General features: G+C 47.4%; 2 protein-coding genes and 1 pseudogene across 2 annotated transcripts in view; 2 read left to right on the plus strand and 1 right to left on the minus strand.

The window, feature by feature from the left end:
• The window catches only part of LOC119448564 (methionine adenosyltransferase 2 subunit beta-like), a 10,738-nt pseudogene extending 5,533 nt beyond the window's left edge, over positions 1-5,205 (plus strand).
• A 7,068-nt stretch (positions 5,206-12,273) lies between these two features.
• On the plus strand, positions 12,274-51,179 carry LOC119449810 (uncharacterized). The gene is made up of 9 exons (XM_037713081.2): positions 12,274-12,350; positions 34,719-35,122; positions 35,623-35,914; positions 37,081-37,478; positions 40,789-40,923; positions 43,676-44,134; positions 46,838-47,173; positions 48,452-48,700; positions 50,809-51,179. The coding sequence occupies exons 2-9, from the start codon at positions 34,733-34,735 to the stop codon at positions 50,950-50,952; spliced, it is 2,403 nt and encodes an 800-aa protein (XP_037569009.1). The 5' UTR covers positions 12,274-12,350; positions 34,719-34,732; the 3' UTR covers positions 50,953-51,179.
• An 11,611-nt stretch (positions 51,180-62,790) lies between these two features.
• Positions 62,791-72,089, minus strand: part of LOC119449812 (ankyrin repeat and LEM domain-containing protein 2-like) — a 35,946-nt gene continuing 26,647 nt past the window's right edge. The window contains 3 exon segments of the mRNA XM_037713082.2: positions 62,791-64,170; positions 68,517-68,663; positions 69,286-69,420. Of these exon segments, the coding sequence (XP_037569010.1) occupies positions 63,993-64,170; positions 68,517-68,663; positions 69,286-69,420 (460 nt within the window). The 3' untranslated portion in view covers positions 62,791-63,992.

Genomic DNA, 72,089 nt, shown 5'->3' on the forward strand with positions numbered 1-72,089 from the left:
CCACATCACGTGCATCATCCACGCAGTAGCGCTGTGTCGGGCTGTGTTCGTAAAATCAACTCGAGTGATTGCATTCGCTTCCAGCCACATGTCATCGTGCATTCAGCTGCTCAGCGGTTTCCTGACAAGGTTGAGAAGGATTACGACGCCAGCTACGCACTTAACGTCACTGCATCCAAAAATCTAGCAGCTTTAGCCGGTAAGTTTGCCGTGCACGAGCACGCGCGCGTTGTAAAAAAGGCGGAAAGTCGATGCAGCGGGCAAATTTGACTTACAGATGCCGTAGGAGCAGCGTTCATCTTCATAAGTACAGATTATGTGTTTGATGGACGGGATCCGCCCTACTCCGAAAGCGCCAAGCCCAACCCTTTAAACAAGTACGGCACGACGAAAGCAGAGGCTGAGCGAGCAGTGCTCCTCTGCAAAACCAGGTCGGTTCTTGACCTAGCCGTGCATATTATACGCAAGTTTAGCAAGCTACAAAGAGCGTATTCGCAATTTCCATTCAACGTGCAGACGCAATCGTGCCTGCGCGTTCCCGTGCTGTACGGAGGGGAGGAGTACGTCGCCGAGAGCGCCGTGTCGGTCTTGTGCAGCTGCTGAACGACCGCACGAAGCACGTGAAGGTGTCGGATTACGAGATCCCGCTACCCGTCCCACATTGAGGACATTGCGTTCATCGTTGTCCAGCTTGCCGAGCGTCGACTTAAGGTATTATATTGCATGCACGGAGGCAACGAAGGGGTCTGGGCAGCTTCGACTTTTCAGGAACATCGGTACAAGTGTTGCGCCGTCTTTTTTGAAAGCGTTCCAAGAAATGACGACTGCTTAATATTTGTTCGGGGACTTGCTTTAACAGGGCAGGGTCCTGCTGCACTTATTTCTCTTTCCCCGCTGCATTTAATTCATTCGTAACTGTAGTTGACCGCTGCGTCTGTCAAACCACACAGGAAACACATACAGGCGAGTGCAATCTTATTTGCATTTGTCTGTGATGGTAGTGCACAGAATCCGGGAGGCGATCCCGCATAGCGAAGCACACACACCACATGCTTTCATGAACTCAATTATTGCACACAGAGCGATTAATTGGGAGCGCTTGGCCATCGTGTGACACGGGTGCTTAGATGTGCACTGATTATGCGCCGACGCGTGGTTATGGAATGCATTTTCTTTATTTCGTAGTTTCCGCAACAGAGAAGCTGAACAAAGAAGCCACTTTGACGCGTACGGCTGCGTTCATTCGCAAGTTCTCCCTCCATATAGAAAAGAAGCGTTAGCTTATTTCTATAGCGACGCCTAAACGGAGCATAGCCAGGCTGTTATCAATAAGTCGACCAAATAAGCGATACAGCTAGGCTTCTCCTCACAAGCCTCCTGTTGTGGCGAAGCCAGCTTTGACGAACGCTCTGCGGCAAGCTACGAATGTACGCAAGGACACGGCCGCTCGATGAAACCTCGTGCGTTTCATCGAGAGGCCGTGGCAAGAATAGCTTTTCATCGTTTGGCTCCAAAGTACATAAGTTACTGTACATGTGACATTTCTCGTTGAAAACCTGGAAGGCTGAAAACTGGGCTAGCAAATGCACAGCGTATACGTATATCCGACAAACTAGAGCAGCGTGTGTCTTCCGTTGCTCGTTCATGAACGGGCGTAGGTACATTTATAATTTTCATGATGCACCTGCGTTCGAAAAACCTCCATCAGTGCCCTTCACCGTTTACCGCTGTCCTGCGGGAAGGCGTACGTATACGAAGAACGGAAAGGTGTGTCGATGCTCTTGAGGGCTACCGTGGACAGGGGTACGTGTTCTCTTCTGTCGTGGTTCTACTCTGGAATGTTTGCAACTGTCATTCGGTTATCAGTAACACTGAAATCACTTTCGAATTTACCCGTCGCTTTACGGTAAATGTGGCAGAGGCACGTCATATTCGTCGAGTAGTCAAGTTTTCGCGCGTTTCTTATGTTAGTTTCTTTCTCACGGAATCGCTCACACGTGGTTGTTTGTGCTATGAGAAAAAAGCTGTCGGCCACGATCTCGAAGTCCTCGCAGGCGTCTCCGATTTGCATACGACCGCAGGCTTGTAATGGACGCATCGCTTAAGTTGTGATACGCTCGCTACCAGGCTGCACAGAGAGCTGCGGCGAAATTTTGATTATTATTACTTCACATGTATGCGCTATACTTTCGACATGATTCAGAAGCTGTTCTTGCATGCATTGACCAGAAAGCATTCGTTAAAGTTGACTTCTCTACAATACTACGTTCTGTGTGGAGAAGCTTAATTCACTAATTTCATCCGTGCTATAGCTGTGCGCGCTAGCTAATCAGCGCAGCGCTTGCGCAGATGGCGACCTGGATGATATAGCAGTAACTTATATTTATTTTAGATTATATTAACACGTTCCGTAATCCGCCACCACCGGTCGCGGATGCGATACACCGCCAACTGTGTCTCTACGTCTAGCGCGTCGGCGGCAGTGCAGTCGTCTCGCACAACGGCGAATTAAGGATCGAATTCTGAGGGAGACCTAGCTAAAAGGATTTTATTTTCCGCATATTTGTTCACTCCGCGTCTGATTTCGGTGAAGACCTACACCCTGTGGGTACCATTTCGAACGAGGGAAGTATACGTATCAGTTACCACTGTAAAATACGGGATAGCTTCTTAGCGACATCCTCCTTTTGTGGTTGGTATTAGTATGTTTCTCTGGGGCACACGGTCGCCAGAGAAGGGAACGCTGTCCTCACCATGGTCTCAGCTCAGTATTCGAGCCGCTGTGCCGTCTTCGGTGTTGACGCCGTCATCTTCATCGTCCGATCTGCTGACTCCCGGCTGCTGCTGCTTTTTTTTTTTTTTTTTCCTCGCGCTCACTGCAATCACGTAGAAGCGTGGCTGTTTCAGCAGAATACCCCCCCCCCCCCCCCCTCTCGCCCCCTTCATCTGCGCGCTCATTTGCAGGACCGGAGCGTAAGCGGCGTGTACCAATGGTGTGGTCTGGAGCCACTCACCAAGTACGCCATGGTGCGCGCCATCGGCCAAACACACGGGCTCAGCACCGACCACGTGTCGCCGGACGCCGAGCCGAGCAGCGGCGCCCCGAGGCCCCGAGACTGCCGGCTCGAGCACTCCAGGCTTCAGCAGCTCGGCATCGCCCGCCACACGCCGTTCGCCCAGGGTGTCGCCGGGTTCGCCAGGTTCCTCCAACCCGCCGCCGGACAGCAGCCGTGAAAGATGCTGTTCTTGCACATATGTGACCTTGCTACCCTTTGTTATATATATAACGTGTGCAATATTGGAGGGATGGACTTGTGCAATATTGAAGTAATGGATGCAGTGCACTTTCTCCGGAGCTGTGCATTCGCGGGGAAGTGCCATATGTTTTGTGGCACGTCGACACCTTAATTCAATGCATCTGGCTACGACCCTCTCGTCGTCCGTTGCGTGTGTACCGCTCGTGATTGGCTGTCATGGTGGCTTCTGCTACGGCCTATACTCTGTTGCGGATGTCGGGCGTGTGTGTGTGTCGCAAAATTTTTGTCTCTATTCCTGCGCTGTAAAATTTAGACCGTTTGTATGCCGAAATGTTTTCATGTGCAGTCGAATAATGTTCTTTGTGCGATCTTTGTGTAGAGTGCTCTTATGGAAGTGATAGAAGTGATATGGATTGCACAGAAAACGAATGGAATTATTTGACTGCATACGGAACGTTTTGGTCGGTATGCAGTTATACAAATTACGAACATGTACATTGCTGAAGAAAATATAGATTCCTCGATTCCTTGTAGCCTTGTTGTTGCTGTAGGGTGTAGAGTGTTAATCTGGTCCCGGCTGTATATATGACGCGCTACATCTCCGTTGAAATTGTTCATGTGCAGTTCATTAAGTCGAGGAGGCGAGAATTACGCGGAATAATCATGAAACCTGTAAGAACATAGTGCAGATTACAATGGAATTGCGTACTGGGCTACCAAGCGTTGCAACAGGAATTGGCGTTAGCGCATGACAGAAACCTAGCTGCCCTCTCGTCTACGCATACGCAGTAGCGCCACATCCGTGCCGCTTACGGGATTTGCAGTCTGCTGCGACTCGTGCGTTGTATGCGTAAGACGCTTGCAATGATAGAGTTTTAGAATAGGGGCCCCAAAAGTTTGGGGCCCCAAAGAGCTTTGCGGGTGTTAGCGTTGGGGCATGCAAGAGCGATGAGTTTTAGAATAGGGCTTTGCGTTTGCGAATACCGTCTTGCGCTTGCAGCGCCACTACGGTGTCAAAGAAAAGCTATTATAAATATTAAAATAAACTATACCATTTTATGATAGGAAGAGTAATTTTGACTTTCGTGGTTTTGCGTTTAATTGCAATTAAGGTGTTATTCTATTTGCAGCAAGCGATTTATTGCGCCTAATTTTGAGTAACCAACTTGACGTGCCTTCACCAGCCAAGCTAATCCACGTTAGGCCTACGAGCCATGAAATCGACAATCGAATTCAGAATCAGCGGCGTCTAATGAATCAATCTTCATTACACACGTTAGTTGAGAGAAAGCGATAACCGCAGTCACTTCTCCTAGCTTATTAACTTCACGCGTTACCACGAATCAAGCCGAGTTTGGTACTCGGAGAGCCGCCGCTTCGATGGGTGCCGCCATGTTTGTTGACGCAAAACTTTTGGGGCTGCTTTTGGGGCTCCCGCAAAATCGGCGAAATAGCGTGCCCAACGCAAAACCCAAACGCAGTTAGCGTCTCGCGCATGCGCAGTGGTGTCGACGCTATTTCTTTGGGGCCCCAAAACGTTTGGGGCCCCTATTCTAAAACTCGCTGATGTCGCACTTAAAAATAAAACATACGAAACTTTGACGCTCGGTCTCGGTGAGCCAACTTCGTGGTCATTCCGCCATATTTTAATACTTTTTTACGACACATAAGCCTGCCTCTTGAACGTACGTGTGTGCCTTTTTTTTTTTTTTCTAAGCGTTTGGTGACAGGGTGATAAAAATGTACAAATATAAAACAAGAGTATAGCTTTGACCAACTGCTCGAGTTCGAAGCAGAAATCACTGGTGTGGGTTCGTGAGCGTTGTTCTTTTTTCGTACGTTTCTCACATATTTGCTTGCAAGGCTTCTGAAAAAAAGAAAAAAAAAGAAACTTGCATTCATGTTGTGTTTGTGTGTGATAAAATAAAGCCTTTTGTGACATCCGAAATGGCCATCTGTCGCATCACAGAGCAAGTCTACGCTTGATCAGCGTACTGCTCCCTGGCGCAGTGCGATGTTTGGGCCAAAAGAGACCACTCAAGGAAACAGGCAGAAAAGACATCACTTTGATTCGTGCACGCTATAGGAAGGGCTTTCACGGTCGAACGTGTAGACGAGCGCGACCGGCGTGCATGCCCCGATCAAGATGGCTGCCGACAGTGTAGTGCGACTCGATCCAGGAATCAAAGAAAATAAAAATCTTATCGTCCTAAAGCACAAAGATCGGCAAAGTTAGCTCTTTAGTTGTACTTCATTCAGGTGCTCCCCGATGCTCCTGAACAAATTTCTCAACAAATTATGCTGTTTAACGTCTTAAAACAACCGGCGGGCTTTTCGAGAAGCCGTAGTCGGGGCTTCTGATCAATTTCGAACATTCGGGGTTCTCTATAACGCGCACTCAAAGCAACGAACGTTTTTGCATTCCGCCTTCATCTGAACGTGGCCGCAGCCGGCCGGTAATTGTGCCCGCAAAAACCTCATGCTTGGCAGGACAATGTCATAGCCCTCCCGGCCACCGCGCATTATACAGCTTTATAATCGACGCCTTGGCAATCGATTAAGCAGTGCACGGCGTGAGTGTGAAGACGAAGAACACAGCTCACGGCACAATGGGGTCGTTTGCATAGTGGATAAGTGAAGGAACTTTCCTGATTTCCTGTTCAAAGGACCTCTTCGCCAACACCCCACTCCCTTCCCCATTGAGAAGTGGGGGAGGGGGTGTCTTCAATACAAGTGGGCTTTTCCCCGCGAAACCTGTTATTGTGGCGAAGCCAACTTCGACGAATGCTACGCATATGGTGCTTGACGTCATCTATGCATCTATGCAGGGACGGCAAGGTACGAATGTGCACAAGGAAGCGCCTGAGCGAAAAGACAGTGATGTTGCAAAGGATCAGGAGGGAGATGGAGACTATAAGACGAGATTCGCAAGCTTAACCACACATGTTACGTTCTTTAACAGCGGCCGGCCGTTAGTCTGTCCGTCGTGGACAAGAAATGTGGGCCGATCCTGGCTGTAGTGCAGAAAGGGTCCAAGCGCAATGGCACATACCCATGTGAACTAGCGAAGCTGAGCCTGGCTAAGCATGGTTCGGACTACTTAAGCTTAGTCAGTCATCGATAGCCAGTCAATAGCTAATCCATAATCAAGACAGTGATGTTGCAAAGGATCGGGAGGGAGATGGAGACTATAGGACGAGATTCGCAAGCTTAACCACACATGTTACGTTCTTTAACAGCGGCCGGCCGTTAGTCCGTCCGTCGTGGACAAGAAATGTGGGCCGATCCTGGCTGTAGTGCAGAAAGGGTCCAAGCGCAATGGCACATACCCACGTGAACTAGCGAAGCTGAGCCTGGATAAGCATGGTTCGGACTACTTAAGCTTAGTCAGTCATCGATAGCCAGTCAATAGCTAATCCATAATCAAGACAGTGATGTTGCAAAGGATCAGGAGGGAGATGGAGACTATAGGACGAGATTCGCAAGCTTAACCACACATGTTACGTTCTTTAACAGCGGCCGGCCGTTAGTCCGTCCGTCGTGGACAAGAAATGTGGGCCGATCCTGGCTGTAGTGCAGAAAGGGTCCAAGCGCAATGGCACATACCCATGTGAACTAGCGAAGCTGAGCCTGGCTAAGCATGGTTCGGACTACTTAAGCTTAGTCAGTCATCGATAGCCAGTCATTAGCTAATCCATAATCAAGACAGTGATGTTGCAAAGGATCAGGAGGGAGATGGAGACTATAGGACGAGATTCGCAAGCTTAACCACACATGTTACGTTCTTTAACAGCGGCCGGCCGTTAGTCCGTCCGTCGTGGACAAGAAATGTGGGCCGATCCTGGCTGTAGTGCAGAAAGGGTCCAAGCGCAATGGCACATACCCATGTGAACTAGCGAAGCTGAGCCTGGATAAGCATGGTTCGGACTACTTAAGCTTAGTCAGTCATCGATAGCCAGTCATTAGCTAATCCATAATCAAGACAGTGATGTTGCAAAGGATCAGGAGGGAGATGGAGACTATAGGACGAGATTCGCAAGCTTAACCACACATGTTACGTTCTTTAACAGCGGCCGGCCGTTAGTCCGTCCGTCGTGGACAAGAAATGTGGGCCGATCCTGGCTGTAGTGCAGAAAGGGTCCAAGCGCAATGGCACATACCCATGTGAACTAGCGAAGCTGAGCCTGGCTAAGCATGGTTCGGACTACTTAAGCTTAGTCAGTCATCGATAGCCAGTCAATAGCTAATCCATAATCAATCAATAATTAATAAATTCCGGGAAATGCTAGGGATGACTTGGTAGTGCTTAGCCTAGCTCAAATACGTGGTCAATACCTTGCGATAGCCAATCAATAGCTAATCGATAACCGATCAATAATCAATAAATTCCGGAAAATGTTGCGGGTGACTTGGTAGTGCTTAGCCTAGCCCAAAAGCCAGGACTAGCTAGATGCTTTAGCATTGCGCCTCCTGTGCAAGCTACGCTAATTTTTTTCATTTATTAATATTTTTCATTAATTCATTCATTTATTAAAGGTGTCTATGTTGGCGGTGACCTTGGCGAAACTGCGCCGTGACGAAAAATGGCCGACGCCGCAAAGAGTAAAAACACGTCTAAAGATGCGCGGATTGACGTCACATTTCTCAGGGAGGTTCCTGTAAATTAGTGGCTTTGAAAAGAAGATTGGGTACATTTCGGTCTGGGTGGGAATCGAACCCGGGCCTCCACGAGCACGCTTCTCTGAAGCTACGGCTACTCCTCGGTTCCCGATAACTATAGGTGTGCCTAGTGCGTGCCTGATTGCACACGTCACGTGGTCACAGAAGCGCGCTCGTGCCGTGTAACAAAGACTTGCTTACTTATTTATTTGCAATATCTGCAGCGTCATTAAGGCACTACAGCAGAGGGTGATAACGAGATATACAAAATTAATAAGGAGGAAGGACAGCATGAATAATAATAATAACAAAACAAATTCATGTCAATATTATTATTATTATGCATTATAGAACCATAAGAAAACTGCAAAATGACGTCTCAAGCAGTAACTCCTTGTGGTAGTTTGTTCTTGACATCTTATTCACGACAGCAGATATCCTCTCTATACACCGTCAGTTTCGAGACATTCGTCCATAAGCTTTGGGTGGAATACATTGGCATTCCTATTGTTATTCTCCCTAAAAATCCGTCCTTGCGCACTGTGTTGCAAAGCTACGTGGGACGCCAATGCATTCCGGTAATTTTGTGGACGAATATCTCTATACTGGTTGTAATATCAGGTTATCTGTTAAGTGGACATGCGTCAAGCACTGACCAGCGTCAGTTCTGAAGTCGCAACATAAGCCCTAGAGTCATTAAAAAGTTAATCAGTAAACTTGGTTAATGTATGAAATAATCAGTGATTATCACACAGGTTTTGTGCACAGCGACGCCAATAATCGGGTCACCGGAAGATTAAGCATGATAGTTGAAACATTAATTAGAGAACGGCAACATCAGTAAATCAGCAAGTATAATGACTCTTTTTTATTTTCTACCTTTTTTTTAAATGCTCGACAAACAGCAATGTACAGTTTTCTAACAGAGCTATAAAATATTTTTTTTTCATTGTTCTCCTTAGAGCACACGTTTACATTGCACAAACGAAGCCGAGTAATAGCGCCTTTATTTCCATAGTGACACACGTACATACATTGTTTATCTTCCGGTGACTATTCTTTACGGCCTAACCTCTGTTACAAGGTTATCGTACGTATGTGTGCATATATTACATACATACATACATACATACATACATACATACATACATACATACATACATACATACATACATACATACATACATACATACATACATACATACATACATGCATACATACATACATACATACATACATACATACATACATACATAAGTATTTATCTATGTGTGTTACTTATGTGTGTACGTACGTACGTATGTATGTATGTATGTATGTATGTATGTATGTATGTATGTATGTATGTATGTATGTATGTATGTATGTATGTATGTATGTATGTATGTATGTATGTATGTATGTATGTATGTTATGTATGTATGCGTGTGCGTGTGCGCGAGAGGAATAAGAATTAATATCATTAAAAATTTAGCCAACTAAACCGTAGTTAGCAGGTGGTGGTTCTGGTGGGACATGCGGGTTTAGCCTGGAAGTCGAGGCCGGCAATTGCTCCACCTGCACATGTAGTAGCGCTTCTTTCAGGGTATGTATATAGTTTGCCATCACATGTCTGAAAGTTCACTGCCACGAAGGAACACGAGCAGAAGCAGCAAGATTTCTCTTCGAACGATCTGGTTAGCAGTATAGAGACCTCGTTCTTTGCGTTCATTTCGCTCTCAAGAAACGACTACCTTTTACAGGCGAAGGGGACCGTAAATTTTGGTGCCCTCCGCCAAGATTATGATAATGTCTGACGACAACAGAGCTTCGTCGGGAGAACTGTGGCAAAGGCACGCAAAAAAGAAAGAAAGAAAGGAAAATGCGCAGCCGGGAGCGCCTACGCAGCCGTAAACCTTGAGCGTTTGGTTCCGCGACGATTGTCCCGATTTCGACAGAGCAGAGCGCGCATCCCGCTCCGAGAAGGCGCGCGACCCTCCCGACACGTCCTTGGCTCGATGACCCCAACTGTCGCGACGCTCGGGGGAGAGAGAGCGCGCCGACGAAGCCCATCTGCCCGCGCCCCCTTTTCCTCCACTTCGTGTATCCGCTCGTGCGTATGCGCAAGCTGATCTTTCTTTCCACCAGATACTCGCTGAAAATGCCCCCCGAATTGACCGAAGAGTGAGTGACATAGCACCGTGAAGGCTCGGTTTAATCGTGATGGTCATGACAAATTTCAATGCACGCGACGGATTGTTTCTGAAGCGTTATACAAGCGGCGCAGAAGACGAGCTGTGACCGTCCAGCCCGCTCTACCTTGTCCTCCGGCTAGTTCGGCTTAGTGCGCCTGTGTTTCGGCAGGTTGCGCAGCGATAGCTGTTGCACATTGTTTCTGAAGATTGAACAGCGAGAGCTATTGTTCAATGCTTCAGGAGGCTGCGCAGCGATGGCGCCCGGTAGCACATTATTACTGGAGGTTGCAAATGTTTCTGAAGAATGCACAGCGAGAGATCTTGCACATTATTTCTGGTTGCGCAGGTTTGTCGTTGGTCTCAACGTTGGTTGCGCTGGTGTCTAAACGTTCGGTACAGCGATAGCTTTCCTAAGGTGATCAACAATGGTTAATCACGCTGGAGTTAATGTTTTATTCTACCACTGTCAAATGGTCACTTCAATTCTCCATCTTCCTGTGAAGCCGTCTCGTTCGGATTGTTTCTAGAGGTTCGATAGCTGTTGCGCATTTTGTGGATGTTGCACAGCGACAGCTGTTGCATATTGTTTCCGAAGCTTGTACAGCGATAGCTGTTGCATATTGTTTCCCAAGGCTGCACAACGACAGGTTTTGCCTATTGTTCCTGAATCTTGCACAATGATAGCTTTTCCCCATTGTTTCGGCAGGTTACGCAGCGATAGCTGTTGCACACTCCTTATGATGGTTGTACAGCAATAGCTGTTCGGTGCAATTTCGAAAGGACATGGCCGACTACTCGGACCTCAATAGACCTCTAAAATATTTTACGTTAGCTCAGACTCGTGCAAAGATAACAAATAGCGAACGTGGACGTGAACTTACCGTGAACGGAGGATTGGCAAACACGAGAAACAGTTGACGACGCCACTTTGAAATTATCGTGAGATAGTTTATCCATGAGATAGTTTATCAGTGCCATGGCTCTGGCTGAGTCTATAGTTAAAAAATAACCAAAATACGCGAAAAGACAGCGAAGTCCGCAACGTCACCATGACGCCACATGCCCCGTTTTTCGCGCGCGAAATTAGAAGCAGAAAATTTTGGCCTTCATTTCCTCAATTAATCAGTGCTCCTTTCCCCTCACAGAAAGTTCTGAAGGAGTAATCTTCATGTTGGTTTAGTGCGTCTCTTTAGCATGCCTTCGAAATGGAGGGCTTACTTGATGTCCGGTCCATGTCAGAGACTCGCCATTCGTGTCTCGCTAAGCCCAGCACCTGGGTAGCAGCTATGACCTCATAAATAAAATGCGCGCTACGCGGTGCCAATGCTGCCGAACAGGGCGGAGAAATGAGCGGGAAGCGAGTAAGATAAAAAAGGAGCGATAGAGAGAAAATAAAAAGAGGCAAGGCCGCCTACTCGGCTGCCGCTCAATCATACCGGCTAATCCTTGCCGCCGACGGCGCGTCATTACTGCACCGTGGTCAGCCCATCGGAAACAGTTCCGCGGATAAGAACACGGCCGGAATGAGAGAAGGAGGAGAAGGGATGAGCGGGGCGTGGATCGATCGTAACATGTCGCTTCCTTGGAGGGAGAAAAGGGAGGAAGCCGGGAGGGGGCTGCCCCAAGAACGATTGCCTCGCAGCTTCTTTCTTCCGCTCGTGCTCGGCAGCGAAAACTTTCTCACCGGTCGTGCTCAAGGTACCGGCGCGCCGATGCGGCAGCGAGAACGTGGCGGCTGAAAGCGAGAGGGGGGTTCATCGTTGCCAGGAGGGCTCTCCCTCTGTGCCTTCGATCTTTTTTGCTTCGCCGCTTCTAGCGCTGTTTCTTTTGCTCGCGCGCGCGCTCGCTTCAATTCGGGCGGCCGCACAGACGCTCAAGTGGAGAGCTCTATCTGTCGGGGCCGGAAGGCTCGCCCCGGGGGAAGCGCCTCGTTACGTCTAAAAAAATAAATAAAGGAACAAGGAAAAATAAAAAAAAAAAGAAAGAAAAGAAAGGAAGAGAGAAAGAGAAAAAGAGACCGCGAAAAATAAATAGGCAGCCCGGACGGAAAGGGAGAAACGAGCGGCTGCTACACGCGGAAGGCTATAACGAAAGGGGGAGACGACGTGGGCAAGAGAAAAAGAGAGGTGGGCGAGAAAGAGAGAGAGAGCTGGGGCGCGCATGCTTTAGCGCTGGTACGGCAGGCAGGCGCAGGCGGCGGAGGATTCCCGTGGTCGTCGGACGCGGAGGGCCGCGACGGAGGCGTGTGCCACCGGCAAAGGTGAGCGCGTGCTTGCCTCACGCAACTGGCACGCGCGTTTGCTAGCGGCAGCGGCTTTCGCAGTGCGCGCGCTCGCGCGCGTCTCACGACATTCAAGCGCGTGCAGCCGGCGTTCTTCTTTCCTCTACCCCGACGGAACGACGCCGCCTCTCCCATGCAGAGAGGTCTTTCTCTCGCACGTCGAGGTTTTCCTCGCGTTTGGCCGCTTGCGTGGCGCGTGTTCTGCCTCGCGCGTCTTCTTCGCGATTGCGTATTATACGCTTTCACTGCTAAACGGTTTGTTTGCAAAGGATGGGAAAGGAATCGTGAAGAAGAAGAGCCGTCACGCGCGAGGGTGTTTTCTCCGGCGCATACTTCTCCGGCCGGCCAAGTGCGCTCGCGCGTTTCTTGGGATCTTTTGACGCTTGATTGCTTCGCGTACGTGCACTGACGCGAAGCCACAATAACACGCTTTGATGCACGAAATAGCGTATGACGGCAGTTGTCGAAGAGACGAGGAAACGCGTGAACGCAGCTGGAACAAGGAGCCGGTCGCAGCTGCCCCGCAGCATGCAGTGCCGGTGATAGATGTGCGTGTTGCATTGACAGACAAATTAATGTTTCGTGAACGACAGGCACCTGTGAATACAGGGGCGAATCTTAACGGTTTGGCTTAAGGTGAGCGAATCATTCGATGTTATTTAAAGAATCCAAGTACGTTGACACCAAGGTCGTCCCGCTGCCCGTATAAACTCTCTCAAAAACGTAAGCGAGGGTCGCAAGTGTCTTGTATACGGCACAACTCTTTCGTCACGTTCGTCTTGGTTTTTCCACGTTGCGTATGTATCGGCGTGTACAGTGGTCTGTTGAAAAATACCTGCACTTCAAATATTGCGGATTCCCAGAATATACTATACTATCATCGTAGCATCTGGACAACCGACGCGGAGTGACCGCCAACGATCGAATGTTGAGACTAAAGCGGCAAGTACAGTACAGTACTCGCAGTGATTTCAAACTTCACTTGATTTGTTTGGGCTAAAGGTTGATGTGGTCGTACGTTGAAGCTCTAACGTTTCTCGTGGGCAGAAACATTGGCGCCTGTTTCCGTTCAACATGAGGCAGGCGACCTGCCCGCCGTCAAATCCCCAGCACGGCCTCCTTCAAGGGGCTGTGTATAGTGCACTTCGACGAACGAATGCGCTCTTGGAGATGAGCATCGCCGACACGAGCCTTCATCTATAGGAGAACTTGTTCTGGACCTACAAGTGCGTGCTTACTTAAGGGAAATGTGTATACCGCTAAACAGACTAAACAAGGATGGCGACGTGGCGGTAACTCTGAACTTTTGAGAAATATGCGATGCGAAGCAAATCGTTGAATAGCCGAACTTACTGATACCGGAGTTCGGAACGAGGAATTTTGCGCAAGCGTTTATCGTGTCCCTGCCCCCCCCCCCCCCCCCCCCCCCCCGACGGAACCACGTGCCCAAACAGCGCACTAACTTTTGGAGGGATCAGACCTTTCTTGAAACAGAAGCCGGTATATCTTGCACGAAATGTTGTAGTCCTGGTGTGAGTGACTATACCATGTGTTTTTTTAGTAAAGGTAGTGTGGGAGAGAAACACAAGAAGTGCCTACTGTATGAGAAATATACCTCAGAAGAACGTGTTATTGGCCTAGTTTGTCTTTACCAAATGACAAGTGTTTACCGATGAACAGACGAAACACAGGCAGGAACAATAAACAGGTCCTGCGACGGCCTTGTACCGCGCAACTCAGCTTCACTTGAAGCTTTGGTGCATGGAAGAAAAAAAAAATAGCAGCTCGGCTGGTGCGCTGCAAGATTTATGACTTGGATGCGCCAGCGTGGAGAGCCAAATGTTTTCGATATGCGCGCTGGCAGTCATAGTTGGTTGGATCCGCTATCGTTCAAGTCCAGTTAGCGCTCTGCGCTGTTTGCTCGGAGCCGTATTTAGTACATCCCGTCGGGAAGGGCTTGGCGCGTTGTGCGCGGAGGCACGAAGCAGGAATTGCTTCTTTGAGAACGCGTCTCAGCTGCTTGCTTCTTCAAGACAAGACGAATTCATCGAACAACGTGGAAAGAAATGGCGGAAAAGACACGCATATAACAAAATTCACAAAACCGCGCATGGAGCCAAAAGTATTATTTATTTATTTATTTATTTATTTATTTATTTATTTATTTATTTATTTATTTATTTATTTATTTATTATTTATTTATTTATTTATTTATTATTTATTTATTTATTTATTTTGATTCCTCAAGATAGCAAAGCGTCGCTGCACACGGCGCACTCGTAAATATAGAGGAACAGATATAAATAAATACAAACCACCTTACAAAAGTCGTTGTAAAAATTATGCTGTCTTTCTGTTTCGTTCAGCATGCAGTCAATCGAAACGCAAGTAAATATCAAGTAGAATTTTTTTTACAAGGGATTGGTGCGCGCCGAGCGACAAAAATCTGACGGTGAAGCCTGCGAAAAGGACGGTGTCAGCCGCCATAGTTTATGAATGAGTGGTGCACAAAGGGGCTTCAAATTCACCCCAAACGTCCGTCGATCCAGCTCCCCATACCCACTCCCTGGAAGTTGTCTTTTCTGGTTGAGCTGGAAGGAAAGCATATATACCAGGTGGATGTTTCTTTTTATGCGGGACACTTCCTTAAAAAAAAAAAATACACGTGCTCAAATATGGGCTCTTGCTTTGTTTTTTCCCTCCTAAGTAGGCTACGCGGATAGTCGGACATCAGCAACAAGCAAAATTTCAGCGATAATTTCACTAATTAACTATACTATGCTAATTAGCTTTAACCTTAGGACACACAGTTGTGATTGCGAAATTGAAGCCGGCCAGTAGTGAAGTCATGTCACCTTAGCAGAAATAGCTAAGACACTTTCGAGATATGCGAAAGTTAAATTGTGATACGAAATGCATTGGTGTTCCAGTTAACAATTTCTCAAAAGCGGGCCTTTAAAGAGAGAGAGAGAGATTTATTATGATAGACAAGCTGAGAGTCCGGCCTGAATCAATGTTCCGGCCACTTTGTGGAAGGGAGTAAAAAAAAAGAGAGAGAGAGAGAGATAGTGACTTAGCCAGGTGGTGGCACATCGGGCATGTACAGCTCTCTCCCATCCCTCCCCAACCCGAAATTTCTGTGTTTGTATGCGGCCTTCAAAGCCCCCATCCCCCCTTGCTCTCCCTCCCCGTCTCCGGTCAAGTGGGTGCCCCCCCCCCCCCATGCACACACGAAAACAACATCTGGCTACGCCACTGGAGAACGGGAGCGAGGTGTTAATGATGTAGATGAAGATGGTGGTGAGTGAACGTGAACAGCAAAGAGTCTTCGATATTTTAAATCAAGGCCGCTCTCGTGCAAGAATTTGGGGAACATCCTTTAGACAATCATGCAGACGACAAGAATTCGGTGCATTTGTTTAGCCGATTTTGGGGACTCGTATATATCTACAGTGACGCTAGTCTTGGAATTTGTGCTAAGCAGACATGACAATTCAATACTCCTCGGCTTCAGTTTCGCAGTTACGACACGTGGAAGTTTAAACGAGTAACACCGCAAGAGACAGGACAGACAGACGGAAACGGACGAAGGTACCAACCGACCCAAGTTAGCATTCTGTTATAACATAAGCCCTAAACGTAATAATTAAAAATAATTAGCATATTAGTTAATTAACGAAGGTATCGTTCAAATTGTCTTGCTGCTAATGCCCGCCTATAGCCACATAGCTTATCAGCAAGAACGGGAGGGGCCTTAGATATGAGTTTCCATTAAATGTGTACCGCATGAAAAGAAAGCACCTGGTGTGTTGTGTATTATATATATTCTTTCATTTACACTTTGCACGAAGCCACGGTTTCGAATTCTAGTCTTGTCGCAACAGGGACGAGGTAGACAAAGATAAAACGGTGACTTTGCGCCGAGATTTCGATGCACGTGAAAGAGCCTTAGATGATCAAGATTAACCCAGAGACGGTGTCTCTGTCAGCCCTTGTGTTGCTCTGGAACGTTAAACCCGATGAATATCCGCCAATAAATTTACTGCATGATTCGTAGACCGAGCAACAGAAGTACAAGGCGCTGTACAAGTTAATGTGTTCATGCCTCTTAACCGCCCGATACCCCGTGTCCGCCCACCGTGGTTGCTTAATGGCCATGGTGTTGGGCTGCTAAGCACGAGGTCGCGGGATCAAATCCCAGCCCACTTATGCATCTCTATAGGACGTGACAATAAACTTCAGCTTCAACTTCAACATTTTATATATTCTAATTTATTATATTAGGCCATCCGATCGTTATCCACTCTTCCAGAGTGATCATGAGCTACTGCAACACAAGGCTCTACGCCCCTACATTTGCATTAGCGTTCTTTATAGACAAACAAAAGAGGTCTTCAGCTGAGCTAACTTCAGCTGTCCACGTACGAGGAGATGACGCTGCTACCAAGGGGTGTATATGCTATTCGGAAAAACAATCAGCCTTACAGGAAGTGTAAGAAATCGCTTGATAATAAGGACTGATTATAAAAGGTATTGCGGGTTTTCTCGTGCTTGAGCGGTTTAATACGCCTTTATATACGATTTGCTGTTACGGAAAATGGTAGCTGAAAGAAGGACCATAATGTAGTATGTAAACGTAGCGCGTTGAGGACGAGGGCTAACGAAGTGGCAGGACACTCTTGGATCCGCGGCATACACAGCAAGTGTGTGGCACAGTGGCAAGTGTGTTCTCCTCTTTTTTTTTTTCTTTTTCTTTTTTGTTCTAGTCAGTAACGCGCTACGTTTATTGCTCTTACACAACAAGTCCGTATAGCTATGTATGTTATACATGTGGAAGTAAGGACGAAACCAAGCAAAATTGAATAAAATAAACAAAACAAGTGGGGATAGATCACCAAGAAGCGGTGTATCGGGACATAGCGCCCGTCGGAGAGAGGGTTGCCAAGCTGTTATAGTGACCTCGCGCAGACCGATCGACCAGGGGTCGTTGACCAAGGGGTAGCGCGCACCCCATCATTTTCTTTTTCATTCCTTTTTTTTTTTCTTCGATTTCCTCCTGACTTTGGTCACCTGCGCGGCCTTACTTTTTGTATTTATCAGCGAGTTTACTTTGAAGTATCCGCTGGCACACCGTGGGTGATTGTTAACGAATCGCCCGTGATGTGGACAGTCTTACGTTCTTTTTGATGACATCAGCTTCACTGAAATATCAGCGTGCTTTTGCAAGGGTCCAAATATTTTTCTTCTTTTTTTTTCGAATTTTTGATCCAGTATATAAATAAAAAAAGTACCTCTGAATGTCCGTGCGTCTCGCGATGCTTCGATTTAGATACTTCCTCTGATATTGTGCCTTACGTGACACGCTCGACGGGGTGTTACGCAGTGGGAATGTTGCAAACTCACTTTGGGGAGCCCCCTGTTTGTTCTTTATTTAACTACGATCGTTTAGTGTTCCAGTACTTCCGAATGACGTACACTACAACATCACTTTACACCGTTTGGGGTTTATCTTGCATGTCCCCCAAGAATAATCGTCATTGTAATCTTGTGTACAATTAATTCCTTTATTTAACGGCATGCGCTCGCTACTCCTTTGACAGGAACGTAATGTCACACTGACACGCATGTGCGGTTCGTGAACTTAAAGTACCGGGAGCGCATCGTTAAAGAAAGGAAATGCACGCAAAATAGGTGACGATTATTAGAGGGAGACAAGGTGAGCCCTAAAAGGGTGCACAATTTTATTATAGTGTGCTTTCACTCTACGACAGAAGAGTGAACGTACACTGTGAGTGAACCTACTCCTTTGGGGAGTAAAATTACTCCCTAAAATAAATATTTGGCGAGAAATTTCTCCCACAAAAAGAGTTGTTATTGCTCCTTTTGTTCTCAGAGAATCGGAGGGGGGTGGGGTTGCCGCAAGCTGAGCTCATCTGTATAGAGCTGGGGATTATAGGGAGCGAATATTGTTACTGAGTAACCAACCTAAGTCTAAATGAATTGAATCGTATATATGTTTTTCCTTGCCTTCATACCCTGCGTCGTCGTTATCATTATCATGATCATCATTTATGTCTGCAGCAAGATGAAAGTCCCCTCTTCTATAGTAATGCTCAATTACCCCGCTTCGCCGTCTTGGTGCAGATTTACGTGTTTCTGTGATGCTCTCTTTTAGAGCCTCTATTCGTTTCAGTCACAAGAATATTTGCTCCGCATTCCAGAATTATCTTACTGAAACCATTCGATTAGCTTGCTAAATTGTTTCTTCTTATATTTCTGTTTTGTTCCGTTTTTTTATGTAGAAAATTATTATTATTGCTATTTCTATTTTTTCCCAGACACTAACTTTTTTTTATCTGTTTGTAACAGCTTGCAAATGGCTAATTCATTTCGACTTCGTCCATTTCTCGTAACAACCCAATTCTTCGCCAATCTCCCATTCTCCGTATGCGCCAATCCGCAGGTTCTTTTTGTACGAGCACAACTAGAACCATTAAAAGTTTCGATACGCGAGATCATTCCCCAAAACAAGCCCGTAAATACTATTAGGATTGAATTTGATTATCGCGACAATATATTGCTCGTGACAATATATTTCTATCCAATGCTAAAAGCCTGCCCACTAGATATTTAAGCAGCCACTTGCAAAATGAATATAGCGCAATTGTAAACCAATAATGTAATAGCTAGCGACGGATGCATCAATGTGTGAAGAGAAATGGGTGTAGTCATTTTTTTTCCGAGGCACTATTCTGGTCTTATTCATTGCGACTTCCTGCTTTATACCGATATCTGAGGCAGAATTATTAGCAATTAATTAAGCTCTTCGCAAGCTTCCTGTAAACTATTCGACAGCTGTAACGGCGACCGATTCCTTGTCGGTGTGCACAGCACTCACCTGATCCTCAGACAATACAGCTTTGAAAGTACTATAGAAATATTAATCCCTTCGAACTTTCACCTAGTGCGCTTGATATGGGTACGGGTCACCGTGGTTTGCTTTTAAATGAAATGGCCGGGAATGTAGTGGGGCAATGCAGTGGGGAAGAGAGTCAGCAGCCATTGAGAGAGGAGGACGAAGTCCAGCAGCCCGGAGAGCGCGAGACAGCGACCGACGCTCTCCGGGCTGCTGGACTTCGTCCTCCTCTCTCAATGGCTGCGGACTCTCTTCCCCACTACAGCCGAAACATTTGAGCGTACATCTCTTGGTGGACCAATGACGTTCGTTCTGTTGATTTCTGCTTATACCACCGCGGCTAGATTGGGAAATTTTTTCTCCATACTCTGCAAAACGTACATTTCAAATAACAGAACCCAGGTTAATTTTGGCCACCTGGGTTCTTTAATGTGCACCCATATAGGTCGGCAAAATAACCAAATTCACTCAGACTCACTCGCAAATTATATTTTTGGTGCGAAAGCGTCAAATGGCCCATTGAGCGAAAAAGCCGGCGTCTGTCATCTGGAGCAGCGAAACGGCACCTAAATTCCCATTGGCTGCGATGCACGTGACGAGTGCGCCTCGACGAAGCAGAGCGGACGAAAGGGAACACCTGCTGCAGCATTAACGCGCCAGGTGGTGCGTGAGGGGAGAGGGCAGCGCTGCGACGCCACGTCACTCTCGCTCTCTGAAGCCGGCGCGCGGTCCGTATCTCTCTCTTTCACCACCACTAGGCTTAGCCGCTGCTGCTTCCTCGGTCTCTCTCTCGTCGCACAGGACATCGGCGGCATGCGGCTTTGGCATCGCAGCCTGCTGCTGCTTGCTGGCTCGGGCAGCACGTACCATTGTGGTACATTACTCGCAGCGCTAAACTCGAAGGACCTTCGAGTTTAGACATTAATGCTTTCGCATTCACAACCCATAAGAAGTGTTTAGGTGTCCTCGGATATATATATATATATATATATATATATATATATATATATATATATATATTGCTTAAAGCTCACTCGGACTTGGAGTCACCAAAATTCTTCTCAACAGGGCTTACACGGGCTAACACCAAAATTCTACTTAACCGGGCTCACTCGAACTCCGGCTGAGTAGAATTTCGGGGAGTCTCACTCAGACCAGTAATAGTCGGTCTGAGTCTGGTGAGCCTGGGTGCGTCGACTCATGAGTGAGTTGGCCGACCTACGCGTGCACCTAAATCCAAATAAACGAGCGGTTTTTTTTTTTTTTATTTCATTTCGCCCTCATCGAAATGCGGCCGCCGCGGCCAGGATCGAATCCGACACCTCGAGCTCAGCAACGCGCAACTCCATAGCCGCTAAGTTGCAGCGGCAGGTCCGCACAGTAATGAAAAGAATGAAAATATCATTCGTTAACTCAGCTAGGCGCTTATACCGAGTAATCAATTTTATTGGAAACATACTTATTAAGGATCTCCTATGCTAGGTATTGCAGTTTCTGTAACGTCAGCTGGATTACTTGAAGAGGAAGAGATGGACACAGCTTGCAAGACTAATTTCAGAGCCTTGTTAGCTAATAAACGAAATTTCGCCAATTATTTCTGTAATTAATTAGAGTACATGCCTCAATTGCGGAAGTAAACCGGAGCCGTAATGAAGTAATTCATAGCAGAAAACCTGTGTTTAGCAATAGCTTCGAGAAATATGTCTTCGAAGCCTGTGGTGAAATGTCGTCATGTTGCGGTTAACCCTTATCAGCACTTCAATTTCCACAGTGCTGATAAGCGCTGAAAAGCTAACGTCACTCTGCAATTTGCTTGAAAGAAATCCAGCTTATGTGACCAGAACAGCGATATCTACTTCTTCTTTCTGTAGTTTTACGTGCCAAAACCAGTTCTGATCATGAGGCACACCGTAGGGGAGGGCTCCTGATTAATTTTGATCACCTGGGGTTCTTTAACGTGCACTACATCGCAAGCACACGGGCATTGTGCATACCTTACATACATCATAATAGCGATGTCTACTACAGTGTATCTTTAATAAGTTTAGTACCGTCAAAAGAGATAGCCTGGTATGTTCCGCATAAGCTTTAAATGCAGCATAATTTATGGATGTCGGTTGCATTTATATAGGTATTTTTAACTAAGAAGACAGTAAAGGTGTACAAGAACACTGCATCGTTGATCAGCCTTTTTTTTAGTTCTCGCGCCTCCGCCGTTTTGGTGGAAAACAATGTCACATGAATTTATCAGAATTACCGAACTGCAGAAACAAACATCTTTGCGCTCACAGCGTCCAGGCATGCATTCATACTTGCCAAGTGAGAACCTTTAGTGGTGTGTAGGCAAATGAAATGTCTAACTATGTATAGATCACAGGAATAGCGGGGAATTCTCCGTGCTGTTGCTAAAAGCACAGAGTTAGCGTTATCTTTCTTCAAAATACACTGTGAACTGATTTACATCCTTAATAATGTATAGCTCACACCATTACGAGTGCACCCGTGTACTGGTGTAGCCGAGTTAGTGTCAATAACAAGACTCCAACTTAATCAGTCATTGCTACATTTGCGAGGATAACGCCTCGGTGTAAGGGTGTTAGTTATAGACAGAAAGCACCCCGAAGGTATGTAAATCAGTCTACAGTGTAAAGGCGAATACGTTGGAAAGGTTTTCAGAATTTTCCTGCTGACGATGATCGTTCGAAGCTGTAAAGATTAAACAATGGGCGAAGGGTCAATTCGTTATGGCCCTTCCGTGTTTTCACTTATAAACGGTGTCGTACTGTGACTATTTCACTGCAATCAGCAGTTAAATGTTAGGAAACCGGGTTAGTAAGTAACGTATACGTAACGTAACGTCGCGCAGTATCTGTGTGCTCCTTTTTATCTTGTCGCGTCTTCTAGCGCTGCGTGTCTGTGTCATCGCGCCAACTTTGAGAGCAGTCGTCATGGCCGAATCGTAAGAAGCACGGTGATAAGATTTGAAATTCAGGGAGAAAAATACTTGAAGATATAAACCGCAAATTTTCAAGGATATGAGACTCATATTAAATGGCGTAATTTAGAGCCAGAGATCGAGCAATTGAAGGCTGTGTGAAGACAAGGCTCGAACCTCAGAGAATACGAAAACAACGACGCAGGACCAGGTCAGAGACTTCCGCCAACGCTAGAATAAAGACAAAGCCCGTGGGGAAGCTTTCAGAGGAGCGTAGCAAGCAAAAAATTACCTTTTCAAGTTCGTCGCAGAACGGGCTCAATGCTGTAGGGAGTCTGATTTTGTCGGTTATATTTATTGTTTTTTTTTCCTGCATGCAGTATACATAGCTGCAGCTTCTCCTCGTTCACTCAAAGGCGCACCATGAGCCAATAAGCTTAGTTGTCAACAGGCCATTGCCTCCGGCATTCGGAGTTGGTTTCGCACGCGCCATAGCAGCAGTTATCTTGCGACCCCAAGAAAATTGCCGCAAGTTCCGGTCTCGTATCGTCGCGATCGACTTTGTAAAGAAGTGCGTTTTATCGTGCGTTCATTAATTGCAAGGATACTTCTATTTTTATTGCTTTTATTTAAAAATGCGCATCATGCCTCAAGAACTATAATTATGTATGTATAATTTCACGCGTCTTTTACTGCAGGCTTGATTTACAAAATGATGACTCAGAGCTGGAAACGAAAAGCGTCGTAAATCTGCAGCCGGCTTGTAGACGTAGATGTAGAGCCTTGGAGTTAGTGGCACATACCCACTCTGGGGTGCAGCCGGCTTCTGTATTGACGCACCAGCTGCTATACTTTCCACTGTCTTTTTCGCCCGCTAAACTTATCGAGCTGTTACGGTGTATGATAGGGCCTCTGTTTGTAAACGATTAAATCGTCTGTACAAACGCGAAGCAGTGTTTGATGATGTTGATTACGCCTCAATTAATGGCACAAACCCACTGTTGGGGATAAGCAGTGTTTTCTGCTCCTGCAAGGCACCATCGCGTGGGCCGAGCGCGCGCCATTCGTGCGCGGCTCCTTCCTCGTGCCGGTCTCGCTCGCGGCGGGGGGGCCACGTGCAGCCTAGTTCGAGGCACGGCCAACTTCCTTTTTGGAACGCGTCCTGTCCTTTCGGAGCAACGGGAACATCGGTTGCGTGATGGAGCCTCCCGAGCTCCGGACGTCGACCAGCGAAGGCGATAGCGAAGCGTCCGTGAGCGATGCGGAACGGTCACAACGACGTGCTCCATGGATGGGTGATGGCCCATACGCGCTCAATCCGCACGCCCGCTCCGCATGCATGCGGACTGGGGCGGAAGCCTGTCCGATCGTCTGGACGGGCGGACGCACTTTTCCATCCGCATGCCTGCTCGTCTCTCATTGGCTGGTACGAGGCGGACGGCGTAGGACGTCATCACGGCAAACATGGCGCTTGCTCGAAGCGAAGCGAAGCGGTGACGCGAGGCCTAGGCTACAGCCGCGTCAGAAACAGTCTATTTTGCTCGTTCTTGTGATTCTTACTAGAGTTATCCAGCACCCACGAAGATAGTCGTTGAAGGCAGCAAGCCGGTGTACCCTCCCAGCCTTCATCAGTGCGGGCGATCGCCGACAGAATCAGACGGAGCGGAGGAAGTGTGTTTGCGCGAGCGTCGGAAGAAATATTTCAAGCCGTCGACTTCGTGATTTCTTGTGCCGTGCTTCGCGTGTGAATTGCAAACGAGAAGGCCATCACATACCCGTGTGTTCTGAGTATACAACACATATTCAGGGCGTGGCGAAGTGAAAAGTGTCCGATCGGCACACAGCGTACGCGACTTGTATGTGTTCTGTGTATGCAGTTTGTTGCCGCGCAGTGGTAAACGCCAGTCCTTTACAACCTTCAAAAGTGATGACAAGATCAGTAGCGATAAGATTTGTTTCCTCGTTATCGCTGTCATTCCTCGTGTGCTATACTGCATGAGCCGTTTTGCCGCCTGCGATGCGCCGTGGTGACCGCGACGTTCGAGCTCTGTTGTTGCTGTTACGAAGTGTTCGCAAGCTACAAATCGGGGATATATATGTTCCGCAGTGGTACTAGGCGTAAATGTGCTCGTTTTATGTGATGTGCGTATGCTAAGAAGTGAACTGTGCATAAGTGTTGCCGATCGCGTTTTCTTACGTAGTACCCCGAAAGAGAAGCCCTATCACACCGACCTTTCTGCTTCGTACATGTGTCGTTTGTTGCAAAAGTTGTTACGGCACTTTTGAAGATGCTTCTATCGGTGAGGGTAATATAGGGAACATCATAATAGTTACATACGTCAAGACATACTGTGCTGTCCTGAAATGTGGATGCGCCTGAGCACTAATGCTGTGAATGCAAATTTCTAGCAGCCTTGATTTGTATCATGTAGGCAGTGTTGTGAATATCAGGTATTTCTAGATTGCACGAAGGAAATAGCTTTATATTTTGTGATGCAAGTGGCTTGCATACCCAAGAATGCTAACTGCTTGGTTTTTGCTGGTGACTAAGCCGAGTCTGTGAAGAAACCAGTGGTATTGTAGATGAATATGGTATGAATGAGTATTGGATACTTCCTTATGATTAAGTACAAATTTACGTTCCCTGACAAAAAGCAATATGCATGTAAAAAAAAAATAAGACAACACAGGTGTGGTGATATATTCTGCTAGCAGCCAGCAGACCGCATGCAAGAAATTTTGCCCAGAGTTCTTCCTCACTGGCTAGCTATGGTCACGTTAGTAATGCAGGCAGAATAAGCTAAACAAAAGTTTGCCGTTACTGTGTGCATCCACCCTATTTCGTTCTCTGGTTCGTGTCACCTGTTTTGGCACAAGCCTTCAGTTTAATGCAAACATTATTTATCACAGGGACCAGCATTATCTGACTAGGAAGTGCTATATTCTTTATCCTGTTGTTCGTTCTGCCCACAGTCATTACCGAACAATGTGTGTTAAACTGACTTGAGCCTGCAAAGTATGTCCATTAGGTGTTTTTCCGGTGCATTTTCATCTAGCTGTAAGTGTACTGATACCTATTATTCATGGATGTAGGATGTTGGACACTATGAGTGGCCATCTCGGTGATCTTTATTTTGCGCAGGCCATGCTTCCACTCATTAACTGAACATTCTTCAGCTGCGCTGCCAGACTATGGAAAGAAGTGCCTCACCTCATCATTCTTAAGCACGTTCATGGCCACAGTGCATTGCACCTGAGAATTAAGCTGCTATCACAATAAAAAGGGTGCCTATTGGCTGTCATGAGAATATTCTAAACAGAAATTTCACAATTATGTCAGCACTAGATATGTGATTGAAGAGAGCCAATGAGAATGAATTGGTGGCAAAATTTTCCAAGTGACTCTGCCGGCAGAATATTTGCTCCCTATGTTATATTAGCCGCAATGTTTTGGTCAGTGTGCTGCATTTTTTTTTGCACAAGTTTACTACCCAGGCAGATAAGATATTGTCAAACCATCAATTTTAGTCATACACATGGACGTTTCTTTATTTTGTCATATTTTGGAAATGGTAGCGAAGCCCAGCATATATTAGCAACATCAGCTTAACGTATGCATGCAGTTGAGTTGCTGCATGTGAGAAATCATTGCGAAACTAATAGTGATTAATCCAGTAAAAAAAAACTTATTCGTATTTACGTATTGATTGTGTAAATTGTGCTGTTCATTTTATGCCCCCAGTAACACGTAAACACAAATTGCATGCGTACATTGCGTTTACATGCATGCGTGTGAATAAAACAGCACAACTTCTAATATCAAGACCTGTCACTACAACTTGACCCCATGAAAGATGCTCTATATGGTACTCAGCTGGTCTTATTTAAATTTTATCACGTGATGCGGTTACATTTCTTACCTGTATGTAAACCAGTTTATGAACTGTATCTGCTGCATGTGAGAATGCATATTTTTGGCCAATGACAGTACCTGAGGCAGCAGCTTTTTATTTATCCTTTGCCATCACTTATTAGAGGGGTCTTGTTGATTATGCCGTCTAAACAACTCGTATAAAGTTCTGTGTTTAGTATACCAGCACTGAAATACTAAACACAGCTGCACTACTTTGCACACTAGTGAGATATTTCCACTGATCATCGTTCTGTCACATGTTGTTCTTCAATCATAAATGGTGACTGCATTTGGTGTCATGACTTCTAGGCTCATTTTCACTTGGGCCTTTCGATGAAGTGAAATCTATCCAACAGCGAATTTAGTGGAAAGCTACCACTGAACCAATAGCTCCAAGACGAATTCCTGCATGCTTTTATCCAATCAGATTGTGTGCAGAAACTATGTATGATACATCACTTCAGCTACACCAATAATCACACAGCTGAAGCTGCTACATGTAGTTAAGTCATTGATATAGGCAGATGTAGATGTACTTATGCAACTGTCACTCATCACTTGAAATGGGAATGACCCAAACCTTTGTGAGCTTATCGGATTGCAACCGTATGACAGCACAAGGGGGAAATAAGCTGTACAATAGTGCCACCATCTCAGCTGGCTTGTCATGATGCTCTTGCCTGTTGGTTTCTTGTTTATATTTAATAGCCTTTCTATGTTATGAATTCACAGCTTTCATAACGGTTACTGCACTAATGAAGGCACTGCACACGTACCCCTACTGAAGGAGGTATCTGTACATGTAGAGCAGAGAGAATTTATGGGTAAGTAAAAAAATATACAGGTGTAAATACGTCAAACAAAGAACACATTAGAAGATATTCCACCGGCAATGTATGCACATTCAGAACATGCAATAAGTGCCATGTGAGAAAAATGGAGACGTATGGTGCCGAAAACCTGCTTGCCTTTTGAATATTGATGTGAATAAAAATTCCAGTCTACTTTTGTCTTCTGTGTCGGAGGGTAGAATGTCAAAGTAGAAGTGAAAAACGGGTGTTGTATGTAGCAGTCCATTATATGTATGCTACTCAAGTTGCACCAAACACAGCTATCAATTTGCAAAGCAATGGACAAGTGACCGTGTCAATGTCTGACGCACTAAAAATCTCTTGCACTGATCATTTTGAGCTCTAAATGTGAAATGCATGCTGTTTTCAGCTACAAATAGTGCATATATATATGCACCACAAAGAGCTGATGTGACAAAAAATTGTGTACACCTGAGTGTTATATTGCTTGTCGTGCAGTGCTATGGTGCATTTCATAGTGTCTTAGTTTACTTAATACACTTTCGAATTTACAGATTGCTTCACATGTTTACAGCTAAAAACCACAGAGGAAACCTCGGGAAACTACTTGCATTATGACTGAGAGGTCACAACACGAGTATTTCCTGTTCAGTGATGTGGTTTTGCACTATAAATGTAAAATGTCACACCAGCAATCACCCTTACATTTCAAACGCATTTTTGAATGCTAGGCAGTTATGATGATAAGCACATTTTGCCAGCAAATCTGCACCACCTTAATTTAAGTGTGATGGAAAGGGATGTTTGTGCATAGCCAAGCTGTTCTCGCGTGCCTGGTGGCACCGTATAGTTCCAAGCGTAATAGTGAACAACTAGTAAAGAAATCGACTGATACTAAGCTGACCCATATGTAGTAGCATTATATTACCTAAGCCACACGCAAAGTTGCTTTCAGTGTACTGAAAAGCCACAGCTTTGATTTGTCAAGTTATTTTACTGCACAAACACACAGCGCTGCAATAAGGTCTGTACAATGGTGAGCAATGCAGCAAGCAATGAAAGATTACTTGTGATGTGCGGATTTGAATAGTACATGTGAATGCATACCCAATTCACCAGTATTGTTTTCTTCTGGAACGATTTTATGTTTTGTACAGAGGCTGAGCCACTGTGGCCTCCTGACTACAAATTTCAGTGATCTCTTTCACGGTGTTCATGGGGGTACCATTCATTTGGCTACTTGAATAGTGAATAGATAGATAATGGAGCGCACCAATCTTGCACTTTTAGGCAGAACACGTCGCGCATTATTCACAAAGCTGAACCAAAATAACTATTCGTTGGTTTGTTATGAAACTAAAAATTGGCAATAAATGTTTCCTCACTTTTTGTGCGGGCCTGTCTTCCACCATATCATTGTCATGTGCATGTTAAATTGTCATGTGCATGTTAAATTGCTTCAATTCATTGTCATGTGCATGTTAAAGCAGCTACTAATTAAGAAAGACAAAAACAAAACCACTTACTACATCAGATACCTTTTCACACCACGAGTGATCACTGAGCTCACTGCGAAGCTAAGTCATTTAATAATCTTGGTTTGCTGTCAAATAAAATACAGGTACTGGCCAACTGTTTGTTATGGTATGCATTTTTTTCATGGTACTGTTGGTACTATCATGGTACTGCTTAATTTTTGTGCACTTTGGTAATGTGGTTTACATTGTGTAAATGCTGAATTAGTATAAGTGCAGTATAATAGGTAATGAAAAGGCGGATGAGTTAGCCCGCAAAGGACATGATCACATAAAATTTATAAAAGTGTTTTTCACTAAAAGTGAGGCTTCAGCTTTGGCGAGCCGATATGTACTTAATGAACGGCATAGAAGATGGTCTTCAACTTCAGGTAATTGCAAGTTTTTCTTCTACATCAACACAGAACTCCAATCAAGGCTACCACAATGTCTACCACGGCATCTGGAGACCTTGTTTCACCGGCTTCAACTGAATGTTGCATACATGAACAATCTTTTTCGCAATGGCCAGTCCACAAACCCATGTTGTGACAACTACATGTGGCACCGTGTAATCTCTAGAGCACATCTTGCTGGAGTGCCCAGCTTAAAGAGACGAGCGACATTGATATAAAATGAACATAGAAAAGCTCGACCAAGGCCCATTGACATGGGTGTTGGGTTCCTGGCTTTGCCCATAAAAACAGCACTAAGCCCTGGACTTATTGCTTTAATGTATTAAGGTTTGCTGTATATACTAAGACTCATGCGCATCGTCTCATCAGGACTGTTATCTTATTTTCTTTTGCATTGGCCGTCTACCTTCATCACCTCGAACACTTACTCTACTGCTAACATGACACGAGCTGCATGTTTTTTTTTTCATTTTTCTTCTGCTTACCCTTTTCTACGGCCTTACTTCTTCGTCCCATTCGCTGCAGAGTAGCATGTAGGCAAAAATATTCTTGCTGAACACTCTGAATTTTCAATAAAGAGCTTTCTCTCTCTCTCTAAATAGTAAAGGGGCAACAGATTGGCCACCCAGGCTGACAAGAAAGAATGTAATTATTTGATTTCACTCGAAATAAGTTGTCTTATCAGCAATATAAATTATTATTAGCTTTCAAATAAATATTCTGCTTGAAAACATCTCATGAGTATGTGTCTGCATAAGGTGACCACTATACGTACAGTCTGTTTCACACTTAAGGGAAAACTTGGAGCGCCCGTTTTCCCCCAAGTGTGAAACGGACTACATATTGCTTTTATGCCTGTCGTAATGAATTGTACACTTGCTGCTTAACCTTCAATTCCTTGCTGCGTCAAGTTAACCACTTATGCACAACCTTTTTACACACTGTGAGAACTTCATCCATGACTGAGCCCATCTAAGGTTTTATTTTGTTTAGAAAGCTTACAAGCAGCAAGTATTCAATTTCTGAGAGGCACGTTTTATGCCGCGCTTAGTCTTCGGTGGTTTTATATATGCAAAAAAAAAAAAGCATGAACAAGCAGATGCAAGCATTTGCTTGCACAGTCGTAAAACTGTATGACCAAACTGATTCTTTATTGGGCGAACCTATGCCCACAAACGCAAGTATTTACACTCGAAGCACAACGATAGCGGCGAACACACTCGGCGATCGTCGAAAATCTGATCAGCGGCGAAACGCGTCGGCTTTTTCGCATGAGTCATCGAAGGTTCCAGATTATTCCCTGGTGCCCGCTTGTCTTCCAGGAAGTTCTAGACAATTCGCATCCGTCATGCAATCACATTACGTAAGCGTCGGTGACAATAGACAACGGATAGAAGCATCGATAACGTTCGAGAAACTTCGGAAACATGCAGGCGCGTCCTGCGCCTAGCTATAACGTTTAACATTTGGTAGTCGGTGAAAAGCGGTCACCGGTGAAAGATAAACACGTACACGTGTCAATATCAGCAAAGTGTACTCGGAGCCTCAGACGCGTGCTGAATAGTAAAGAGGGGTGTCGTGTCGACTACGCAGCTGTATTCCGTGACAGTTGTGCGTGTGTTCTGTTTTCTTGCAAACTGTCACTAGGACTACAGAAACAGCGCCATCGCACCGAACACGGGGATATTGGTCGAATCGCTCGGCGATACTATCGCTTTCGCGTAACGTAGAACGCGGCACGTTGGATGATTCTAGAGGTTTTGCTCAACCAGCCAAGGCAGCGTGCACTAAAAGTGATAGTGCGAGAATACGTCCCATGTTGCGACATGAGGCGATTGCAATACATTTTTTAAAGGTGGCGCAGATAGGATGATTATGCGGTGTTTGGATGACGGCGCCAATGCAACACATGCGGCTGCAGAACAGAATGTGACAGCCTAGAGCCGCATTTTCACCGTGACGCGGCAACTTGAAGTCGCATCTGCAAAAATATGCCAGTGTCGTCTGCTGTCAAAGGTAGTTGCCAACCTTGAACACTTTGCTCCGCCGAATGGTTGCCAGCTGTCAACAGACCGCGTCGTCCAATCGGAGTGCGCGTGCAATCCGCTCGTGCGGATCAGTCTAGTGCGGATGCAGCGAACGACGACTTTTTCGACACGATCCGCCTTTTGGCCTTCCGCCCTGGTCCGCAAGAGGGCGGAGGCGTGCGGAGCGGACGGGCGGATTGAGCGCGTATGGGCCATCATGAGCACGCTTCCATTTCTGGCTGACGGTGAGGGTGGGAAAGTGGTTGCTTTAACCTGGGGGTGGGAGGCGACCCCAGTTGAGGACACCGTAACTGTTTCGCTCTATGAGTGGACAACTGACCTATTCCGCCGCAGACGGATATGTTGTCGTGACACCCATTCTGCCTTGGTAATGCATGGTGCCTCGAATGCGAATACCGCGATGTGACGTGAAAATCCAAGATGTAGCGACAACATGCCGACCCACCACGCGGTGTTACACCATCATCTCCGTGTTTAGGCAAAGAAAAGTGGCGTTTACCTAAACACACATGAGGAGAAATAGTTGCATTTCCCGCTTGCATGGAGCTGCTCCTTTCGCCGTGTAACCGTTATATTTACCGCGGAATTATAATTAATTTTCTTTTTGCGTTCGTGACGTACAATTCCGTAGTAAGAGCCAACTCAACCGCGAATACGTCACTGAGCTCTCTTCGAGTCTGAAGAGGATGTGCTCGGCGTTCGTAGGTTATATACTCCTTCCCATGAGGTACAGCTTCGTAAATCTGAGGAGTACACTGAGACGCAAGATACGATACCGTTTCTGGAGACTGAACAGCGATCACTCACCTGGTGGGTCGACATTGCACGCCAACAGGACACGTGCTCCCCCCGTTTCGTGATTGCATGCATGAGTCCGCGGGCAAGAACACATTTCTCGGTGTCCGAATTAACCTGCACCTTGCAGTATATATAGAAAACCGCTGACGAAAAGGCCCACTGCGAAACGATTGTACCAATTGAAGGACGACGGGAGAAAGGATTAGAAACAAGCCGAGAAATACCGGTATCGCAACTGGTATTCCTTCGACAAGCCACTCAGTAGCAATGCCAGTGATATGAGTTATGCTGACAATTGTCTGTTCCGGACCACCGTCAGTTGCTTCGCTCCTCGAAGAGGTACGACATATGTCTAGTGAGCTCCTGAACTACTTTGCAATGTGGTGAACGCGGTTTAAATGATGTATCCAGGTCCTCAAAGAAGTGCTACGTAATGCTAACTCATTTCGCGCATTTACCGCTAAATCGCCACTGAATTCCCTGGGCTTCGCCTGTACCAAAGGCCACCATCTCGAGAAAGACCACTAACACTAACCCCTGCGCGCCCCGAATGCGGAAGAATGACGTCTATTCGCGCAGTAATGTTGACGGTGAGTGCAGGTGGCATTGTTTTCCACCATCGTAGAGGGTGCATCACTCATGAAAGAGATTCAAGAACGCGCGTTTTGTCAGACTGGTTCCTTGAAGATGTTACCTCAGCGTTAAAATTACACTCTTCGTCCTTTGTCTGAAAGGAACGAAAATCGGGATCTCTAGGTAGGCTGATGAAGTCAAAGCAACACACACACACACACACACACACACACACACACACACACACACACACACACACACACACACGCACACGCACACGCACACGCACACGCACACGCACACGCACACACACACGCACACGCACACGCACACGCACACACACACACACACACGCGGGACGGACGGACGGACGGACGAGCAGACAGCACAGTTCCGGGGATCATTGCGGGAAACACATCAGAACACGTAGCGCAAGAAATCTGCATTGATAAGAGTTAGTGACGTGTATATGAGTCCGATGATTGGCTGGAAGGTTACGGGGGACCGCGTAGTATAGCAGCCGGAAGCTCACTCAGCGAGCCACTCCCCGTGCACGCACTAAATGCGTACTTAAGAACGAAACCGGGAGTACGATAACGGTCGCCAAAAATTCTCGGCAGCAGAGCCCGCCGTAGTGGCTTAGCGTCTATTGCGTCTTGCTACTGAGTACGAGATTGAGATATCAAATCGTGGCCGGAGCTTCCGAGATTTAGATGAAGATAAAAGGAGCCCTTCCCCTGTCGAGAAAAGGGGGGTAAGCGAAGCTTGTCGTGTGTGTATCTGACCTTCGTGGTGATTTTATTTCTTTCTCTCTTTCTCTCTTCCATCTATATTTCTCTCTCTCCCTTTCCCTCTCTCTCTGATTACTCCTCTCTTTCATCCTTTCTCTCTCTCTTTCTCTTTCTTTCTGTGACCTTCGTGGTGATTTTCTTTTTTTCTATCTCTTTCTCTCTCTCTTCCGTTCTCGCTCTTTTTTTTTCTCTGACCTTCGTGGTAAATTTCTTTCTCTCTTTCTTTCTCTCTCTTTCTATCTATCTTTCTCTCTCTTTCTTTATTTCTTCCTCTCTCTCTCTCTCTCTTTATCTTTCTTCATCTTTCTCTGTTTCTTGCTTTCCCTCTCTCTCTTTTTTGTCCCTGGTATGTACCAATGAGCTTAGACGCTTTCTGCACTGTCGCCAGGATCGGCCCACTTTTCGATCAGCGTGACACCGCCACCACTACCACCACCGCCGAAACTTGGGAGCCTATAAAGCCCCTCTATGGCACCCCTCTTGGCTTCGTCCATTGCTGGGAACCTTGCGCGATGGAGGGCTGCGAGTAACCTGCTCGGTGCTATGTAAAGGATGAATGATTGGCGAAGGAGGGTTCGTTACACAAAGAATTTTAGTGCGGAGAAGCCAGCTCCAACGAGCGCAAATTTGTTGCGCACGAGCAGACATCCCCAAAACATTAGATGCGGGTTAGTTGACCCGCCCTGACTCGTTAAAGTGTTTACCAGTGAACCCGACGCCAGTTTCCGATCCGACGAAGCAAACTCGACCCGGAGTTTGACCTGATTCTTCCTGACTTCTGCCTCGACCTTCTCGAGTGGAGTTCCATGCGAGACGCGGCCTTCCGGGGTGCCTTTGAACACCGGGAATTTTATGACAGACGTGACATGCACTTAGAGTGAAAAACAACCGCGATAATGCAAGAGATCAGTGTTCAGCGTGCGAGGCGCACTCCACATGGAACGTCAGTAGGCATCATAACCTGCTATCATACGCAAGTAGTATACACCCACATGGTGCCATTGGTACAAAACTGGTCACCGAATAGAAGGGCCGAGGTCCGATCGCCGCTGATGTGCCTATTTCGTTTATTCACTTACTTATGACGAAACTTTACGCGGTCGTGTCTACGTTCTCGGCTACACACACACACACATATACACATACTTCGACATAAATCGAGATCTCACATAAGAGACAAAAACGATTGGCAAATGCGGCTTCTCCACACAATTACCTTTAGTGCGGAGAAGCCAGCTTCAACAAGCGCCAGTTTTTTTTTTTTTTTTCCCGGGATTACGGAGCCGTGTCGGGCCGTGCCACCTTGCGGTACCGGTTGTACCAATGTCAACGATGGTATTACCGTGCCAGAGACGGATTGACGGACGGTCGATGCTACCGGTTGTACCGGTGGTATCGGTATCGGTGGTAAGGGGAGTGTTCTCGCATATTCTTGCAGAGTAACAGCTAGTGTTTTGATATGCTGTCGTTTGAAACGATGCGGGCCTAGGAATAACTTATCTGGTGCATGCACCCCATTCTCGCCCTCAACTCGCTTAGGCACACTCTCTTTCATCGACGTCAACTTGAGGTTGAATAGTCTTCCGTTCCTTTCCTTTTTTTTTTTTTTTTTTTTTTTTTTCTCCTGCAGAGTTCGGGCCGACCATGTGCGGGATGCTGGCCGCACTAGAAGAGCAGGTCCAGCGGCGGCCGCAGCAGGCTGCCACCCTGTACCGAAGCCGACGACGAACGTTCGCCGAGATGGACCGGTGCTCGGCGCGGTTGGCCGAGGCCCTGCGCGTGCCGCCGAACTTCGCCGAGCCCGCGGACGTGGCGGCGTGCACGGCAGCGCCCGACGACACGTTGATCGCGTTTCTCGCCTGCCTGCGGTTGTCGGCCTGCTGCACGCCCATCCGGCCGTCCGCCTCCAGCGCCCTGCTCGCGTCCATCATGGAAGAGCTGCCGCCCGCCTGCACCGTGGTGGACAATGACACGGCCGGCCGCTTTGCGCAGGCGCGCGACGACAGGACGCTCAACATCAGCGACGCTCTGCAGGTCAGGCGCTCCGACCGGAGAACTCGCGGTTATTGGTAATTAGGAGCAGCGCGAAACAAGGCCGGAGTAGAATTCAGGCAGGACCGGTGGCATAGTATTTCGCGTTGCCCATAATCATAAGACAGCACCAACTCGTCCGATTCTCTGTTGTTTAGAATTTTTTTTTTTGTTTCGAAAGCTGTTTTGGAATCGGTGACTTCAGCAAAACTATAAATTAACAAGGTCTGCCCTATCTGTAGCCTTGTGGAGAATGAAGATCTTGGTTAAGCAGTACTGCTTACCTGTCTTTACACCCCAATAGATGACTGTCCGTTCCGTGCAACGAAGGCACTATTAAACACTTTTGGCGGTGGCTGCGGCAATGATGATGCTTGTGGTAACTATAGCTCGCGAATCTATCGCAGTTTGTTTCTTACATGACGGGCGATTTTCTGCGTTCTTTCACCGTCTCTTGTAGTTTTCGCTGTCTGGTCTTCTGCTAACTGTTGGCGCGCACGTAGCATCGGGACGACGGTTCCAGCAGCTGGGATCGGCCATGGCTGAAGCGGCCCCCGTCGCCCTCGAGCAGGCACGTGTCCCGACGGCCTCTGCTGCAGATCCTGGGTGAAGACGCGGATGGCCGCTGCGCTCTGGGCGCCGAGCGCTGCTTGGGCCGCAACCAGTGGGAATGGAACGATTATCCGGCCGACTGCGAGACCGTAGCCGTGCTGGACTGCGTGGACACGGCACGGTTCTGGGAGGACGCGCTAAGCGCACTTTGTGCGGGCGCCACAGTGGCGTTGCCTACAGAAGGCAAGCGAGGCTGCACCATGGGGTGCTATTTTGTACACCTGCAGCATGTTGGACGCTGTCGTATTCTGCCATATCATCGCATTCGCCATCTTGTCAGCTCTGATTGGCTCACAAGGTGTCTATACGCTTTCTCCGATTGGCTAAAAAGCGGTAACGTGGCGGAATTTAGACGGTGTTCAGAACATAGAATTCCAGAGCGGTAATTCCATGGCTCTTCCGGTGGTTTAATGATCAGCGCTACAACAATCCGCGTACTTGTCAAAATTTTCCAAGTGTCACAAGCTTGAGCGTGCCAGACCTGTCCTCGAGGCATGTACGCTGGACCCGCTGTAGTACTTTCGTTGCTATGTTCTCCTCCTTACGGTTTTGAATGATAGAAGCAGTGTGCCCGCTTTCAATTCGGCTTTTAGATCGGCGGTTTCATAGGGTGGTCCAAGCGTTGATACGTCACGTTGACGTCAGAGATTTCATAGTTTCTTATTTCGTATGTGGGCCGTAGTGGCCCCAGTAAAAGTGCTTGAAAATTGCTTAATCCAATATTTAGTTATTTCAATATCTTTCATTTTTACCAATGAAGAATTAACTAGGCCCGACAAGACGCCGTAAAAGTTAATGACCTCACAGTGAGCAAGTGCGGGAACTCCAAGGCGGCGTCTTCACCTCTTCTCACTGTACAAGTGGTTTGTAGCAGGATAGGTTACTCAATCAGCTGAAATTATTTTCTCTTTAGTGTACCTTTAAAATTCCATCTAAATAGAGTTTCCGTTAAACATCCCACTAGATGACTGTCCGTTCCATGCAACGAAGGCATTTTTAAACACTTTTGGGTATTGTATTTTTTGGTCAGCAAGGGCTGGAATTGTTCAGTAGTTGCTGAACCTGCTTGTTACAATGCCTTCAGATGCACCCACTTAGAAACCAAGACAATCATCAAAAGAATGGAGTAAGTTCTAGCAGCTCATGGACATGAACGTTGTTTCGGTTATGACAAGCATGCCTCATTTTGGTACTGCTGAAGGGTAATTTACTAATAGTCTCAAATTATTTTTTCTCTTTAGTGTCTCCTTAACGCAAAAAAAAAAGACATCGAATATGTAATGTCAGCACTGCCCTTAAAGAACATCCGACAATTTCGTTAAATATTCTCATCTTCCCGGGTATGGCAGAGGACAAGCGCTCCCCGAGCGCGATGCTCTGGTTCCTGCGCAATACGTCGGCGACGCGCGTCGAGATGACGCCGGACATGCTGTGGGCACTGCTGAGGCGGGCCGCGCTGGACCCCGGGCCGGTGCTGCTGCCCGAACTGCGTCTGGTCAAGTGTTCGCGGGGCCTGGTGACCACGCAACTGGTGCACCTCTTCCAGCGGCTCCTGCCCGGCGCCACGCTCGTGCGCGTCCACGAAACGGCGGGTCACTGCTGTTCCTACGTGTGCCCCCAGTCGGCGGCGGGGGGCGAGCTGCGCCACCACGCCACCGACCACGGAGACTTCGTGTCCATCGGCAGGCCCGTTGGCGACTGTCGCGCGACCGTGTGCGAGCCCGACCTCCTGACTGAGTGCCCGCAGGTGCGTCCCAACATGCGCTTCGCCCAAGAACTAAATTATGCCCCGTCGTTAGTTAGTTATGTAAGGTTTTACGGCGCAAAACAACTGAGGCTATGATGCGCATTCCACCGTCGTGGTATACAGCGTGTTTCACGTAACTTGAGCCTTCGGGTAACTTGAGGCAAACTTTTAAAGTATGCAAATGCCACGTAGCTGGACCGAACCAAGGTAAAAATGTTGTTTGCCGTCGCTTGGAGATACTCATGGTTGCATTTTGCATTCCGCCTAATTACATACTTAATCTTAATTAGTTAACGAACTTCTCAAAAACTACAATTAGATTAAGAGTGTCAATGAGAAAATTGCAGAGCAACATATGAAAAGCTCCCGATACAGCTTTCTGTTGCCCAACACGTGCTGCATAAATGTTTTTCCGAGCGTGAAAGAAGCCTGCAAATACAGGCAAAATTGACACGTGGCTGGCCGCTCGAGGCGCTTTGCGTGTATTCGCGGGCTTCTTTCACGCTCGGAAAAACTTTTATGCAGCACGTATTGAGCAACAGAAAGCTGTATCGGGAGGTCGCGGGTTCGATCCCAGCGACCGCATTTCGATGTGGGGCGAAATTCGAAAACCCTCGTGTACTTAGATTTAGGTGCACGTTGAGGAAACCCAGGTGGTCAGAATTAATCCGGTGTCCTCCGCTACGGTGTGCCTCATATATAATCATATCGTGGTTCTGGCACGTAAAACCCCACAATTCTTTTTTTTTACTGTTATCGACAATGCTTACGAAGCTTTAGCCCGGGATCTCCTAGCTAAATATACATGGTAACGGAGAAATCGTCTTTCTCAAGAACCACTGCACCGGTTTTCATGAGGTTTAAGACATTTAGAAGAAAAAAAAATTAACCTAGTAACTGCAATAAGTGGATTCTTTATTTATGCCATCAATTACTTCAGAAATATTTTTGAAAATTGCAAAATTTCATAAAGCTCGAGTCTCAAATTCACAACTCTACGTCTGCAATTGAAAATGACATCACGGCTCCGTAAGCTGCACCTCATAATACATCTAAAGCGGACAAAATATACGCCGCTCTGCATTATACCATTACTTTGTGAGTCGGACTTTTGCCAAACCCTCGTAAACATTGTAGTTTACGTCAGCTTATTAATTCACGTATAATCGAACGCCTTTATAACGACGTGCTTATAGAGCCTCCGAAATTATTCGTTTTACAGGTCACTTCGTTGTAAAGGTGGCGCGCCGCACAGCTCACTATAGAACCGGGACACAATTTCTTGCAAAAATAAATGCGAGGTCCTAAATCAATATTCTGCTTCCTAAGGATCGCCGGAACTTAATTTTCTAAGTGGAGCGAACTTAATTCAAATTTGATCCAGCTAGTGGTGGCCTCACAAAAGCATTTCTGCGTTTCGCATGTATTCGAATAGGGAAATCAGAGTTGACCCCGAGCTAAAAATTCCCCTTAATGTGCTTGAGTTTGCTTGAGAAGGAGATATTTATATACATAAAAGGAGAAGGGGGTAAAGCAGCAGGAGTTGAAGTTGTAGGTCGGCACACTTACTCCCGAGTACACTGACTCATACTCGTTCATTATATTTCTGAGACATGAGATGGAGCGTTAGTGAGTATCGAAAGGTGTGAGCGGACGTGAGTGTGAACGGGAGTGAGTTTAGGTGAGGGGGAGTGCACACGAGTATGAGTGAGTACTGTTACGACTGGCCTGTATGGTGAACAACTTGTATCCCGCCGCTGCCACCAGTTGTTGCAAACTGTGCACCCAGTGACACAAAGCGAGCCGCTGCAAAGTGGGGTCAGCTGCGCACCTCGTATCTCTGGGTGCACAGTTTGTAGCAGTACATATAGCCTACAAAGATATCGGTGAGTATGAGTGAGCGTATACGCTTATTCTGCCGATTTATATGAAGCACTGCAAAACTAACCATTTTACTGTGCCATGAAGCCCTGCAAGCCGAATTTGCTGCGCGTCGTCGCTAGACATTAGAGAGTTGTAGATAAGGAGGCACAAGGAAGATTGCGTACGACTCAAGCGCAACGCAAGCCACTCCCCCCCCCCCCCTCATCTAAACTCTCTGTAAGGATGAATGCTTACGACTAAACCACGCCGGGCTATCGGAACGCAAGAATAATTATATAATAGAGTAACTACGATATGCAAAGCCAAAATACGCTGAAACCAAAGAAATCATATACTAGATAGGTATTTCTTTTTATGCGCAACACTTCCTTTAAAAAAGAAAGTATGTATGACACTTTCTTTTAAAAAAGAAAGTGTCATACCTAGCCCCCTGCCGCTTTTGCAGCTGGAAAACTTGCAGAGATTTGCAGCAAGAAATTTTCAACAATAATTTCGCTAATTTCGACCTTAGCACTGATAGACTAACTACTTTGCTTGGGCGTGTTCAAAATAATCCCGCTCGCTCTGTATTTTCCGTAACTACAGCTGTACCAGCAGTATAACTACAATAAATTATTCGTAACAACTTACTACCATAGCCTGTCGTCGTAAATTCGGTCGTATTTGTTTATTCCACCAAATATATTACAATCCTAATTTGCACGACGTTATTCTTCCTCTTGTACTTCTTTCCGCACTGATCGTGCACAAAAAGTCGGAATGTTGTTACGCAAGACGCATACATGTTCACAATCTTAACCGGACCTTTCAAAACTGGAACCGCCTGCCGAACCAACCGCCTCGACTGTTAGCCATGCCCATTCTAGCGACGCTTTAGTTAACATTGTATTTGGAGGGATCTAACAATGTCTGTATAGTATTCATTTTTCTACAATGCACCCGCTTCTATTAATAATGTCGTTGGTCATGAGAGTAATCTAAATAAATAAATAAATAAACTGGGCCCATATTCAGTCACACTTATCGTTCGTAAGTGTTCTATACTTTTGGCAGCACCTTCGCTAATAATAAGTACAGCATCAGGATAGGCTGGCATTCGCTCTTACAAACATTTCTAGCGCAAAGATATTTCTTGTGTGCATATGGTACCCGTATTCGTACAGAGTGTCCTATTAGAAATCTTCATTCCCTTGCTTACCTTATTATCTCCCCTGCAGGTTATATGTGATGTTCTTCGTATTCGTGCTAAATGTAATTTCTAGTTCTTTTGCTATCAAAACCCTCTCCCCCTCTCTCTTTCCCTCTCCTTCATTGCGCACTTTCTTCTTTTTTAATGCACGGAATGTATTTCTACAAACATTGAACAAGTTCACAGTAAGAAAAAACGACAAACACTCGCATGAAGTCGCCAACTTTCCTCACTCAGGGCAAGGTTGGCACCATCTGTATCGGTGGTGCCAAAGACACTCAGCTGCTACCAACAGGAGACAAAGGCTTCGTGGATTCCGATGGCTACATTTATCTTACCGAGCGGTCTGCGCCCAGGATCGAAGGTCGCAAGGTACGTTCACTATGGCTTAGTCCGAAGGGCATACCATCGAAACGACGGCAGCTGCACAAGAAACGAGCATATATCCGAGGATCCTTCTGGCAATTCGCATTGCCCCTTCGGCCATCTGTCAAACTTCACCGTAAAACACTGACTTAACACAGTGAGCAGAATTGAAAAAAAAAATAATAATAATGTATTTCAAAATATCGACCGCATTTCAAAATTTTCAATTAGCAATGTGGAGAGAGTACTCCCTTCTAATAACATAGCATTTATGGAACTTAGTCGTAACTTCCTTGCTGCGTTATGAAATAGCAGTGTGTTTGAATTAAGACTGAGCGCCGTAAATGCGTATGTTGTTATAAGCAACGTTACGTTAGAAGGGACGTTGCCTCTCTGGACATTGCCGACTAAAAGATGCTGAAATTCGGCCGACCCTTCGAAATATGATCTAAAGCGAAGTCTTTACTAACCTAGTCGAGCAGAGTTTCGCCGTTGCCAGCAATTTGACCTTCATTTGATCGCAGCTGTGCCGCAGCCTTGGCAGCGCATCACGTAACTCGCCGCGCCAAGCTCCGCCGCAGCCGCCGCCGGCACACGCTGTCGAAAGCGCCCTGAAAATCCAGGGATATCAGGGTGACTGGCGTGCCCTTTGCTTTGTGTGCGTCGATGAAATGGCAGAGAGCCTGGAGTGCCATGACCGTATTCTCCGCAGCTGGGTCACCGCCTGACCACGTGACTCGCCGCGCTCGCGAGCAGTGATGCCAATCCTAGGGGTTTATCCCTAGATCCAGTTCTTTTTTTTTTTTTCTCCTTCGGGGATTTAGCGTCTTTTTTGTAAAATCTGGGGATTTTTGTGAGGCTCTGGAAATGTTACGTTTCGCGGCCTAACGACAGGCGTTACGTTACGTCTATTTCTGGAGTTGTGCATTTCTCATGATATCATTGTTCAGTTCCACCATAACGGCTATTTTATGTTTGATTGTGACGCTCCTTGAACATAAACTATTCGGTGAGTTAAGCCTTTTCACTGCTTTTGAGTGTTCTTTATGCGAGAACAAGGGGGGGGGGGGGGGGGGAGGCTACATGAAGTCAGGCATTTTCGTCTTTCTGTCTGCCTCGTGAACAGCCCTTAATTATTATTGTCTGAATAAAATAATTTGATGTTTCACGGGAAGTAGCAGACAATACATGCCACCTTTTTTATGTGAGAATTACCTGGATTTATTTTTCAACCGGCTGCCTGTGTTATTTGCGCGTACAGGGAAGGGCCTGCTACAAGAGCAGTTCGAAAGGCAGTGCGGTGAAACCGTAGTCGTCTGCTCGAAGTTCACTTGAGAATGAGGAGGGCTCGGCGGCCGCCGGAAGGTGCGCCTAGGGCGTTGCGATGTCTGCTCTCCGGCCCTCTTCTTCTCTCTCCATTGACCCTACGTCTCTGTAGTAACTGGTGCCATCTGTAGACCCTGTATGCAGAATTACTCCACAGAAAATTGAAAAAGCGAGCTGCAGTCGCTGCTAATAAGCTGTTTTTACCTCTAGAAAGATTCAGAACAAATGGTACCAAATAGCGAACTGCGCTTAGACATTGTTAAATGTGAATTGGCCAAATAAACGACATAAAAAAGAATACAACCTAGGGATTTTTTTTTAACGTTGACTTAGGTTGGCATCACCGCTCGCGAGTCAGTGCGAGTTGGCCATGGATGAAAGCGAGGCCAGGCCGTCTTCTCTAAACGTTGCGCTGGAGCGGGAGGCTTTGAGCCTTCGTCGGCAAGCGGCGTCTGACCACCCCGCGGATATCGCCCGGCGAACTGCTTCACTGGAGAGGGTCCGGAATGCCAAGCGCGCGAAGCTAGCGTCGGAGACCGAGGAAGAGCGAGCCGTTCGGCTCGCAAAACGCTTGGACTTGTCGGCTTATATAATTTATGCCTAGTTTAACGATGAGTGTACACCTAAGTATAAGAACTAAATCAAAGGTTAACCAAGGGAAACCAAGATTTAACCAGGCTAAACCAAGCTTTCGCTTTGCATATGCAGGGTTAGCTGAGCTAAGCCGCAACCATTTTTTGAATACGCTGGTACATTGCGGTGAAGTTTGACAGATTGCCGAAGGGCAGTGTCCTGCAGAATTCCTGGACATTATAAAAAAAAGAAAAAAGAACAGTTATGTAAATTATTTACAGTATGTAAAGTGCGCACGAGCGCATATAAGAGCTCACTTTCACATGACGTGTACGCGTGTGTTTACAAGACGTGTATATGACGAGTACTGGCAAGGAGGGTGATGCGAGCGAAGTCGCAAACCATGAAGTGGCGCGAAGCTACAGCCATTACTGTCTGCAAAAGCCGCATCGTCTTCCTCTTTGGCTTGCTGCCACTTTTTTGGCTGATGCCAACTTTGCCTCTCGTGAAACTTTTTCGTTTTGAGCATTTCCGAAGAATTCATTTGAAGCACCGAATAAATGAATGCTTGGGTTCTCGCTTCCGAAACTAATACGCGTGAGCTTATACCTTAGATTGGTGCACCTTTTGTGGGCATAGTTCCATGTAACTTGAGATCGCCCATGTTCATCGAACGCGCTCTGAAACCCCAGTAGCCGAGCGTTTTTGCATCCTCAATAATCTGGAATGCATAGGCCGGTAATCGAGCCCGCAACGTTAATAGTTTTCGACTGTTGGTATAAAACGCCGCAGCTACAGGTCAGCCCCGGATGACGTATGGTAAGCGTGCTCACCGCGACGCGACGCTTGCGTACCGCAGGCCGACATTGCCCTGATCACCAAGTGCCTTACCAACATACCGGTGGTGAGCGACGGCGAGGTGTGCTGGGAGCGGCTCAGCTCGCCCAAGGTCTCGCTGGTCGCCTTCTACTGGAGCAACACGCCGGGCGACACGTCGGGCGAGCTCTTCCGGCCGCTCAGCTCTAAGCTACCGAGCTGGCAGTGGATGCCGCTGCTCTGCCCGCTCGGTCCGCTGCCCCACAAGCGGCCGGACAAGCGGCAGCTGCTCAGGGACTACGCCGACGCCATCGTCAAGCTGCAGCGCTGCAGCGAGGTGAACGTGACGCGCGCCGCTCCCGTCCTCGTGGCTCTGGCGCGATCGCTCGACGTGCCCGTTGGCCAGCTGAAGCTGGACGCGAGCTACGTCAGTCACAAGGCCGGACGGGACGCCAGCTCCGCCTCTGAAGCTGCCGCCCTCCTGGAACACATTGGATACGAGGTAACTTAAACGCGGTGCGGATACATGGTTTATTTGGCGAGTCCTGCGCAAAAGATAGTCCACTGTACAGGTCTACAACGCTGTCTTGAACGACTGCTCAAGAAATTGATTCAAGCTCTATTTAACCTAGATAGTTCCGTATGGCTTCTCCAAAAGCGTTTCGCGCGAAGGCAAAATGACGGCATCGTGCGCGTTTACAGACCTATATTTGATTCTAAAGATCTATATGATGTTACGCAGGTCACGACGGGAATTTCGGTTATGCACGACGCCATATTAGAGCTGATTACACACCTCGGCTTGGCAAGCGACAACTAAAACAAAGCGGGCAAACCTAGACCTGGGTTTTTGAAATGAAGTTTACCCTCTCCCTGCAGCAGAGGCTCGCTGCCATTGCATCGACCGGCGCTCGCAAGCGACATTCGTACCGTGCGTTCTCCCATATCGGAGTCGTGGGACCACGTGTGTTTACGTAACGACCTGCTCCACTTTTATTGCGATAGCAATTATATGCCCATGCCAGGCGCATTTCCACCGTCGCCGTCGCCGTGATGTTCCGTATAATGTCCAAGTGCGATAAGGTCGCGGCCGCGCGCCGTATGCTGCGGGTGCGAGTGAAAGTGTGGGAGGGTGAGCCGAGAAGCATGGCGGATCGATCTCGCGCGCTCAGCGGAGGAAGGCGGGGAGGAAGCGCGCCGTCCTCCATCGCGCGCGAGGCAGCAGAGGGGGGGGGGGGGGGGGGGTGTTTTGTAAGTGTGCTGCATTATCTACGTATCGCGCTTGTTCTGTCTGTATGGTGCAAACTTGGGGGATATTTTGTAAGTATCCATCTAGTGGATCGTCTAGGTTCTAATTGGCATGCAAGGTTGGTACGATGATGATGGTGATGATGACGATGATTGATTGATTGGCATCTCTGAAACGAGGTGGTGACAGATAGTCCCCTAGCATGCTTGAGTTTGCTCAGGTATGCTATGCATGCTTTTCATTCTATCATTTCTGTATACATACGCGAACGAAGGATTATATGCGCATAAATTGTTGAAAATCAACAAGTTGAACGCGTCGTCCGCGATCTCTTTGAGAACGGTGCCTACTTTGTCAACCTCGACCATGTTCTCGTCGACTTTCCGGCAAAGAGCGAGCACGTCTTGTATGTACGAGACATACGATTCAGTGGAAGGCTGTAGTCGGGTAGCAAGCTCTTTTCGTGCAGCGTGTTGCCGACCGGTCAGATCTCCAAAGAGGTCGCTGTGCTTCTCCTTGAAAGCATCCCAGCTAGAGATCTCATCCTCATGTGTCGGGAATATCAGACACGAGGTGTTCCGCCCAAACAGAAGAGGACATTCGTTAGCATTATGGTAGGGTACCAGCGGTTGTTTCGGCTAACACGCTCATACAAGCTGAGCCAGTCCTCAACATCGACATTATCTTGGCCGGATAATATGCCAGGATCGCGGGGAGTAGCAACCGTGACGTACGTTGTTGGTGGAGTCGCACGTTGTTGGTGGAGTCGCAGGAGTAGAAGCAGATGAGGTGTCGTCACCGGGAGCCATGGTGGAAAGCTGGACGGTGCGGCCGCTGCGGAGCTCCGTGGCGAGGACGGGTAATGGAACTCTCCACCGAAATGTTACGCGAACGAAGGATTATGCACTGGAGACTATTTACAATGTATATTTACAAAAGGCAAATGCAGCGCTGGCCAGTTCAGCCGACAGCTCGAGAGCAAGGAGCAGTTCGTCTTCTTCGTCGAGGCGCCCGCGCGCATCGTCCACAAGAAACACACAATATTCATGTAGCAATATATTTAATGTTTTCTTCTCTTCCTCAAAACTTCTATATCTACATTGTACCGCTACCTATGCCTGTAACGGATCTCGTCGTATCAATCTCTTCTTTGTTTTTTTTTTTTTCACCAATGCTCTAAACGTCTCTTGCTTATCTCGGCTGCTGACTGGTTGATGCTTCCGCCCACTTTAAATCCAAGCGCTTCTGGACGGTGTACGTTATACCTACGGCTCTCACTGGGTGAATCCCTTCGCATTTTTTAGGACGTGCCGAGTGGTCTCCGGATTTTCGCTGCATGCCTCAACTTCTTGCGAATATTTGCTGCGGTATGTTTGAGCGAGAAGGCAGGCGCCCCCAGCCTGCCTTATTCTAGCTGGTACAGCTCCGATCAGCGGCGGTTGAAATAGACAGTCCACTATAAGTGGACACTAACAGAATACCCCCCCCCCCCCCCTCCGGGTCTGCGTCGCCAAAACCTGCCCTTCAATAAATCTGTTTCCTTTTATCTGATAGTAGTCCATAATCTTCCATGCATATATGGGCCGTTTACAGAAAGTTTGTACATATCAGTCGGTGAGAAGTAGGTATATATTAAGCCATCCCAATTGGAAAAGACCCATACACCATGTTCCTGTATATCATCACATGGTGTGGGAACATGTATGCATGTTTATGTGGGAACATGCATGTTTTCATGCAGGATCCGATTGGATGATATAGGATTATGGATGCAGGGCATATATGGGTATACAGGATTTTTCAATAGAGGTATAAGTCCACATGATTCTCTGTCACTATATCATCTCCAGTGCACAGCATTTGTGTAAATTGTCAAAATAAATGCTTGAGCACGGGAAACCCAGATTCTTCGGTGTACGTATACAGAGCTATATAGTACTTCGACGGAAACCGCAGGTGAGCGCGGCCGAGCTGGGCGAAGAGGTGCCCCTGCGCCTTCTGGTGGAGCGCGCCGCTTGCACGATGGTGCTGCCCGGAACGCGCCGGCTGCGAGTCTCGCTCCTGGACGCGAACACGGCGTTCGACGAGGTGACCGACCTGCTGGCGCGCAGCTTCACGTCCAAGAACCGGCTCGACCTGACGGTGCACAACACCGAGGAGCAGCACCGGCGAAGCCTGAGACACCTGTGGCCGCAGCTGATCGCCGACGCCGCCACGAGGCTCGTGCGCGACGCGCAGACGGGAAAGCTGCTCGCCGTGGCCGTTTGCTGTGATTTCGGCACGCCACAAACGGTCAGTTTTAGTAAACACTTGAGAACGACACAGCCTTTCCTTATGAGTCGTACGTTCCCGCTATATCGAGGAAATTTGCAATTCATGTACACTTGCAGCTTTCAGCTATACGAGGGTAATGTGGAAGACACGGACGGAAGCAGACGCGCTGGTGGGGACGTCTTGCGGCGCAGTAATGTTGTACCTGAGTGCATTAGAAACATTCGTGTGTTGCACGAGTGCTTATATAAGAGAGAGAGAGAGAGAGAGAGAGAGAGAGATGCACTGGCGGCCAAGAAGACATACAGAAGTATCTTTAATTATGACGATTATGTCGCTTCGCTCATGCATTTGTGCTCGCAGATAAGTGGAGTATAGCCGCTAATTGCAAAAAGTTTTGCGCTCTTTGGTTCAAGAAAACTCCAGAAAATACTGTTTTAGTATGACGTTGACGTACTAGTGTAGATGGATACGGAAATACAGAAAGAGCTATATAGGCTGGAGAAGGAGCGCTGGTTGTATCATGTGGCAATGTGTTCAGCCAAAGCGCGCACTGCCTTCATTGCAAAGAATGGCCATTTCTCACTTATCTGTCAGCGTGAGCGTGTCGGAAACGGTGCGATCATCACGCGTGGTATTCATGTACATCGTCAATACAGCGTCTTTCTTTCTTTCTTTCTTTTTTTTTTCTTGCGGTGGGATGGGGGAAGGGGGTGTAGTTGTGCAAGACAACAGTGTTACGCATTCTAGTTCAACGCCGAGTTACAAGTTATATAACACTATAGCGCGGCTGCTCCCGTTCAACATTACCTTTAGCGATCATATAAATGCATCAAGCTGGTTATTTTCACGGTCGGGAACATTCATAGCGCTAAAGCGCAAGCTGAAAAAGACGGGCAGTATGCTTCCGCTCTCCATAGTTATCTGCATGCTTGCGCTGGAACTGATTCCCTGCCACGAGCGAGCCCGTTTAGCTGCTCAACCAGTATCAACGCATGTGGCCCAAGATCCAAGATAGACATTCCGGAGGCGTTGTATGCCGAGGATCGGTGCTTTTTCGCATGTCAACAGCTATACGTAGATATAACTAACACGTTCAATACATAATGTTGTACAAAGAGACAAAGATGCAACACGTACGAAGGACAAGGCCTTCCTTTGTCTTTAACATGCATAGAAGAGCAAAAGGAAGTGTATCTACTGCCCGGACGCAGATAGGGCATCTGTGTGACTTCCACGTTCTGGAGCTTGTCCTTAATTGCTCACATTATGCTTAGTATAGTACACCGCCGCCCGCAGGCGCCTGCCAATATGGCGGAGTCGTTCCTGGCCATCGCCGAGATCAACGAGTCGATGGAGCGACCCCTGCGCGCAGCTGTCAACGCGCTGGGCCGACGCTTGCTACTGTGGTTCATGGTGGGCAGCGGCACCGACCACCACGCAGACAACATCGCACTCGTCCTGCTGCTAATGGCGAACACTCTTCGCGACGCTAAAGCGCTGCGCTACCACGGCGTCTGCAGCATCAACTCCCACCTGGTCACTAATGTGAGTACGATACTGTGCATGTGCAGGCGGACAGACACGAACCGGCAGAATCAGGCGAGGAGGAGGAGGAGACACTGCAGCGTAGGGCTAGATTCAATTTTGCAAGAAAGCATTACAGGGGGCGCGCACTTCGTAACGTAGTTGCACGCTTGATGACGTCATGCATGTGGCTACGTTTGAATTTCTCCCTCACTTGGGAGTCCTTGTGCTGCTCGCCTGTTTAAATTTTTATTAGTACCGCGCCGTGATGTCTTTCTCTTCTTCTGCGTTGGTGTTGCTGGTTCGTCTTCTAATGAGCAATATACCAACTATAAATCCTTAAACCTTCTGTAGTGCGCCCGTGAGCATCTGCTCGGGCGTACGGCAATTGTGTCTGAGTGGGAAATGTGCGGATGTGCAGGGCAAGCTGTACTTTTCAGTTTACAAAACTGCAGCGCCACAATTAGTGAAAACGCGCTATTACCGGAGAAAATGATTAACACTCCCGTTTTTTTTATTTTGCGCACGAAGCGTGGTGCCGATGAGGTGTGACGTCACAGATTTTTTTGTTCTTTCGCGAGAAGGGGGATCAAAGGGCTCGATCTTTTGGTCAAGAGTAGCCAGGTTGAGTTGAGCCATTTCGCATACATTGAAATGCAGTGTAATTCATCTTTAGCGCTGAGAAGATGCAGTAACAACTCGTGACGTCACGGAAAGCTGAAGCGGGAATTTCAAAGTGGCATCGGCGCTTAATTGTCTTTCGTTTATGCGTCCTTTGCACTGTAAACCGTTTAACTCATAGTTGAGTTGCATATTTGTCATTCTCTAAGTGTCTTTATGTATGTCAATCAACGCAGTATAGTAAAAGCAATGAATATGGTACATATGGTGGTATATGTTGGTGGTAAACAGCATGTCATAGGCGCTAAGCCACCGTGACGGTTTTGTCTGTAAATAAAAATGAACCGTAGAACCGTTGTCATTCTGAGCACTGCACTTCAACATCTACGATACAATTCCCAGCCATGCAGCTAATAGTCATGCACTACAGCGTTACCAAATTCCGTTTCCCATGTAACAACACCCGATTCGTGGTTAACCAAAAGCGAACTTAATACACATTTTAAAACCAGCCTTACAACCTTAAGCGGCTCCCTCACCTCGCTGTTTTCGTCTAGCTCTGACTAGCAGGCAACGCTGCGAAGGCTAGATATATGTCTGTCACTGTTCGCACCCGCGGCCAAAAAATTGTGCGTCACATATAAAAGAAAGATATAGACACGCGTCCTGTAATTCGATGTAAAATTAAGTTTCGAACTTCTACGTTGCAAAACCTGACGTATTCATTGCACGAAGGTGTCGAAAATGTCTACTTACCACCAAACGTGCGAAGTGACATAAGTTTCGGCGACCAGAGATCACAGCGCACCATTTGCACTCGCGACCAAAATATATAGTACACCACACACTGGAAGCACAAAGGTGCACAAAAAAATACGTAATTTGACATAAAGAATTTGACATAAAATTGCGTCTTCAAGTTGTAGTTGCAATATATGAAGTTGTCACGACGCCCATGGTTGTGCAACACGAGAAAACATCGACACGTGGTGTGTCACTGCTCTTGAGAAACACCAACTCATCTGGTTTGATACTCTAATACGTTTCATATCACTATTCATTTCACAATCTACCAAGTCTTCACCTTACATACGAACACGGTGTTTGCCGATTCATTAGTGTTTTTATACGTATGCTCAATCGTGTTACAGTTCTCCATCGCGGGCACAGACTTTAACTTGAATCTGCAGTAGCAGGAAAGCTATGTTCCACGTGTGTGTGTGTGTGTGTGTGTGTGTGTGTGTGTGTGTGTGTGTGTGTGTGTGTGTGTGTGTGCGTGTGTGCGTGTGTGCGTGTGTGTGTGTGTGAGAGAGAGAGAGAGAGAGAGGAAGAGAGAGAGAGGATGGTTTGGTTATCGTGCCATTTCAGCTGTATGCTGCTGAGAAGTCGTGCATCAGGAAACTAAAGCTCACGTGCCTAAACGTCACTGAATGAAAAAATAATAATGATAATAACAAATGCCCACAATACAAGCCAGGGTGCTACCATAATCAGTGGGCTCTGTGCAGGTGATCACGCAGCGCTGGTTCCAGTTCGACGTGTTCGACGAAGCCCCGGTCGCTGGCTTCGAGTACTGCGGCCGCCAGCCGTTCGCCAATATCCGCGCGGGCACGGTGATTACATCGGTGTGCAGGTTCCTGGATCCTAGCTAGCCCCATCGTGCACACTTCCTTTTTAACAGAGCAACTCGAGAATAGCGCGACAGCCCGGTGCAGCAGTGTGGGCAGATTGCTGGCCAATGTGGGACACACTGGTGCGCCTGTTAAAGAGGTTAACCTAGTCAACCTATATTGCCTAATTGGTGCCCTGAAAATCGGAACTTCCGGCTGAACTGCCACAGCCTTGCGCAATAAAAGCACCGAGATCACTTATTGTTTTACGATTGTCTCAGATTGTGTATTCATTTATTGTCTGGAAGCAGTAGAAAAAAAATAGTTTAACTTGAAATGTAGAAAACAATAAAGGAAGATGAAAATGGACGAAAAGATAACATGTCGTCGGTAGGAGCCGAACCCACAACCTCCGCAATACGCGTGCGTTGCACTGCCAATTGTGCAACGGCGACGGCCATCAATCCGTCCTCTGGGTATTTAAGTTTACTAGATCTAGCCCTGGGAGTATTAGCCAGCGCCACTCAGTCATGTTGGGCGGATGTGGAACATTCTTAAATTTTTTTGCCCGATGGTGTCACGTATCATGTGAACTTAGGAGAGGGACGCTCCCGCTACTCACAACCAGGTTACGAAATTCTTCTGCATGTCTAGAAGGGTCTTTCCACACCCTCACCCCAAGTTGACTAGGGCGCAAGCCGTTTCTCTTAGACTTTTACACACCGACACATATCCGTGTCTGGCGAAGTTTACCCCGACGAAGTTTACCTCGACGTATATCGCGACGACGCCTGCTCGTCCTGCGGGCAGACCTCCACTCTAGCACACATGCTCTGGGAGTGCGGGTTGAGATACCCCAAGTTAAGCAAGGAGGAGTGGGACTCGCTTCTGCGTAGCCCCGCTCTAGACAAGCAAATCCTGGCTGTCCGGCGTGCCCGCGACCGGGCCGGTGGGCTAGACCGGCCGGTCCCGACGTGGAACTAGCTGGGTGCGCGACGAGTTCGCGTCCTCGCCGGACCTCCAATAAAGTTCTCTCACTCACTCACTCACAGCCACGTGGCTAAAAGACCCTCGTATGCTACCTAATCATCAAGGCGGTCAGAGTCGAGACCCTCGCTATGAATGAACGAGAAAAGAAGGAAAACCGAGGGGCTTGATATTTCTTAATCATGGTCATATAAAGCCAACATACATTGAAGCCAAGAAAAGCATTGGGGTAATAATTGTGAAATGTAGAAAGTAATAAAGCAGAGGGAAATGAAAGTGGACGAAAAGATATGTCGCTGGTGGGAGCCGAGCCCACAGCCTCCACATTACGCGTGCGTTGCATTACCAATAGCTCTACGGCGACGGCCATCAATCAATGCACTAACTTGGGTATTTATGTTTACTAGATCTAGCCCCATGGCTGTGAGAGCCATGGTGGGCGTATATATTTATATATATATATATATATATATATATATATATATATATAATACAGTGTGCGCACGCTTGTACGTCGAAGCTGATATAATCAACACGGATAGGACGAATTATCAGATATAACAAAGTCAACATACAATTTCGTTGGCCATGCTTTATTTCAATGAAGTATCCAACTCGGTATTGGTTAGACCTGGTTATGGTGACTAGCCACCATAACCTGGTTAAATCTTTCTCTCATGAGCGCCGCCATATTGCGTAGGCAGTGGCGTCATTTATGGGCAGTTAGCATGCCCATAGAGTTATAACTGGACATGCCGACCTGGGCAAGCGCTCAGTGTTATCAGCAGAGTATACGCTCGGCGGCAACTTCCAGTGGTTGTCTTCGCGCTCGCGCCGTCTTTTAGGGGCGAAGCTCCTTATGGCGGCACCCGTTCCGTCCCCGTCGTAGTAGTAGTAGTAGTGTGTAACCAGTCTGAGAAAAATGAGAAAAAAATTCCGAAGTTGTGTCCGTAGCGCGGAATCGAACCAGGGACCCCTCGCTTCCGAGCGCGCGGCGTTAGCCCACTACGCCACGAAGCGGACATGGACAAACGCACCACGATGGCTATAAATACCCAACATTAACGAAAGGCCGCGTTTCTAGCGCGTTTCTAACGCGTTTGTGCTAGCGCGTTACGGCCCGTGCACGGAGAAAGAATTCTTTCTCCGTGGGCCCGTGTAAGAACCTGGTGTAAGACGCTGTGGCCTCTCCACCTTACCTTCAACGCGTTTCGAACGCGCTGCCCAAAGCGGTGGCAAGTCAAGTTCAAGTCGAGGAGCGTTTATGAATACGGGGGGTATACTCTCTCAGCAGTCATGTGATGGCGTCGGCAAACGCGGTGCACGTTCCGGCATGTGTAAATGGCTGCGTAAGACGCTGTGGCCGCTCCCCCTTACTAGAGAGTACTGCACGTTTCTAACGCGTTTGTGCTAGCGTCCCCTTAAGCGGGAGATCCGATGATTCCCTCCGGAGCTTCGCCCACTCATCATCATTCACCTCGTGGATCTGCTGTCATTTTTTTTTTTTATTATGACGTGGCGTCTTCTACGTGAGAAACGGTTCTGTGAGACGTACTGAAGTGGTTTAAGTCGGCTTAGCCGGAGTTTCTGCTGGCGTCGAAACCGACGGAGTACACAGCGCGATGTGTGCGTGTGTGTGTTAATCAGGCAGCCTCGGAGATCAGTTGTGTACTTCTGAAAATTTGTTTCGCGAATGTTACCTTACTGCAACATTCTTACTGTAGCTCCAAGCTGTGGTTTAGCAGCAATGAGTGGTTAAGAAAAATCTCAGTTTCGCCCAAAAGACAAATCATCGATTGCGATAGCAAATTATTAGATAGCTATACGCACAAATGTTAGTAGTTTTATCAGCTGTAAAACTTCTGTAAACATTCGCTTACTAACTAAATTAACAAGCACGGTGTAACGCGCGCACAGGCAAACGTGAACACATCTCACTCGATGGCTGCGGAGACTCGCTGTCAGAACGCTGGCGTGATAAAGAGCGGCAGCGAGCCAATCCCCTTCGGGCAGCCTCTCGCTTCAACGCGAAATAGGCACGCGAGATTCGAGAACACAGCGCACACGAAGCCATATCGGCTATCTCTGGTCGGTTAGCCTTCGAATCCATCGCAGATTAATTGCCTCCAAGATAGGAAGGGCGCGGCCGCTCTCAGCCACGCCATGTGCAGCTACGGCCGGAGTAGAAGCGGAGACGCACGCAACCCTGCGAAAAGGGTTAATACCGTGCAGTGTGAATCACATTTGTCGAGTGGTCGAGCAGCCGGCTGCGGAGTGCGCGAGCGTCCGAAGCAGTGGTAGCTGCTGGGTTATAGGTCTGTTTACCCAAGCACGCGGACTGATCATGCGTGGTCTTATTGCGGCGTTAGCCCGTGCCTTTCTTCTTTGTTTTTCCCCGCGTCAGATGGTGAATGTCAGTCGGATCCGTGAACATCGGTTTGGTGTTGAGGGTGGGCCCTTTCGAAGTGCGCGGTAACAGCACCAAATCGGCTGATTAGACACTTCTAGATAAGCGGCTACGTGATTCAGACTTTGCAAGCTGCAAGAGAAAATCGACTTTTATTTGTTCAGTCTTCGCGCGCATCCCGTCGTCTACGACTCACTCGCCCGTTTTACGGAAATTATATCCTCACAAATAGCCGTCGCACTCTTTTATGCGATCCCCTTGGATCTTACTGCTTTACTGGGCAAATAGGCAATGCTGAAGTACAACGATTATACGCATGTATATCATGCTGGTTTAATTACTAACCGCAGTGATCGCGGTTCTGAGCAATTAACTCTATCTTTCTTCTTTCTGGTGTTTTACGTGCCGAAACTAGTTCTGATTATAAGTAGTGGAGGGCTCCGGATTAATTTTGATCACCTGGGGTGCACTACAACGCAAGCACACGGGCGTTTTTTTTTTTTTTCTTTTTTTTTAATTTCGCGATCTTCATCGAAATGCGGCCGCCGCCGCCGGGATTCGTGCACCTCGTGCTACAGCGCGACGCCGAATTACCTCTATCGGCACACGTACATACATGGCGTTTTCAAGTTTTAGACTCGGAATGCACGAGAATTGCCGGTTGAACGCAAATATTATTGCGATAGCAATTTTGGACACTTAATTTCGCGAGCGTCGCCTTCTTCATCGAAATGCGGCCGCCGCGGCCGGGACGCGCGCTTCACGGAGAGCGAACGCACTCAATCCCACGCGCAAGCAAGGAAGCGGAAAGCAGCGCCGGAGGGAGCAGGGGGGGGGCACTTCTCGCGCAACCTCGTGCTCAGCACGGCTCTGCTTTATGCGACGCCTCAAGCGATAGACGTACCGTTGCTGTGGCGTATGCGCTTGTTCCCCTCTATTGTCGACAGTCTTATGATCTATTCATGTTTGTTTGTGCGCGCTCACACCACCGTACAGTTATACATGGTCCAACAGTGTAATGCTGCCCGGATCGGCAGTTAAGTCTACTGCCCACGGGAAGCGCTTCTCATCAACACCACCGTTTCACACGCGCCTTCTCGTGGTCATCGAGTCTCTCTTCATGTCGGTCTACTTACGCCGCAGCACACCTGCTTACTTAATCAGCTCATGTTTACTACAATTTATATTGCTACCAAAGCCGCTCACCTTACATCGTATGACATTGCTGTGTTGCTATCGCATTCATTGCTTCGCCCTTAGGGCGAAACTGTGACATTTTTTTTAATAACGATTGACGCTTAGCTGCGTCGGGGTTGCATTGATCGTACATGAGCACTCATGTTTCAGTTCCCACGTCAAGCAATCAGATTTTACGATTCAAGCTGACAATTCGCAGACGACGCTGCTGTTCGTCTAGTGAAAGCCAATACCCCGAAAATACACTGCAGGTATAGTTCACAACACGTACACACACCGCGGCTGATGATGCACGTCGCACGTTTGCGCAATCCAAGATAAGCTTCAGCCTTCCGCATACTGCTACTGTTGCACCAAAAGGATACACAGTGGTTCCCCGACTATACCTTGTTCATAAATCATTCCGCAGCACGCAATTGCAACGCCTCGATAGGGTGCCTCGATGTCCTCCACCCCCGCCGCTCCGTACAGCGACGGGGCAGGAGGACATCGAGGCACCAGGCAACGCATTCAAGCAGCGCCGCGCCGGCTCGCACAAGTCAGAGAGGAGGTTGTTGTTAGAACGTTTATTAAAATAATCATAAAAAGTTTCCGCCCCCAGGAAATGAATCCATCAGGGCGGGGGGAGGGGTAAAGGAGGAGGTTTAAATATTATTCATCATTTTTGACTCTTGTAAAAATCGAAGTAACGACTGGAATATGAGGCGCCGTCTCTCGGGGGGACCAGAGGGAAGGCGCCAGGCGTCCAAATCCTGAGGCCTCAGAGTAGGGGGTAGGGTGGCTATCGCTCTTCTCCGGTGCTCGGCGAGATCCGAGTAGCCCCAGAGTATATGATTCTGATCCAGCAGCTGGTTCCCTGGACAGGAGCGGCAAGTGGCTGATTGCCAGGTCTGGAGGCGCATCATGGCGCGGCGGGCTGGTGTCACTGCTGTCTCCGTGACGATGCGTCGCAGGCGTGTGGCTTCAGCACGGGTAAACTTCCCCGGCAGGGGCGTAGGATTTTCCGGGAGGATGTTCCGGAGCGCGGCCCTTCGAGCAGTCCTTCGCCTCCGCCAGGACTGTGTCCGGGTCGATGGGGTATGGGTCGTCAGGCACTTGTGGACGCGTCTCTGAGGGGCAGGAAAGAAGCTCCCTTGCCAGAGAGTCGGCCATTCGGTTGCCAGCGACCCCAGCGTGACCTGGTTAGGGTGGCTAGAAACCTGGTACCCATGCGAGGCGGACAGTGTGGCCAGCCTCGTCGGCGATTCGGATCGCCCGGTGCATAGAGTGAACAGCACCATTGCGCGAGTCCAGCCACAGACTCGCAGGCCTTTATGGAGGCCTGCGAGTCTGAGTAAACAGTGTGATGAGTGAAGGCTGCGAAAGGAGGCTTGAGGGCGGCGTCGCATACAGCGGATATCGCAGAGAGGAGGAAATTTGGCTCGCGGGCGAAGCCTTTACTCCTCGGCCGATGAAAAGGTCTATAGCGAAGGAAATTTTCGTGACCACCACGTACTTTCGACGTCGACGTTAAATAACCAATCACAGAAGGCAGGTGGCAGCCCAGTGCAGTTGAGCGTATATAAAGGGTGTGTGAGGGCTTCGGAAAGCATTGCAATCGTTGGCGTAATGCAGAAACCGGAGTGATTTATCCAACGTCCAAAAGGGCATGATCATTGGCTTTCCGGCCGCAAGGGTGGAAGCATATCCGAAACGGCTAAGTTTGTGAACTGTTCGCGTGCCGCCGTGGTAAAAGTATACCGTGCATGACAAAATGTGACTGTCCAAAATCTGCGACGTGGCAAATGTGGTGCACCACGGGCCATAGATAACAATGGTCAACAACGGCTGCGGAGGTGCGTTCGGGCGAATAGACGTGCTACCGCTGAGCAACTGACCGCCCAGATGAACCAAGGGGCTGCAGTGGCTCCCAAACTATACTGTTCAGCGAACGTTGCTGCGTCTGGGCCTCCGCAGCAGACGTCTGGTTCATGCACCTATGCTGACTGCTGTTCATCGGCGACGAAGGCTGGAATTTGCACGCCAGTACCGCAACTGGACGTCCACTGAATGGCGACAGGAGTTTTCCGATGAATCACGTTTTATACTCCATCGGACAGATTGACGTTGGCGTATACGGCGTGAAACCTCTGAAAGCAAACACCCTGCAACCATTGCCGCAACCATTGCTGCAACCATTGCGATGGAAGGGTCCAGGCTGGACCCTTCCATCGGGTTGTTCGCGCCATGGATCCTCAACCGCGTAATCTAGCGCAGCTGGCCACGGCACTGGAGTCAGCATGGCTCAACATCCCAGTGAACACCTTCAGGAACCTAATTGACTCTCTTCCTGCACGTCTCGCAGCAGTCCGCTCTGCGAAAGGTGGTTATTCTGGCTTTTGACAGGTGGTCACATTAATGTGACTGGACTGCGTATATATTCTGGTAACAAAAATGTCAAATACAGACGCCGACCGATTTCTCGGATGCCCGATTTTCCTGATCGACTTGCGCGATTATTCGGACTTCCCTGCAGCACCGCCACCTAACCTTATAGCACTAGAATAATAATAACCAAATGACACCGCACAACGGTTCGAGAATGAACCGCGCGTGCGATGCCGCAAACACGGAGGCCGTGAACAAAACTGTGGTGATGCCAACTGGCACGGAAACCGCATACTTGAGTGCCGTATATCCCGATGAAACTAGACATACATATATAATGAAACGGCGCTGGTTAGGCCTAGCGGCTTAGGTTGTGCGGCCGCCAGAGCGGCTGTTGTGGGAACCTTGCCGTCAATATATATATATATATATATATATATATATATATATATATATATATATATATATATATATATATACAGGGGGTCCCAGCTATCACGCAGCACAATTTAAAAAAAGAGGAACGTCGTTACGCGAAGCCAACCTAGTGCGTATTGTTTGCAGTGCAGTGGAGTAGCCGCCAGTAATTTTTTCGTTAAGAGATTTAAACAATTAATTGTAATTAATTACCTAACTCGAGAAGTACTGTCCTAATTATCAAATTGTCAATGAGAAAGTTGTAGAGCAACATGAAAAACTCCCGATACAGCTTTCTGTTGCTCAATACGTGCTACATAAATGTGTTTTTCCAAGTGTGAAAGATGCCCGCGAATACGCGCAGAATTGCCGCACGACTGGCCGCTCGAGGCACTCTGCGTGTATTCGCGGGCTTCTTTCATGCTCGTTTCAAAACCCGCAGACCTTTTGCTTGCCCGTCCTAGCCAACCCACTTTACTTTTCTTTCTCTTTTTTTTTTCGCATAGACGTGATAGCGTTTGTTTTTTACCAATATCTGCATGTGCGCTTATAACGAACATCGAATATAACGAAGGTATTTTCGTGGCCGATGAGACTTCGTTATAACGAGGTTATACAGCATGTGATTAGGACAAAAGACGCAAAGGATGATAGGGTATTTTTTTTCTGCGCCAATTTTTTTTAAAAATTGCCTGCAGTACATAGCACAATTCCAAACTTTGATCTGAATTACTCGATGAGGCGGCCATTCTACAAGAAAGCAATAATGCTTAATTAACTTAACATAATTGCACCAACTATTTAACTAATTACTTTACGGCATTTAATTATTTCAATCTACGAATTGTATGTAGCTAGTGAGTTTGCAAGGCATACTTAAAATGAATTACGAGGGTGTCACCGGTTTCGAGATATGCGGTGTCAAATTTGTGGTACAAATGCACTGTTCCATTTACTTTAAGGAAACGCTGTTCTAAATTAATTAAATTCTGGGGTTTTACGCGCCAAAACGACGATGTGATTACGAGGCACGTGTATTTATATCGGGAACTTTTGCCTATTATTTGTGCATAGCCCGCAGCACGCCATGATCTGCGTGTCCTAAATATAGGACACCAGGGCTCAATGGTTGTCAAGGGCCCGGAATAAGCTGAATGTACAGTGAGGACGCTGTTGCTTGTAACAGCTTCCGATTTCTTGTGTTATTATTCCCAAGGCGGTAAGTCAGCCTGAACTTCTGCATTGAGTGGAAAGGGGACTCCTATAGTAATAAGTATGTGTATCAAGGACACAAATATGTTTGCTGCACTATAGGAAGTGTGCGTGTTGGAGGTAGAAGGCGATGACGATGAAAATCAGGATATACAGTTTGCCTTTGCGGGCTAGGAGAGCAGTAATTGCTGCACAGTAGACGAAGAATTTGCCATATATGGCGAAAATACATCTGACAAAGTGACTATCAAGTAAATGGAGGCCATTCAAGTGCAATAATGAAGGAAGTGGGCGTGTTGGACGTAGATGACGATGAAAACCAGGATACACATGTCCGGCACTGAGGGGTCGCAGCGGAGCGCCCGAACAAGAGGACCAGCGCAGCATGCTTTTACAACAGACTAGCGCGTGTCATGCTTACGCATCGAGCACGCGCCGCCCAACTTTATTTTCGTCGTCTTTTGCAGCCGGCACCAAGGCGCCGGCCGAGAGCGCCGACCTTAGCGTCGCCGCGTTGCGGCGTCGGTGGGCGCTACACACAGCACGCCATAGTGGCGGACTCCGGATTAATTTTGACCACCTGGGGTTCTTTAACGTGCACCCATTGCACGGCACAAGGGTGTTTTAAGCATGAAGTGCTTTTAGTTCCCGTTGTCGGCGACCTTCAAGTGACCTTGAGCTAAAAGTCAATGCCGTTATCCAGGCATCGTTGCGAGAACAAACCGAGATCATCCGGGCAACCAGTCAGAAGTTAAGACAATGCGGTCTCTGGGCCCCAACCCTTTGTACAGGACCGCATTACATACGCCAGTTACTGCCCCAAACAAGTTACAAAAAATATTTCTTCAGAGTTTTTCTATATGTTTGTTCACAATGTCACTCAAGCTGTAACTTCTAGTACGCTGAAGTTTGTCTTTTTTAATAGCGACGTTCAAAAGGCAGATATAGTGCACCATGCACTTGATTGTCATCTTTTGGCGCCGAGAGAGGGTTACCTGTGCTCTTTTCAACGCCAGCGGTCCGCGAGTTCCGCGGCGCGGGTTTCGAGCCGCCTCCTTCGAGATGGCGCCACGCTGCGTGACCAGGCCGGCAGCGTCCGGCGCGCCGCGGATGGTTGTGGGGTGTGCCCTTGCGAACATGCACTAGACCCATTTTAAGATTGTGGCTAGTATCATCTCGTACCAAACGCGGGCAAAACGCCGCCGCCGTCGACAATAGTTCTGCGAGTTGTTTGTGTGACCCCACACCATATCCCACACAACCACTGTCAACACATTGGCGTGAGCAAGCGCGCCAGCAGCAGCGAGCGAAGGTTCAGGTTTATCGCTTCAACGGAAACTGAGCGGCGGAAGCAGAGCGCATACAAAGGTAGGAGCCATGTTGCAGATTGCTTTCAAGATACTGTGCGCGCGACCGCCCGGCGCCGCGCAAAGTACAAGTTGCACGCAGAACAAAAGCCGCAAGCCCTCCATCCCGCGCTGCCTTCCCGCTGTCCTCCTTTCGCGTGGGAGATTGAGTCGCCAGTTCTCCTTGCGCCAGGTCGCAAGATACGCATTTGGTGCCGCAGCTAAACGCCGCCTCCCTCCCTTCCGTCCCCCCACGGCCTTTCGCGCGACAGAATTGGCGTTTGTCTCCGCCGTGTGTTCGCTACCCGTGAAAGCGCGCGTCCCTCGCGCGCTTTCACTCGCACATACAGCGTACGGCCAATGAGTTTTTTTTCTACATCCGGACGCGACCATCGAAGACTGAGCCCTTAACAGTTTCGCTGTAAAACTGTTTTATACGTTGAAGCACAAAAGTAACTGAAACGTCAATGCGTTCGTCGGACCCTTCCAAAATTAATCTCGAAACTGGTGTAGTTCTGAGAATTCGTTCCAAGATACGCCTTGCGAACTCACCGGCTACAAATCGGAAACTGAAATATGTGCTGTAAAGTAACAATTCAAGGTTAATTAGTGTAATTATTCAGTTAAGCATTGATTTTTTTACAAGTAATGACCGCTTTGAGTAATTTAGCTCTATGGTTAGAATTGTGCTATCTGCCATAGGCAAGCCTTAAAAATTTGGTGCAGTTAATGAAAAAAAGAACACCTGGTATATTAACGTTAGGATGGATAATTGGGAGTTTTGGTTAAGCATGATCTGAAGTTAAGGCGCGAAAACGACGATGGACGAAGAGCGAACAAACACAACAGAGCGCCAAAACAAAGGGGCCCTGTTCTTCGCCCGTCGTCGTTTTCGCCCCAAACGATGACGGACGAAGAGTGAACACACACACAGGGCGCCTTGCTGTGTTTGTTCTTCGTCCGCCGTCGTTTTCGCGCCTTCACTTCAGATCATGGTATATTAGAGGTGTGCGAACATCAAATTTCTAGAATACGAATACTAATACTTAGCTTCGAATATCAAATCGAATATCAAATAATGATGGGCAAATGCATTTATTAGCAAGTTTGTTTACATGTTCGCACATCACAATTTTATTGTCAACAGCACTTGTCAACATTATACTAAAAATAAAAGATAATGTATATGACTCATGTTAACTAGGGAAAGTGAGCAATTCCCACTAGCTGTCTGTTCTCGCCAACCTGCACCTTATTACATAGCATCAAATACCTGTAAACGCCGAGGTATTTGACCCTTGCGCTAGCTGTCACTCACCACATTTGATGTGTTATTGCTGTCAATAAGCTTAGGACTGGGGAATCGTTGCCGAGGATCGGCCCATTGTACCTGTACTCCCAGAAAGATCACTCTTAATGCATTTAGATTCTTTTGCGCAGTCGCCCCCAATACCCTTTCGTTGCACTCTAAATGCACCTTTGCTGTCCGTAAACCATTGCCCTCTTGCTACTGAGAAGCTGGCTTTCCCGCACAGCTTAGCTGTCCAGTAGCTGAGCACGCTTTACAGGAGAAATTTCGCCAGCAGCACAAAATTATCACAAAATTTGGCACTAAATCAGACATATTCTTAGAGACAAACAATAAGAACCTTGCTTGCTCCTGCACAGCCATCAATATCGTCGATTTGTCTAGAGAATTCGTATCAAACAGAATATTCGAAACAAATGCAAATATTAAAGAGATTCGATAGTATTTGAAATTTTTGAATATTTGCACACCCCCTCATATATATATATGATCTTTTTGAAAGGATTGAGATGCCATTAGCCACAAATTAGCAGATAACTAGAAATGTTCGTAAAAATTTCCAAAATGTTATGACAAATTTCATCATCGAGAAACTACAGCACTATGACGACGAAACAAAGAAAGTGGACACATACAAGCACTCACTCAAATGAATGTTTACTGCACACAAGGAAAAAAAATCATACTGTACATGGTGCATGACCTAAAATCTGTATAGCAGTATGTATCAGAGCTATATCAGTCTTCAGGTATACTGGCAATTCCTTAATTTTTATGGACAGAACACATTTGCCACAGTGCAGTGAAAGCATTGTTGAGTGCTTTCAAGAAGGCATGGGCCTAAAGTTCACTTCCAAGCTGCCATAGTAACAGGAAGTTGCCTCACATATGCTTGTACTTTCTTGCTGATCATGTGTGCTGGCAGTATTATAACCTCTGCTTTGCAAGATCAGTTTTAATTTCGCTTCTAGGCACTCTAAAGTTGAAACCACAATTGTTTTGTTACGCACAGCTTTTGAAGAAAGTTGCAACCCTGTCAATCGAAATTGAAAATTGACTTCCAGACCAACTGAACTGAAACTTAAACTGCAGCCTAATGCAAAGCCAGTTCGATATGTATGCAACAGGCAGACTGCATATAGGTTAGTCAGTCGCCCCATTTCGAAACACTCATTAGAGGGGAAAAAAAAAAAAAAAGGTAAATGCAATGGGGCAATGTACAGTAATCACCGACCACTATTCATAGCATTCCCTCAACTGAGTTGAGGATTTAATTTTTCCAGCTCGGCTCAAATTTTCTGCCCAAGCTATTTCTGGCAATCTGTTGAAGCACCACTAGGCTCCTCCTTACAGCTTCCATCCAGTGTAAGGAAGCAGCACCGCCATGACCTTCACGATATCCAGGTATGTTGAGTCAACATGCTAAGCAGATAATGCTCTGCCATTTTGAACACAGCATGATATTTGCTCTTACAAACAAGCGTACACAGTGATCACAGCAAGATGCAGGCACCAACAGGCTTACATTTGGCACTTGGCCAGTCAGAATTATCAAGGTTATGCAGAAGGCAAGTTGAAAAACAAGTTTACTCTTTTTTAAAACTGCATAAATAAATTACAAGTCCTCTAAAGCTTCTAAAACATCTAAAACTATCCCCCATTCTTGAGGTGGTCAATAGTCTTGAGGCATCGCGTTAATCACCAGGTGTGCATGCACTACACAACACCCCAGAAGGCTGACTGTGCCACTGGCTTCACTTTGATCAAATGCAGTTGCAGACACGAACATAAGGTTGGCACTGGGCTCTTCTAGTAAAAGCAGCAGCAGGTACGCAGTGTGTCACAGGTGTCCTGGACTGGCACTCCAAAGCACTTTTGGACGCATTTGAGTGCTTGATAATTCCCTCTGGGGCGTGCGGCACCCGTCGGGCCTGCCGTCTCCATTCGAACGTGGAGAGTCAGGTGAGAATACTGTGCGTGAGGTGTGCCTTAGGTTCGTTACTGAAGGACTTGGCCATCTGCAACAAATTGACACAAGTTCCAGAACCGTTCAATGAATGCACGCTGCTGCAATTGTTCATTCAGTTATTATTCGGTTGGTGGCAAGAGGCTCAATGCATGCTCTCCCATTATAAATTGTAGCACAGACACACATGGATAGACAGAAAAAATAAATATGACACTTGTCTGCCTGCATCTCTGCGCTACAATCTATCACAATGCCAAATCAACAAACCAAGAGCACCTACAAGTCTGCTCTCCCCTGATGATATTGAAGCAGAAGCCCAGGAGTGAAGCGAGTGAGTGGTGAAAAATGATACAGTAAAATCTCGTTACTACGAACACCACATTACGAACTTTTCAGGTTTACAAATTTTTTTTTAAATCCCCGCAAAAATGCCTATATTTTCTTAGTAAAAAAACTTTCAGTACTACGAATTTCAGATTACCGAATATTTCAGAATAACGTACGTAATTTAATCCCGTAATCACCAAGATGCTTCATTATTACGAAGTTCTGGTACAAAATCCCTGAGGTTCACACCTATCATCATCATCCGCAGCAGCAGCAGCCATGCGCTGGAGAACCCATTTCAACGGGTACAGCCCCAGCAGCATCGGCATCAGCGTGAGCATCGCATATGGTCATGTTCGGATTCTCCTACTACGTCGTAGGCCTAGCGTCACCACATTGATAGCGATCGACAGGAGCTGCGAAGTTATCGGTTCAGGACTTGTTGATGGGCTAGTTGGTTCATCTAATTCCATCCTTGGGACTTGTTGATGGGCTAGTTGGTTCATCTAATTCCATCCTTGGTTGCGTCTAAACACTACAGAAGAAGTTATCGGTGCTGTGATTGTGTTGTGCGTTCACTTTGCTGACAATGAGTTCTCCTGGCCCCCGCGTTAAAAAGAAGCGACGCCAGTTTTCGCTCAAAGAAAAAGTGGACATTTTGACGCAGCTGAACGCTGGAAGAAAGCAAGTCGACCTGTGCAAGGAGCGTGATATTCCCCTGTCAACAATGGCAACGATGCTCGAGGATCGGGAAAAGATCATGAAATTGCATCAAAAGTCACAGCTGGCTCCCTCAAGAAAGCGCTTGTGGCTCGGCAACTACCAGAACGTCGACGACGCCATCCTCACGTGATTTAAGGAGGCCAGACAAAATGATGTGCCCTTGTCAGGCCCGATTATTAAGAGAAGGCGCTACAATTTGCAGTCGCCTTGGACATCGTCGGTTTCGATGCAAGTGCCGGATAGCTTTACCGCTTCTGGCAAAGCAATGGCATTGCGTGGCAGGTTGCTTGTGGTGAAGAAAAGGCAGCAGATGCCAAGAGTGCGGTTGCCTGGCGGAACGAGCGCTTTCAAGAGATCGTCAAATCTTTCTCGACAGACGATGTTTTTAACGGCGATGAAACGGCGTTCTTTTATCAGTTTTTGCCTAATAAAACAATGAACTTCAAAGGTGACAGGTGCAAGGGCGGAAAGAAATCACGTCTCCGAGTATCGGTTCTGTTCTGCTGCAACTCCACCGGCATGGAAAAACTAAAGCCACTAGTTATTGGCAAGTCTGCCAAGCCGCACTGCTTGAAAAACTTTGTCTCGTCTTACGACTACTGAGCCAACAAAAAAGCATGGACGACGCGAGAATTCTTCACTCAGTGGCTGCTGTAGCTCGACGACACAATGAAGAAGAAAGACGCAAAAATTATAATCGTTGACAATTGCTCGGCGCATATTGTGAACGTGCAATTTAGCAATGTGCAGCTTGAATTTATCCCACTGAATTGTACTTCTTTGCTCCAACCTCTGGACCAGGGCACCATCAGATGTGGGAAGGCCGCATTTCGGAAGCGTCTTGTGCAGCGCTTCCCGATCAATATTCGACCGAAGCTGCCCACACAGGTAAACATCCGTCAAGTTGCAGAAATGCTGACATGGTCATGGTGGAACGTGAAGGCAAGCACTGCTGGCGAAAGGCAGGCCATTTAAAGGCTTCACCTACGCCACAAGATTGCAAGGACACACAGGAGCTCAACCCAGAACTTTGGAATGAGCTTACCGAGAAGCTCCCCGTTGACACCGCAGTGACCTTCGATGATTACATTGACAGCGACAGCGTGGCGGCTACATCCGCGGAGCTCACCAACGAAGACATCGTGAATAAAGTGCTTGAGCAAGAAGATTGCAGTAGAGCTCAACGAAGACACTGTGAATAAAGTGCTTGAGCAAGAAGATTGCAGTAGTGACGAAGACAATGCCGACACTGAATCAACACACGAAGAGGAAGAGACTGTTTCAGGCTCGGATGTTTTAGCTTTTCTAGAAAAGACGCAATCATTCCTCGGACGCTGTAAAGATGTCCCCGATGATGTTCAGAGGAAGGTCGAGGATGTGGAGGCATTCGTCCTGCAGCGCTTGCTGTCTACTCGGCAGAAGAAGATTATGGACTTCTTCAAGCAATAAATTATAGTTAAACTGTGCCAAGCGTTCTCGTTTATTATTTAGGTATGTTACGAGCATCTGCTGCTGCAAAGGTATGTGATTTTCGTTGTGTTACATTACTAACATAGAAATATTGATTTCTCAGTACTAGGATAATTCAAATTAAAGAATTAAATTCGGCAGTCCTGCAAAGTTCGCTGTAACGAGATTTTACTGTAAAACCTGACAGATGACTTTTATTTGACTTATTAACTGCAGAAAACAATATCTCTGATCACCATTACCAGACAGGTAAGGAAAAAAGGAGTAGCTATAATTAAAAGTTATCACAACAAGTGACTAGTGTGAGAAGCCATAGTGGGCATAGTAGCTGACCGCCATTGGTACAGTGGGATCTTGATACGATCACGGCTAATACGAATTTCCGGATAATACAAATTTTTCTGTGGTCCCGGCCGAGCCCCATTACTTTGCAACGCGCTAGAAAACGGTTGTTACGAATCGATTTTCGACCCGTGTCGGTTGATACGAATAAACGCCGCCCCACTGACGGCCGCGGAAGAGAACAGTGCGCAGTCACGCGCTTTCTCCCTTTCTCCTTTGGTACGAAAGCGCGGACGCCACGTGGCGCAGGACAGCACGGAGCCCGCGAATGGGCGCGAAGAGTTGGCGCTTTTTTCTTGCTGTTCCTTTTGTTCCGCGCTTCCCCATGCAGGAGTGGGGAAGCGCGGCCGCTGCAGCGAGCGAAGGTTCGTGCGGTCTATCGCTTCAAGGGAAACTGAGCGGCGTAAGCACAGCGCATACAAAGGTCAGAGCCGTGTGGAGATTGCTTTCAAGATACGGTTGCGCGAGAACACCGACAGCCGGCACAGGCACAAAGTACAAAAACGCATTTGTTGGCAGATTAGAAGCCGCCCCCCCCCCCCCCTCCCTCCCTCCCTCCCTCCCAACCTTCACGGCCTTTTGCGCGACGGAAGTCATATTTGCTCTCGGCTGTGCGTTCGCTCTCCGTGAAGGTGCGCGTCCCCCCCCCGCGCGCTTTCACTCGCACATACGGCGCGTGGCGACAATTTTATCGCCCTTGGACTCATGCCCCACGTCTCCGCATCGACCTCGTTGATTTCCTCTCCCATCGTTGGGCGCACCTCGTTGAGAAGCGTGCTCACTACCGCCCTTGTCGGCGAGATTTTCCCGCGGAAGCCGGATTATAACTGGTATTTTGTCTCACACGGCTGCACTCTAAGCGGTATGTGCATACATGGAGTTCTATTGGAGGGAAAACGGGAGACGGAAAAGGCCGCATTGCAGCCAGTTCTGCACTATAAACGGTTACATTATAAGTGGTCTATACTGTAAATGCTCTTTACGTGCGTGTGCCTGAGTGAGTTCACCTCTGATTCTTTAATTTAGCTAGTTTTAATTGTATTTCGATATGATATGAATTTCGGCTAATACAAATATTTTTCGTAACCCCGTGAGATTCGTATCATCGAGATTCCACTGTACAGTCAGCTTCAACTGAACCCAGATACTGCTGATCCTTGAGCCAGAACTCATCTGAACATGCAAACAGCGTGCTGAGCTGCAGTGTATGCAAAGAAGCCCTAATCTGTCTGTGGTGCATGCGTAGCATTCAAGACATGTGCAGTGTCAGTACCTGACAGGCTTGCGATTAAGTGCACGACTCATTTAACACTGTATCCATGATACAGGAGTCCTTTCTGTTTGCATCTCATACATGCTTAACATGACAATTAGGTGTGGTCTTTCATGTAATTACCATGCAATTACTTGTCTGCTGCATGCAAGTTTTTGTTCATCTTTACTTCTGTTTGGTGGTTCTGTGTGACGCTCACCAGCAGTTGTGCATTCTCATAACACAACTGCCGGCTGCTTTCTTCAAGTACACAAGCTCACCTTGAAGTGGCTTCCACTGGGTATGAGCGAATAACCTGCATCCACTGGTGCACGCAGGGATAAGCGAGAGGGTCGAAGGCATCAGGCTCCAGCAGGTGTGGCTCCAGGGCCCTCAGCACATCCAAGTCCACTTTGCTTGGATGGGACCTGCACCAGGCAGGATGAACCCTCGCACTAGGTGACACCCAAAATATTTCTGCAGCATTTGTATGTACGAACATTGAATCAGCCTGGATTGATAAATTACTCTTCTAAAGACACTGCAACATTTGTCTTGAGGTAAGTTAGTTTCTGACCAATCACTACTCAAGTAGCAGTGCAGTTCAAATCGCGCAAATTAAAGTAGTCCATGACGAATGGGGTTCCCTTACACAGGAAGCATACAATGTGCTGCTGACCTAGGATGTTATGCTTTGCTGGACACTATCATTTGACTTTAGCAAGAGTACTACCTAGAAAAAGTGCCACACACCCACTAATAGAAGACAGAGCTGCGTGAAAATGTAGCACCAGTAAGTTAATTTTTATGGGGACCAGAGTACAAAAGCACTCATTACACAAAATTTCAGAGCACACAAAGGAACCCCTTATGATCAAGATTCATCCAGAGCATTTCACTACAGCATCCCTCGAAGCCTTTGTTTTGCTTTGGAACATTGAACTGAACCTGTGAGTTAATGAATGAGAAGAGAGTTAAAGGCAATGCAATGCAGAGGAAAGCTGCAGCTACAGTGTGCTGTTAACCCAGTGAAGTGCAAGGCCTGCTCACCCCTGTATGAAGAAGAGCGGACCCTCATCCGGGGTGTGCGCCTGAGAAGACGATCCACTTGAGGAGCACGGACTGGTGGGAGGGGTGAAGAAAACTTCTTCCTCCTCTTCCTCTTCCTCCACAGGCTGAGCTTTGCTACAGAAAGAGTTGGGGCACTTGAGTGAACAATGGAGCAAGGCCAAGAAATAAGGAAAAAAAGAAATCTTAGGGTTTCCAGTAGCTTCTTTATGAGCTGCGGTACACCACCTGCAAGTCTGATGCTACCTGTTTAATCCAACATACAAGCAGAAGTTGAAAGCAAGAATGGCAAAATGCAAGCTTTTGCCTTCACTAAAGACATTCTAGGACTAGAGCGTGTGGGAATCCCTGATCTAACATCTTTTTTCCAGAAAATATCACTACTTCACACGCTCCTAAAACAGCCTTTTACTTCTCACATCTGTACTGAGAAGCACATGTACTGTAAATACCAGTGTATAATACATTTTTTCCCCCCCCCAGATTTTACCATGCGAAGTTTCCACTCCTTACTATATGCGGATCCCAACAATTTTCAGCCCAAATTCACAGTTCCAGTGTTGCTCAATGCCATCATCATCAGGTTCTGCGAAGTCAGTGTGGTTACAATGGCGATTGATGATAGTGCGATGGCCACGCTACTTTGCGACAGCCACGCTTTGCACGATATTAGGACCGCGAAAGCAGTATTCAGCTACTCTTAAAAGAATAGTGATCATAGCTGCCTAAACCTTTGGCAACTGTGCTGCAAGGTGGCAGTTTGGTGTGAACAAGCACAGCATTCGCTGTTGAAGGAAGCAAAAGGAAGCCCTCTTCATGTGTAGTGGACTTGGAACTAGTTTTTTGGGGCTGAAGAATGGAGTGTTTCCTGAAGATGAAGATGAACTGGACCTGACACACATTATTCAAGAGCAACGAACTGCGCACCTCGCTGTCAACATCGAGCTGCTGCAAGCAAAGGCAAGAGGGATTGCTAGAGAAAAAGGCATTCTGCAGATGGACTTCAAGGCAAGTATGCACTGGATGTTTCATTTCATGTGCCGCACTGGATTTTGTTTACGTCGGCGCACGTCGATATTGCGGAAACTGAGAGTAAGCTATGAAGAGCTGCTTGTGGCCTTTCAGCGACACGCAATTTCAGTGCGAAAGTCTTAAATTTCAGCTGGGCCAGATCAGCAATGCTGGTCAAACACCAGTATATCTGGACATGCCCTCAACACTTACAGAGCGGCAGAAAGGCTTCAGGAAAGTTTCCACGAGGCCAAGTGAAAATGAGAAACATGAGTCACTAATGTTGGCCTGCACAGCAGACTGTCGCAAGCTACCACCCCATGTGGTGTTCAAACGGAAGACTCGGTCGAAAGGGACAAGTTTTAGAAAAAATGTTACCGTCTGCTGTCAAGAAAAAGGGTGAATGGACGAAGCACTGGTACTTGACTGGATAAAGTCTGTGTAGTGTCAGCGGCTCTGAGCACTGCTGGGGCTCCCATCACTACTTGTCCTGGACGTTTTTCTCTGTTGCTTGCTGTATTAACACGATTGTATGTCAATCTCTTTTTTTAATTCGAAAATCTCAAGTGAGAGGGTCGACTTACAATTGAAACCAAAACGTGGCCCCGCCAATAAAAGCGAGGCAAACGAATTATCAGGCATGCTACAACGTGGTTAGAATTTTACTATTTCTCTACGGCTCTACCCGTAGCGTTTGGCTACTCTGCGCATTTGTTTGGTAGGTTTTTTTTCCCCCACATTTTAAAGAGTTTTACAGCGCACATAGCACTCATGGGGGTGTCGAAAGTTGACGGCAGGGCTGCTGTTTCCATCGCGGCGACACTGACCCTCGGAACGGCGGCACTTCCAGGGAGTATTGATAGTTCATGGAAGAGACGACACCGCTGAAGTGTTTCTCTTTCTATATACAGTAAAACCTTGGTGATACGATTCCGGCTGGTACGAATTTCGGTGTGATACGAATTCGTAACATTCCCCGGCTGAAATACATTGCCCACAATACGAAAAAAATTGGCTGTTCTGAACGCGTTGCCACGCCGCTGCAGATCATACGAACAGGTGAGCAACAGCGGCGGCGGCCAAGCCAGCGGAGCGACCGGCACAGACAAGCCGGCACAGCGGGATCCACAGTCGCCAACCAATCAGCTACGTCACGCGGCTGCGCAATCTCTCATTGGTCCCCACATCGAGCGGACCAGACCACATCACAGCCTAGACGATGCTTAGCGAGAAAGTAGACGAGGACCTGCAGCAGCAACGACGACTGCGGCGCAGCCCCGACGGCCAAAACGCTCCCTGCACTCGACGTGCTCAGGCGTTCAATGGCGTGCAAAAACATTCCCGAGATCATGTGCGCGCACTTATACGCCTTTCAGAAGGCGATGATTGAAGTATTTGGACAAGAATAAAACGTACACGGTTAGTAAAACCCCGCTGATACGTTTTTCAAGGGATCGCGAAAAAAAAAAGTCAGTTTCGCCCGAAAGGTGAAGCAACGATTGCGATAGCAAATTAGTACACAGCTGTACGAAGTAAGGATAGTAGCTGTACCGGCTGTATAAACTTGTAAACATTCACTTACTAACTAAATTAACAAGCACAATGTCACGCGCGCACAAGTAAACATTAACACATCTCGCTCGATGACCGCGGACACTCGCTCTCGAAACGCTGGCGTGAGGAAGCGCAACAGCAGCAGCGAGCGAATTGACCTTTGCGCTGTCTCTCGCTTCAACGCGAACTATACGTGGAAGGCACAGCGCATACAAGCTACC

Source organism: Dermacentor silvarum, chromosome 4 (assembly GCF_013339745.2).
Source record: "Dermacentor silvarum isolate Dsil-2018 chromosome 4, BIME_Dsil_1.4, whole genome shotgun sequence".
NCBI lineage: Eukaryota > Metazoa > Arthropoda > Arachnida > Ixodida > Ixodidae > Dermacentor > Dermacentor silvarum.

Bases quoted from the DNA above. Each gene is read 5' to 3' on its own strand.
- LOC119449810 (XM_037713081.2), top strand. From the start codon at position 34,733: ATGTGCGGGATGCTGGCCGCACTAGAAGAGCAGGTCCAGCGGCGGCCG. The intron at 40,924-43,675 runs GTACGTTCACTA...TGCGTACCGCAG, and splicing joins CCAGGATCGAAGGTCGCAAG to GCCGACATTGCCCTGATCAC. The intron at 48,701-50,808 runs GTGAGTACGATA...GGCTCTGTGCAG, and splicing joins ACTCCCACCTGGTCACTAAT to GTGATCACGCAGCGCTGGTT.